Source organism: Labeo rohita, chromosome 6, assembly GCF_022985175.1.
Source record: "Labeo rohita strain BAU-BD-2019 chromosome 6, IGBB_LRoh.1.0, whole genome shotgun sequence".
NCBI classification, from domain to species: domain Eukaryota; kingdom Metazoa; phylum Chordata; class Actinopteri; order Cypriniformes; family Cyprinidae; genus Labeo; species Labeo rohita.
This window is the reverse complement of record NC_066874.1, coordinates 32,653,095-32,716,681: the sequence shown is the minus strand read 5'-3', so window position 1 is coordinate 32,716,681 and position 63,587 is coordinate 32,653,095. Positions and strand designations below refer to the sequence as shown.

The 63,587-nt window shown below is 34.1% G+C and overlaps 6 protein-coding genes and 1 long non-coding RNA gene across 19 annotated transcripts in view; 5 read left to right on the top strand and 2 right to left on the bottom strand.

Annotated features, from left to right (window-relative positions):
- Positions 1–5,738, top strand: part of LOC127166917 (uncharacterized) — a 75,386-nt gene extending 69,648 nt beyond the window's left edge. The window contains exon 3 of the long non-coding RNA XR_007827945.1: positions 5,646–5,738. This is a non-coding gene — a long non-coding RNA (uncharacterized LOC127166917). The remainder of the gene's footprint in view (positions 1–5,645) is intronic.
- Positions 1–8,702, bottom strand: part of adora4a (adenosine A4 receptor a) — an 83,980-nt gene extending 75,278 nt beyond the window's left edge. For 2 of the 7 annotated variants that reach the window (XM_051112605.1, XM_051112603.1), the window contains exon 1: positions 7,165–7,398. In XM_051112605.1, the coding sequence (XP_050968562.1) occupies positions 7,165–7,273 (109 nt within the window). In that variant the 5' untranslated portion in view covers positions 7,274–7,398. Of the gene's footprint in view, positions 1–4,636; positions 5,778–7,164 lie in introns of all 7 variants that reach the window. The other 5 variants (XR_007827944.1, XM_051112607.1, XM_051112606.1 and 2 more) reach the window with 5 other exon arrangements.
- A 91-nt stretch (positions 8,703–8,793) lies between these two features.
- On the top strand, positions 8,794–11,699 carry LOC127166911 (adenosine receptor A1). The gene is made up of 2 exons (XM_051112609.1): positions 8,794–9,369; positions 10,279–11,699. Exons 1-2 carry the CDS (start codon positions 9,038–9,040, stop codon positions 10,964–10,966), a joined length of 1,020 nt encoding a protein of 339 aa, XP_050968566.1. The 5' UTR covers positions 8,794–9,037; the 3' UTR covers positions 10,967–11,699.
- A 5,324-nt stretch (positions 11,700–17,023) lies between these two features.
- Positions 17,024–21,039, top strand: LOC127166912 (adenosine receptor A1). The gene is made up of 2 exons (XM_051112610.1): positions 17,024–17,504; positions 19,517–21,039. Exons 1-2 carry the CDS (start codon positions 17,113–17,115, stop codon positions 20,142–20,144), a joined length of 1,020 nt encoding a protein of 339 aa, XP_050968567.1. The 5' UTR covers positions 17,024–17,112; the 3' UTR covers positions 20,145–21,039.
- A 2,752-nt stretch (positions 21,040–23,791) lies between these two features.
- Positions 23,792–25,483, top strand: sys1 (SYS1 golgi trafficking protein). 2 transcript variants are annotated; one of them, XM_051112616.1, is made up of 4 exons: positions 23,792–23,949; positions 24,414–24,661; positions 24,741–24,808; positions 24,889–25,483. In XM_051112616.1, the coding sequence occupies exons 2-4, from the start codon at positions 24,500–24,502 to the stop codon at positions 25,127–25,129; spliced, it is 471 nt and encodes a 156-aa protein (XP_050968573.1). In that variant the 5' UTR covers positions 23,792–23,949; positions 24,414–24,499; the 3' UTR covers positions 25,130–25,483. The 2 variants fall into 2 exon arrangements, with proteins under 2 accessions (XP_050968573.1, XP_050968574.1); XM_051112617.1 differs by having other exon boundaries at positions 23,801–24,062.
- A 1,111-nt stretch (positions 25,484–26,594) lies between these two features.
- Positions 26,595–30,252, top strand: snrpc (small nuclear ribonucleoprotein polypeptide C). Its single transcript, XM_051112614.1, has 6 exons — positions 26,595–26,705; positions 27,269–27,311; positions 27,412–27,520; positions 27,961–28,050; positions 29,603–29,707; positions 29,815–30,252. Exons 1-6 carry the CDS (start codon positions 26,698–26,700, stop codon positions 29,937–29,939), a joined length of 480 nt encoding a protein of 159 aa, XP_050968571.1. The 5' UTR covers positions 26,595–26,697; the 3' UTR covers positions 29,940–30,252.
- A 94-nt stretch (positions 30,253–30,346) lies between these two features.
- Positions 30,347–63,347, bottom strand: anks1ab (ankyrin repeat and sterile alpha motif domain containing 1Ab). Of its 6 annotated transcripts, XM_051112581.1 has the most exons (15): positions 62,874–63,347; positions 52,973–53,039; positions 46,422–46,537; positions 44,946–45,044; positions 44,452–44,598; positions 44,257–44,364; positions 43,993–44,163; positions 42,414–42,545; positions 40,479–40,550; positions 40,263–40,346; positions 39,822–39,959; positions 39,074–39,256; positions 36,490–36,588; positions 34,451–34,548; positions 30,347–33,865 (listed from the first exon to the last, which is right to left on the bottom strand). In XM_051112581.1, the coding sequence occupies exons 1-15, from the start codon at positions 63,138–63,140 to the stop codon at positions 33,850–33,852; spliced, it is 1,797 nt and encodes a 598-aa protein (XP_050968538.1). In that variant the 5' UTR covers positions 63,141–63,347; the 3' UTR covers positions 30,347–33,849. The 6 variants fall into 6 exon arrangements, with proteins under 6 accessions (XP_050968538.1, XP_050968539.1, XP_050968542.1 ...); XM_051112582.1 differs by lacking the exon at positions 34,451–34,548 and having other exon boundaries at positions 30,347–31,966; XM_051112580.1 differs by lacking the exon at positions 30,347–33,865 and having other exon boundaries at positions 34,133–34,548.
- Positions 63,348–63,587: the final 240 nt, after the last annotated feature.

Genomic DNA, 63,587 nt, shown 5'->3' with positions numbered 1-63,587 from the left:
CAGACGTCAAGCAACTTCAGATTCACTACAACTAACAGCTGATGCCGCTATAGGTAAGATTAAAATTGTACTTCACTAAAAAAAAAAATCTAATTTAGTTGGTCTTTTTAACATTTCTATCGAAAAACAGATATTAAATATTAAATATTTAGCAACTTAAAGCTCACCTCAAACTCTTTCATCGTTAAAAAAAGCAGTGTCGCGCTGGCTTCCTTGAGAGACACAATGAGCGAGAGTAAAAGCATATCATTATGAACACCAAGAGAAAGAGTGGCTGGAGTATCTTTAACCAAGTCTGTATTTGTAATTGTTGAAATTGAATAAATTAATACAAATTAATATTACTAAAGTATCATACTGTTTTTATTACAGTTTTTATCATTTTTAGTTTATTCTGTACTGTTACTTTAATTTATTTTTTATTTTATTTTCTAAGCAATACTGCTATTTTATTTGTTTATATAATTTACTATGTCAGAATGTTTATTTTTAATTATATATATGAACAGTTAATTTGCAAAAACAGATAACTCTGTTTTTAAAATGTTCAAAAATCATATTTTTTATGTTATCATGATTTTATTGTGTTTTATTGTATTAGTTGACTGTATTTTTAGTTTTTTTCACCTAATCAAAATAACTCAACTGCAGTTTGATTGAGATTAATTAAAAAGCACAATGAAAAAACATGATTTTTGAAAACTGTTAAAAATGGAGTTATCTGTTTATGCAAATTAACTCTTCATATATATGTGACCCTGGACCACAAAACCAGTCATAAGGGTAAATTTTTCGAAATTGACCTTTACACATCACCTGAAACCTGAATAAATGAACTTTCCATTGATGTATGGTTTGTAAGGATAGGACAATATTCGGCCAAGATACGACTATTTGAATATATGGAATTTGAGGGTGCAAAAAAAATCAAAACACTGAAAAAATCACCTTTAAAGTTGTCCAAATGAAGCTCTTACTAATGCATATTACTAATCAAAAAAAAAGTTTTGATATATTTACAGTAGGAATTTTACTAAATATCTTCATGAAACATGATCTTTACTTTTTTGCTTTTTGGCATAAAAGAAAAATCAATAATTTTTAACCATACAGTGTATTTTTGGCTATTACTACAAATATACCCCTGCGACTTAAGACTGGTTTTGTGGTCCAGGGTCACATATATCCTGACCCTCTAACACTAGCACTCTTTATTCCATTTCTATTGTTTTCTTTTTATTTATTTATTATTTAAAAAAGGACCCTGTAACACTGGTCTTCTGTATTCCATTTCTACTCTATCTACTTGTTTTACATTTATTTATAATTATTAAAAAACAACAGCCTTGCTACACACACCTCATTAGACTAACTGGGACTTGTAAGCACAAACTGATGCTCTTTTGTTGGTTTGATTGCTTCTTTTGCCCTTATTTGTACGTTTTGGACAAAAGCATCCGCTAAATGTTTAACTGTAAATCTAAATTTAAATAAAGAATTACACTTTCAGTGACTTATTCTAAAAAGAATATTATCAACATTGTTTAGATAATATGAAAGTCACAAATAACATCCCATATATGTATTTCATAATGTATAATAATGACGCTTTTTTTTTTTTTTCATTTTTAAACAACTTGTTTTGCACATCATTGCAGGTTCATGCTTGTAATATGGTATAGACTAGAGATGCACGATATTGGATTTTTGCCGATATCCGATATGCCGATATTTTTTCATCTCATTTTGGCCGATACCGATACCGATACCGATATATATCATTTTATTTGGAAAGTTAGTTTTTAACAATAACTTATTCGTTAGGATTAAATAAATAGTAATGAGTGGTTTACATTCAATCCCTTCTTTTTCATCAGTAGACTAGCATTATTTATGATCTGAATTTTGTAAATTAAGTTCACTTTTGCTATGTTATAAGCCGAACTTCGGATGCTTTCACTTTCGAATTCGCAATCTGAATACAACATTTCAAAACGAAAACAGAAAAGTAGAACTAAACTGGGTGACTGTGAGGGTGCTTTGCGGGACATGAACAGGACATAATTCATTGCTACAATTTCTTAATTCGTTCCTATGATTTATTAATTTATTAATTTGTAAAATGAGGGAACGAATTAATATGTAGTATTAATGAATTGTTAATTTATTCCCACGAAATATTTTATTTCCCACCCGCAATTTATCACAGTAAGAGATACGAAAACATGGATTAAAAGTGAATGACAAGAAAATAAACCTAAGAAATTAAAGGGTGAGACGGTGAGGATTTGGGAAAATAAAAATATTAAGTTATGTGGCAATTCGTGACCAACTGGCAAAACAGTACACTTTTTTTGCACAAGAATACCAACATGTTTACCTTCTCTGGTTTAACAAGCGGTCTTTTACCCTACTCGAAAACCAAATCCTCCGTCCGCCATCGTTTCCAGAATAGTCGCGTTCTTTTGCCGTCACCACCTGGCTCGTGCTGACACTACAAATACAAACCAGGCTCTACACCCGAAGCGCTCACAACGAAAACTACTCTTTGCGTGATCAGTGAAATCCTGAATATGCCACGGCTTTGTAACTCTGTAACCCGCGCTGTATGGAGCAGTGCGACCACGTCAAATTTTAACTTGCACATTTAAAAAAAAAAAAAAAAAAAAAGTGACAGTTTTGATCATTCTAGAGCCCTGCAATACAAAGGCATTCAACATGGAAAGAAAGTAATAGAAATGTAGTCACTAAGTCATGTTTAATTATAATTTCTAATTATTTTATACGGTGCACTGCGCTCTGACAGGGCTGCGGGACACGAACATAATTATTTCCTACAACTTGTTAATTCGTTCCTACGTTTTATTAATTTATTAATTTGTAAAATAAGGGAACGAATTAAAAAGTCGTATTAACGAATTCTTAATTTATTGCCACGAAATCTTTTATTTCCCACACGCAGTTTACCCGCATAAATGATCCGACAACATGGATTAAAAGTAAATGACAAGAAAACAAACCTGCGAAATTAAAGGGTGAGACGGTGATGATTTGTGAAAAGAAACTATAAATATTATTAAGTTTGTGGCAATTCGTGACCAACCGGGAAAACAGGACACACAGCCGCTTATGGCTTTAAATGTATTGGCTCGAACTGCATGAATCCAAAAGTATGGTCGCTACTAACATTTGCCTGCTAACCAATTATTTAACTTATAAAGAATGCTTTGTACCTCACTTGTGTCATATTCACGAAAAATGTTTCATATGAGCAACAGTGTGTTTTGCCGTCGCGCCGCCGAAGAAAGAGAATTCACTGACCGCGCGCCGTAATTACTTTTTATTTTAAATGCAGATCATGTCATGTGCAAACACAGCCATTGGGTTTCAAAATACAACAAAGAGCACCATAAAACCATTTAAAATGTGCATTTAGCGATCTAGTGACTGGATATGAAACAGGCAACAGTAAATTATCCCAAATGGAACAACGGCGCGCTTTCCTCCTATAGCCGCTGCTGCCACTGCACGTGCTATTGCTATGCATCATTCTGTATGTGTATTCTCAGTTTAAATGCAGCGATACAAAACAGTGAATCTACTCCTCATTCAGTCAAAACTTTGCTTCAAGAATGAGCCACACTGCTGACGTGATCTAATCCCTAGCACACCCTTAGCACATGTGAGTTAACATATTCATCTTATCGGCAAAACATATCGGCATAATTTTTCATATCGGGCCGATGCCGATATTTACATTTGAAGTCATTATCGGCCGATTCCGATATCAGTCCGATAATATCGTGCATCCCTAGTATAGACATATTATTGTGCAGTAAAGTACACATACATGTACACTATTAACCACATTCAGCCATAAGAGAAGGCATACAGTAGCTCAGTCAATCATTCAGACACGCTCAGACTTTAACTGTGGTGTTTTGAGACACTGGCATAACTGTGTAACTGCAACCTCAGTAAGATTAAAATTCATGTTAAGCAATATTAAAGATGTGTTCTGATTTTGGCACAACACAGAACAACGTGTTATTTACCACCCAGCCAAATTTGAATGCTGAAAACTGCTAAGTAAATAAAACAAGCAGTATTCACCACTCGCAAACGCTGGGGGCGTGTCTGTTGTCGCTGAAACCACGCCCACTCGCGGGAAAGCTTACGCCTCTCTCAACTGTCAAACACCGCTACACGCTGAATGGATGACTGAGGTGTTTTGTAAATGATCGCAACCAGGTAATATGCATTTACATGACGAAGGCATTGCTAGCTAGCAAACTGTAGGCTGTAGTAACTAACAGTAATGACAGTAACTCGCGATTGAGCAGTCGAACAGAGTTAAATTTACGTCAGGATTTGGTCAGTTACCCGGATGCACGGCCGTATTGACGATACTCGGATTTAAACAACTGCATGGATTGCACGGTTAATGTACTACCGAGTATGTTGTTCTGCTAATTTATGCTGTCTAAACCACAGGAAAAACGTGTGGAAGCTGCTAAATCATATATAGAAAGACTTAGTAAACAGGAAAGAATGCAATATTTTAGAAAACTAAAGTTAATAGATGGTAAAGAAACGTACAAGCAGTATGAATTAAGATAACAGTCTAATATTTCACCTATCCGACTGTTAATGATAAAAACAAATACAAATGTTGTTAAGATTTTTGCCATGGAAATCCTGGTTCAGTTTGGCCAACCACAAACGCCTTTTGTTACAGTTTTTTTCTTCTCATTGATTTGTTATTACTTTTAGCAGTCTATATTACTCCAAAACATGACAATAACTGACCATTTTCAGCAGCAATAATCAGCAAAATATGCAGGGTTTATTTGGTTTAGTGGCATTGTTTACATTCAGTGCCACCAATATGGCCAATTAGTGACATAGTTCATAGTTCAGTCTTTGTAATGTATTTTCATAATGTTTAGAAACAGTTGTCTGAATTTTACTCTGAATTTGAACTTTTACACTGACTCTACTTTAGACAGGTTAGAAAAATTAGAAAGGTTTAGTCTGAAAAAAACTGTATTGCAATTATATATACAAAATGAATTAAATAATTATTCTTTAGTCTTTAGTTCTTCTCTGGAGTCATGTCATTGGCTCCTCCCTCTGAACTGATTTTGTCATTACGTGGTCCATCATGGCTGTCAGTGGTATTACTAGCAGGAGTCCTGCTGCTGTTTGTATCTGCCTGCTGCTGTTGTCTAGTCACTCTCCTCCAAATCTTCCCGTACTCTTGCTTTATCTTAGGGATTCTGAAGGCGTACACTACAGGGTTTACCATCGAGTTGGCATGAGAGAGGAGAATGCCAAAATACAAAGCAATAGACGGTACATTTATATTCTGGTTATAGAACGTGATGGATTTTATCATGTGTAACGGCAGCCAGCAAATAACAAATAGAGCCAAGACTAAAACCAGAGAGCTGGCCAGTTTATACTTCTTTTGGGTGTATGTACCAGTTTCAGGCCCCAAACCTGCTCTTCTACTCCTAATTTTAAAAAAGATATAGCAATACAAAGCAATCATGATTGCCAGCGGAGGAAGAAAACAGCCCTCAAAGATGAAATGGATCAGGTATGTATTAGGGATGACAGCAATGAACTGACAGTCTATGGAGGTGGAGTTGTAATGTGCCAATGTGTCATGGTTGTACCATCCAAACATGGGTAAGAAGCCCAGTACAGATGCCAGTATCCAGCACACAGCAGCAAGGAACCATGAGCGCCTCTTAGTGACTGTGGACTTGTACCTGCAGAGCAAAGAAGAGCCTTAAAATCAAATTTGCCCAATATTACTTAAAATGAACATCTTATAATTTGATGAATGTTACAAATGTGTCATTTTGCATTAAGGTCTGAAAGTGCTTTTATTTCTTATTATAATAATTACGTATTTAAAATATTTATTCAAATATATTATCCTAATAATATAATATTTTAAAACAATTTAAATATTTTTTATTACAAGAAAAATAAGTTTTATAAAACGGATAGTTCCGGTCTTTGATTCTGATTGGTTGAGCCGTGTTCGAAGCTGTTGTAAATTACTCTACAAACATACGCCTTTGTGTCGAGCCTAACAACGCCCTACAGCGGTTATAAATTCACTGTTAACCACAGCTTCTTGGGGCTTATTGCTTTAGAATAAAAAGTTTAATTGAAAACTGAATTCATAAATTTGAGAATATTCTATAGAATCTTTATTTGACTAATTATTTGATTATTTGATCTGACGTTAGTAGAGAATCTTAAATATTTCTTCTTCATTTTACATTAAAAAAAAATCTTTGTTTGAAAGGTTTCACAATTCTAAAACTTTCTCTTTACTTCCAGGTTTAAATTAAGAACTAAATTAAGAAAATTCATATTTCTAATGTTGTCTCGAAATTTTAAATGTGTCACCTCTCCAACAAATAAATAATATGTGACCATGGACCACAAAACCATTCATAAGGGTCAGTTTTTTTAAATTGTGATTTATATATCATAAATAAGCTTTCCATTGATGTATGTTATGTTAGGATAGGACAATATTTGGCCCAGATATAACTATTTAAATATTTGGAATCTGAAGACGCAAAAAAATATAAATAATGAGAAAATTGCCTTTAAAGTCCAAATGAAGCAATGCATATTACTAATCAAAAATTAAGTTTTGATATATTTATGATAGGAAATTTACCAAATATCTTCATGGAACATGATCTTAATATCCTAATGATTCTTGGCATGAAAGAAAATTTGACAACTCTGAACCATAATGTATCTTTGGCTATTGCTACAAATATACCTGTGCTACTTAAGACTGGTTTTGTGGGCCAGGGTCACATATAAAATAATATAATATAATATAATAAAATATAATATAATATAATATAATATTAAAAGAACATTATTCATTACAAATAATATTATCATGCATGATGCATGAGCTTTATTTGATTATGTATTTGATTATTTGACCTAAAGATAGTACAAAGATGTATCAAACATTTTCTTTTTGTTTTTTTCAAAATTCTAAAACGTCCCCTTTATTTCCAGGTTTAAATTAAGAAAATCCCATATTTTCAATGTGGTCTCAGAGTTTTGCTTTCAACAGATTTGACACACATTAAGGCCCTCTGGAGGCCGACTCACCTGAATGGGATCCGAACCCGCAGGAATCGGTCCACAGCGATGGCCAGGAGCGTGAGCACTGACGCTTGCAGCGGTACGATGAGAACACAACTGATGAAGAGACAGGCATAGAAAGGAATCTTCACGTGGATGTCCACAATCACAGCCAGAGGAATGGCCACAGCCCCAACCAGGAAGTCAGCCACCGCCAGCGACACAATCAAACAGAAAGTGGGTTTGTTCAGGGCTCCACTTTTCCACACGGCCCAGATCACCAACACATTGCCCAGACAGCATCCCACTGCAATGAGCACTTCAAGAGAGATGTAAATGGATCTTCCACCTAATACCATTGTGCATGCAGGACTGGAAACCTCTATGTAGGTCCTACAAGTAAAAGCTGTTGTAATAGGCAGAGAGGAAATAGACAGGCTGTTTCGTCTCTCCGGAAAAAAAAAGTGTCATCATTTAGTGGTTTCAGAACAATGCGAATTACAATCATTTGTCTCAACTCTAAACCCACTTGTCACAGAAAACAACATTCTCACACAGGGACTCTCTATAGGTGTAATGGTTTTTATACGGTACAAACCATATTTTCTATCGCCCTACACCAACCCTACACTTAGACCTACCTGTCACAGGAAACTTTCTGCATTTTTACTTTCTCCAAAAAAAATAATAATAATAATAAAAAAAGAAAAAAAAACTCATTCTGTGTGATTTATAAGCTTTTGTAACCATGGGGACCTCAATTTAGGTCCCCACTGTGACACCAGTCCCCGTGAGTGTGTGTGTATTTAGATTTAAGTCCCCACCAGGATATATAAACAAAACACGTGCACACACACAGAGTCAAGCAACTTCAGATTCACTACAACTAACAACTGATGGCGCTATAGGGTAAGATTAAAAGTGTACTTCACTTTAAAAAAAAAAAAAAAAAATTCTGTCATTTACAAAAAAATGTTGAGTAGGCTAGTTTGCATTAAAAGATATTACTGTTGATCTTTTTAACATTTCTATCGAAAAACATATTAAATATTAAATATTTAGCAACTTAGTAGTAGTATAATAGCTCACCTCAAACTCTTTCATCGTTAAAAAATGCAGTGTCGCGCTGGAATTCGTGCTCAGTGTCTAGGAACTAGCCATATACGGAGGTCTTAAAAGCTATGAGAAGTGATAAGGCCAAGAAATTATTGTATTTGTTTAATAAGTGTGATTTTCTTTAATACCCTACATTGTTTATGGTTGCATGAATATATTTTATTTGGATTAATTTCTTGTATGGCGGTTTGTTTCTCTATGATTAATATGAATGTCTCAGTCTTTGAGGACAAATGCAAAAAAGAATTGATTTTTTCAATAACGTGAACTGATGAATCATGCACAGTAAGACCGAGAACAGGTAAATAAATAAAGTCATATTTGATTACTGCATATCAGGAGCACAATAGAGATTGCAGATGACTCACTTCTTAAAGCGATCAAACCAGCAGCTTCCTGCTTTACCAGCCTTGAGCTTAGCCACAATTTTATGGCACACCCGCCACAGGGCTGCACTGTTGCTTTATTAGTGCTTTAGGTGCCAACATAGAACTTAGAGCACATAATATTTATAAATACAAATTTCTAAATAGCTCAAAAAGTAGAGCATGGCAGTAGCAATGCTAAGGTCATCTTTGAATCTTTGAATGGGAAATATCTTAATTTTTAAATATAATTTTATGTGTGTGCGCATGTGTGCTTATGCCACTTTGAAGTACTGACCTTGCAATAATGATCTGCGTGTGAGCATATTTGACTCTGCATGTGTGAAGTCAACTTCCTATTTAAACCACCACTTCTTTAAGTAAGTTCCTGTACAGTTCCTGTGCTTACTCTCATCATCATGGCCAATGGTGAGAAGGAGATCTATACTTCCCTGGAGGTGCTCATCGCTTTAGGATGCTGCCTGGGGAACGTGCTGGTCATCTGGGCGGTGTGGTCATGCCATGCCTTGAGTCAGACAACATTCTGTTTTGTTGTATCTCTGGCAGTGGCTGATCTTCTGGTGGGAGCAGTTGCCGTGCCTTTCGCAGTGGTGGTTGATGGACACTTGGAGACTACGTTCCACTGCTGCCTCTTCCTCAGCTGTGTGGTCATTGTGTTAACCCAGGCCTCTGTTCACTCCCTGCTGGCCATCGCCGTGGACCGATACCTGCGTGTTTATAACCCTCTCAGGTCTGAACGTTTAATAGTCATGCTTTTTTGCAATGCATATTTGAAGGCTTACTTGTGTGACAGTCAAGTTGATCAAGCTTGCTGATAAGGAGGAAATCAAATGTTTGCAGATGATGCATGTTTATCTGTATCATACAGAGTAACATGCAACTTGAAACAAAAACACTTCAAGTCAACATTAAATCTAAATGGACATTTACAATCTTATAGTACATTAAGAATGTTTTTATTTATTAGAAGTCTTATCTGCTATCAAACACTGCCTCTGCCTAATATGATTTTTTAAGTATTGAAATGCCAGCTTTTCATGACCCAGTTGATTCCAAGTTTGGGGTCGGTAAGAAATTATTGTTAAATATTTTAAGAAATTATCCATATTTTTATACTTTATTCAGCAAGGGTGCATTAAATTGATCAAAATGTGATCAAAACATGTTTCAAAAGAGTTCTATTTCAAATAAATTCAGTTCTTTTAAACTTTCTATTCATCAAGAATCCTGGAAACAAAAATATATCACAGTTTTCATAAAGAGATATGACGCTGCACAGCTGTTTTTATCATTGATGTGCAAATCAGCATATTGGAATGAATTCTGAAAAATCATGTGACTGAAGACTTAAGTAATGATGCTGAAAATGCATCTTTGATCACAGGAATAAATTACATTTTAAAATATATTACAGTAGAAAACAGTTATTTTAAATTGTAACAATATTTCACAATATTACTGTTTATTTTATTATTATTATTTTTAATGCATTTTGAATAAATGCAGCCTTGATGAGCAGTCTTGAGTCTTTCAAAGACCTTAGGAAAAAAATCTTACCAACCCCAAAATTAAAATTAAGTGTAGAAATAAATAGCTAAGAATATATATTTTCTCTTCAAGTATTCTTTTTAATTTTCAGGTACAGAGGAGCAGTCAAAAAGAAGCACTTATGGGCCGCGGTCACTGTATGTTGGCTCTCTGCTTTTATACTTGGTTTCATCCCATTGTTCGGATGGCACCAAAAAAACCCCACAACCCCTGAAAACTCCACTATTACATGTAATTTCCTCACGGTCATAAACATGTCCTACATGGTCAACTTCAACTTCCTCGCCTGCAACCTTCCACCCACCATCATCATGATGGTCCTGTACTTGTTACTCTTCAATATGATATCCAAACAGCTGAGAAAAGGAGTCGGACGCCCTGCGGAGTCCAGGTCGTTTTACCGCAGGGAGCGGAGACTGGCCAATTCTCTGGCTTTGGTTCTGGTTCTGTTTGTCGTTTGTTGGTTCCCGCTGCACATAATGAACACGCTGAACCACTACAACATTGTAACAGTGGACTCTGTTTTCTTTCATGTCGGGATCCTCCTTTCTCACGCTAACTCCGCCATTAACCCCATAGTGTACGCTTTCAAGGTGCCTAAGATTAAGATGGCATATAAAAGGATCCTGACAAGGCTGACAAGCTCAGAGCAGAGGGAAGATCCGAGCAGCCAGACTTTGGATAACAACGCCAGCAGCAACTCAAACAGCATCGCCAGGTGCAGCATGAAAATAAAACCACAGGTCGTTTTGATGGCAAATCAGGACGGTCAGCAATAAGTTTACAATAAGTAGGGGAGACCAGGCTAGAAGTTTATCCAGCAGTGGTTTTGTATGTTGGTTTCAAATGCCTAGTTCGAATCTACACTGTAATACTAATGTCATCATATTTTTGTACTAAACAGAATAAAACCCAACCGAGACACCTAAAAACAAGGACCAACTGTATAAGGAAGAGACTGAATATATGTATGATATATTATGGTACATATGTATAGGATTTTCTTATTAATAATATCTGCAGGATATCTATTTTTATGCATTTATTTGTTTTGTGTTTCTTAACTTTTTATGTGACAACGCCCCACTATGGTTATAATATGTGTTTCAATTATTTTTATTTTTTTTAAATCTATCTATATATATATATTTATAATTTTTTAAAATCTCACCGACAGTCTTGGCAATGGATGATGTAAATAATCTACTGTTCAAACATCTGGGGTCAATAAGACTTTTTTTTTTTTTTAAGAAATAAATTTATATTTGTATTCAGCAAGGATGTATTAAAATGTAATTTACAGTAAAGACTAACATAATGTTACAAATAAATTCTATTTCAAAAAACTTTTGAACTTTCTATTCATCAAAGAATCCTGAAAATAAAAATGTGTCACAGTTTCCACAAAAATATGAATCGGTAAAAACGCCATCAAAATCAGCATATTAGAATGATTTCTGAAGTATCGTGTGACAATGAAGACTGGAGTAATGATGCTGAAAATTCAGCTTTGATCACAAGAATAAAGTACATTTTAAAAAATCTTCAAATAGAAAGCAGTTATTTTAAATTATAAAAATAATTCACAGTATTACTGATTTTACTGCATTTTTGATCAAATACATGCAGCCTTGGTGAGCAAAAAAAGAGCAGAATTGTTTCATTTGAATGTTATACATACATATATAATATAAATACTATAATATACATATAAATACTATGTGTTATTATTAAAATCCATCCAACTTCTGCAGCCCTGCTCTCTAGACATTGACCCTGGTCACTTAAAAATATTGTTTAAGCATTTTAAAAATATTTAATGTCATCGTAATGAAGAGGAAGAGAAACTGACAGAGTCATTCTGAGCCTGTACTTTTTTTTTGTTTGTTTTTTGAGTCATAATGTACAGCATGTCAGACCTTTCGCATAACTTCATGAATTTCACATTTAAAGAAACAGCCACACAATTCTGTGCTCATTTACTCACCCTCATGTTGTTTCAAACCTGTATTTCTTTCTTCTGTGATGAAAGATGATATTCAGGAGTATGTCCATGCAAAATGCTCTTTTTTAGCTCTGAGAAAAAAACAAAAAACATTTTTACCTATCCCCAAGTGAATATTTCACTTTTTAAAATCCTGTAACTTTCTGTTTGCTCCAGGTTTAAATCAGATTATCAATGTGTTCTCAGACATTGCACTCTGCTGTATATTAGACTGGACGTTCCCTCTGTAGTCTCTTTAATTGATTTACTGGCATCGGGCCACGTGGAAGCGAACAATGCTGATCCTGAGGGAACGTTTGGAGCGTGCTGGATTCCTGTGAAAAAGTCTCAGTTTTCAGCGGCCATTTTGTTCTTTCTCTGTACGGTGTAATATCGGCCTCGGTCCAAACGGCGCACGCAGAATGAGCAGGATTTATGATGTTCATCTCCCACATTATTACTTTTCCTAACATGGCTTGAGTTCATTTTGCTGAGTGAAGTTGAAAAATATGAAATACACCTTTTGGCGCCACATTGAAAAGCAATATCCAAATCAATTCTCATCAGCTGCTCCAAAACCAGTGGTTATGAACACATCTATATCGCGTATTTAATTCGATGCAAACGACAACACAGCTGCGAGAGGGAGACGTACGGCCGCTCAATATGCTGTGCTCAGACATACACGAGTCGATTGTTCAGACAATAATGTTCATCAGACAATCCAAAACAAATCGAAAGCTCTGCTGAAGGAACTACAGGTTTTGCATAACTCGTCTTTAACCACTAACTTCTCCACTTATCACGACACAGAAAAAGGTTGTGGTTTATTTACACTCTTGTTGATTGCTGAATTACATGTATTCATTCAAAAGTTTTCTGCCAAAATAAATTAATATCTGTAACTAGATTTTTGCATTTGTTAAAGATAATGTGTACAATCTTGTCGCATACTTGCTCAAACACTTGTTGTGAACAGTTGCTCTGGAATCCTAGATAGTTGCTATGTGGTTGCTTGGTGAAAACTGAAACTGATACTCTAGTGTGTCAGGTTCAGTGTTTTTCAACTGTTTTAGTGTAAATCATTGTGTGAAACACACTTCCATTCAAAAGTTTTTAAACAATAGGACTTTTAATATTTTTTAAAGATGTCCCTTTTGCTCAACAAGCCTGCATTAATTTGATCCAAAATACAGTCAAATTGTATTTTTTTTTTTACTATTTAAAATAACAGTTTTCTATTTGAATATATATTTAAATTTTTTTATTTATTTCTGTGATTTAAAAGCTGCATTTTCAGCATCATTACTCCAGTCTTCAGTGTCACTTGATCCTTCAGAAATCATTATAATATGCTGATTTGCTGTACAATAAACATTTATTTTTATTTTTTTTTTTTTTAGGATTCTTTGATAAATAGGATCCAAAGATTTTATAGAAATGAATACTTTTATTTAGCAAGGATGCTTTAAACTGATCAAATAATGTTAAAATTTAAAAAAAAAAAAAAAAAAACAATTTCAGATAAATGCTGTTTTTCTGAACTTTCTATGCATCAAAGAAACCTTTAAAAATGTTTCAAGAATGATTTCTAAAGGATCATGTGACACTGAAGACTGGAGTAATGATGCTAAAAATTCAGCTTTAAAATCACAGGAATAAATTACATTTTAAAACATATTAAAATAGAAAACAGTTATTTTAAATAGTAAAAATATTTCAATATTGTACTGTTTTTGCTGTACTTTGGATCAAATAAATGCAGGCTTGGTGAGCAGAAGAGACTTTTCAAAAAACATTAAAAATCTTACTGTTCAAAAACTTTTGACTGGTAGTGTACAATAGTTTGTATGTAATTGCAGACATTATTAGAGCACATTCCCATTTAATATTCAACCCGCCATCATAACTGACCCTCAGGACGGCCGTAAACATATTCATTACTGCTCTAAGCATCACACTTACCGCTCAAGTCGATAGTCCGATGGGGCGTCCAGAAGCCTTTGTGCTTGATACGTTGATCTCTCTCCAATTAGATGACAGCATACGTCGTCATGACAACTCAGGCCTTTATGGTTCTCTTGTCACTCATCACTGGAAAACTGCACAGACGGTTAAGCATGATGAGAGGTCGCTACCAGAAGGTTTGCATGAGTGTTGCATAAGCAGTAGCTACCTGTTTTACCTACTCTAAATTATCCTTAGCATGCAAACAAAGGTCAAGACTACATTGACAAGCCAGCTCTGTAGTAGGTCTGTCTTAAAAAAAAAAATAGCACAACCTCACTTTAACAAACACAAAGGGTGCAGGATGAGTCACTGATCCCTAGTATGAGCAATAGCAATGCAAATACCACTAATAATGTTAAATCTGAAGTATTGCATTTCCCTGGAAAGACATTTAGTTGTTTGCAACATCTTAATGAAATGAAACTAATCAAAGAGATTAGAAAGAAAAAGCACAAGAACAGCATTTACTTCAAACATCAATGTGCTAGACAGTCTTAAAATGGTTGAAGATCCAAAGAGAACATTTTAGGAGATCTTGGAGTGCCATTTAATTTCATTATGGCAAATTTAGGGTTCCAGAGTTGATGAAAAGCTGATAATTAAGTATACATTAAAAATATTCAAACAATTTAAAAACTTTATGCAATTAAACTTCCATTTTAATGAATTATATGCAGAAGAGGTTAAGCGTTACAATACATACACGTGTTAAAATATTTTCGTTTTGATCGCTACTGGAGACAATAAGTGTTTATGCACAAACTATAAACTTTTATCCCAGTACTTCTATTATTTAAATGTCTGTAACACAGAAATAATGATTATAATGTGGTTGAAAAGACTGTTTGTGTTGCTTTTTCTGCGTTCACATTTACTCTGATTCATTAACATGGGCAGCGACAAAACGTGCTTCTCACGCTCCACTGACACTCCAATGTGAAACAGTCCTAATACACATAGCTAAATCGTTGTCATTCAGGAATAAGATCGCGTGGGTGTTTGAATCCAGATCTATATTATATATATCAATATTTTAAGGATTAATCATGCAGCTCTAATGTAAAAGCTAATGTTTTGCCAGGATATCATCACAAGATCTCGCGAGATCTCGTCCCATTAAATCTTGTCACATCCCTAATATATATATATATATATATATATAAAAAATAAAACACTTACTAGAAAACATCAAATATGTTTATCTCAATGTCATGTGATGATTAACTGATTAAGGTAATGCAGCTGATCTGGATCTACATCCATTGTATTTTTATTCTTCAAAGAATATTTTGTGAATCATCTAACACATCTAGACCAAGTTGACATCACAATAAAGCATAAGTGACAAATGCTCTGAGCTCTGAAAGTGCAATAAGATCTCTCTCTGTGTCATGACTCAAAAAGGAAATCTCAATTCCGCATGAGAGGATTAAAATAGACACGATAACCACATAATGTTGAAGAGCCCTGAGAATGAGATGAAATGATTGTGGCTGGCCAAACTGAAATGAACCCATTACCACATTACAATGAACATTACTGGAAAAATTAATTTGATGATGAAGATGATGTCCGATTTCCTGGGTGGAAACATTTGAATATCAAATAATGTCTCTCTCCATGCAAAGATCAAGAGACATAAAGTGACAGAGTCAGGAAACAGAGGGGGACATGCATGTGCCTGGTTCAGAATTAAATGAAATTTTAACTAGCTTTCAGTTCCAGAGTGTGAATTTGAATTAAATTAGCCACGACCCACAAGATGTTGAACAGGAATTTGAACTGGAATGACAAGAAAAGGAATTTACTGAACTAAAATGAGAAAGATATTTCAACAAACTAGATAATAGTGTAATAATAGTTGATATATTTTAATAATATATACACACTACCTTTTAAAAGCTTTGGGTCAGTAAGATTTATTTTTATTAAATAAATTAATATTTTTATTCACCCAAGATCTTTTAAAAAGTACAATAAAGGCATTTATAATCTAAAAATTTCTATTTAAAAATAAAAGCTTTTCTTCTGCACTTTTTATTATAAAAATATTTTTAACATAATAATAAAAAAAATGTTTCCTAAGTAGCAAATAAGCATATTAAAATGATTTCTGAAAGATCACGTGACACTGAAGACTGGAGTAACGATGCTGAAAATTAAGCTTTACATCACAGCAATAAATTACATTTTATATTATATATTACAACAGAAAAAATATTTTAATGTGTAATAATATTTCACAATATTACTGTATTTTTGATCAAACAGTGATCAAAAAATTTAAAAAAAAAAGTGTTAAATTAAAAACTCTGGAAATAACCTGTGCAATGTGTATGATAACATGTTCATTGTTCTTACAATGAAATCACACTTACAGCAGAGTTTTGTTACATTTAAATTCTACTTCTTTAAATTTAAATTTAAATTACCATTCTGTATCCTGTTTGCCGCCAGTTCAAATTCAAAAGTAGAAATGCAATTTAAAAGTCATACTAAGTTGAATTCTGAGTGGCAGCGGTGTTTGAGGTTTGGAAAGTGTGCGAAGAGAGAGAAAGTGAGAGAGAAACGATGAGCAAGACGAGCAGTGGGCAAGGAAATAGTACTGCAGAGAATGAAGCACCCCTCCCTTCCCAGCCAGCAGAGCCTCTGCAACAGGAGAAGGAGAAGCAGGAGTTTGTGAAGATGAAGAGAACAAGACACACGATGACTCAAAGTAACTACAGATCACATGGAACGGCTTTTGAAGAAACTCTAAATGCTTTCCAAGGCTTTTACTGATTTGTCAGGAAAGTTCAGATACAACCTGTATGACAGACAGCCATAAATATTTTAAAAAATCAGCAGAAAAGACTGAGAGTAATATAATAAAATGACATCACATACCAGCATTTGAGGACATCATGAAGCTCTTATAGAAGACCCAGTGCCATGGTGGAAGAGGAACCACTGCTACAGATGGTGAAGATGTCAGCGGTCACAGTAACTGAGAGTTGGGAGAAGATGGACTTGATGTACATCTCCATCGAGTGCACTATCGCTCTGGCGTCCGTGCTTGGGAACGTGCTGGTGGTCGTGGTGGTTTGCATGAATCAGGGTCTTAGAGACCCGACCTTTTGTTTTATTGTTTCTCTGGCACTGGCCGATATCGCAGTTGGTGTTCTCGTTATTCCACTGGCGGTGGTCATCAGCTTGGGTCTTAACACGCAGTTTTACACCTGCCTCTTCATTTCCTGCCTCCTCGTCACCATCACCCAAAGCTCCATACTGTCCCTGCTGGCCATCGCCATCGACCGCTTCCTACGTGTTAAAATCCCAACCAGGTGAGTCTGAAACACTAAATAAGGATTAAATATTTTCTTTGTTTCATTAACTGACATCAGAGAACAGTAAACATGCAAATGTGTTGTTGAATTATTTAAATATTTACTTAAAATATCAGGGTGTAACCTGGTGAACCCCTCTTGTAAATGAACCGCATCAAGGTGATGCACCAGAATTAACAGAAACATAGTTAGCATGTTTTGTAAATTTTTGTGAATAAACCATTTTCTCTCAGAAATTGCTAGTAATTTTAACATTAATTACAAAGATTTGGAAAGTAACACGTGGAATTAAACATGAAATTTTACTTTGAAAAATCATTTTTACAGCACATGTATATTAGTGCAATATTAATTGCTCTATGTTAGTTACTGACTTTTAGGACATCATGACTTTATGTCCACCAAAAAACGGCTTCGGTGCATAAAAAACACTAAAGCATTTCACCAACTTAGCTGCAGTGAAAATGACAGTTAAAATTACTTGTGCATAAAACAAAGCAGTAATTTATTGTAAAATCATTGGCATGCACAGCCCTGAGTAGCTTATTGCGTTCATGCAACAAGTTTTTATGATAAAAATACCAATGTTCAAAAAGGTAATGCTTGTTCGCCAAGCTACGTAGCTTGGTTCATCAAATTGGGAGTCAGAACTGTTAGATTTTTTTTTTTTTTATCTCTAGTTGCATCAGCTGTGTTTTATCATATTTCTTGGCCAGACAGCAGGAGGACAGCAATATATCTGTTGCTTTCTTTAATGCAAATCAATGGGCTAGTGTAATGTAAGGCTTTTAACTAAATTAAACCTCTGCTGTCTGTCAAAAGGAATGATGTTCACTGGTCTGATAGTATTTTGGCAGCGTCCCTAACCACTCATTTCCTTGATGTTTGGAGGCATGTGACTTAAACTGCTTATGTAACACATTTGTGGCGAACGGTGAATTGAATATATTAAAATTTATTAAAATACATAATTTAGATGTTATAAATAAAGAGATTTAGAAAATTTACATGTACTTCTTAGGCAAGTGCAACTCATTGGCATTTTAACTACTTACATAAATAAAACTACATAATTTACACTTACATTTCTGTCTGGAGGATGATAAAACGTTGAAAAAATATGCCACAGTCTAGCCACATCTAGAAAGAGAATATCATAGAGATCAGTAAGCAACTACCTGAACACTCTTTCAACCACCTAGCAACGCAGTAAAACCACTTTAAACATCTGCAACTGCACAGCAACCGACAACACCATCCCATTCAGAAAATGTAAGTACTTAGTACTATAGCATAGTATACTATAGTACTAAAAACTTAAAGGTTTTTAAAGGTATAGCTCAACCAAAACCGACAATTCTGTCATCATTTACTCTCCCTCAAGTAGTTCCAGATTTATAAGAGTTTCTTTCTTCTGTTGATAATCACAGTTTACATGTTTAAGTGATTAAAGGCACAATATGTAAGATTTTTTTCTTAAAATGTCCAAAAACCACTAGAACAGTGTTATATATTTTACTGACTTGTGTACTTACATTATCCCAATTGTTTGGAAGAATGTTTAAATCCAGAGAAGTAAGCATTTTTAACAAGAGTAATGGACTGTGTCATTGCGTCGCCTGCCAATGACTTCATACATTTTCCTACATACGCATGACCAGGAGAAGCGAAGCAGTCAAGTGTGCCATAATAACATAGTACAGTGACCTAAGTAAGTCTATAATACATTAGCTCATTCATGGACATGGTTTCTGCCCAAGTCCTGATGGATTGCATCGGCTGTGGGGATGAAGACCACAACTCCCATGATTTCACACTCAATCATGGTGTCATCAAACCACGCCTTTGTTTCTTTCTTTGTTTTGAATATGCGCCCTCTAGCGGTGAAAACATACTGTGCCTTTAGGACCATTTGAAATGTGCTAACGCACAATATTTCTAAAATTAGTGAACAGTTAAGATTGGTTTAAAAAGTGATTTATGTCATTGACTTTGTTTTGTTTTAACAGGTATAACATCATTGTTACACAAAGGCGGGCTTGGGTAGCTGTGGGTTTGTGCTGGCTCATCTCATTTCTGACCGGTTTAGTGCCGATGGCCGGTTGGCACCATACCCCACCCGGAAACGTCAGCACAACGTCCATCGAATGCCAGTTCACCAACGTCATGCGCATGGATTATATGGTGTACTTCAACTTCTTCGTTTGGGTGGTGGCGCCCCTGATCATCATGACCGGGCTGTACGCCGAGATCTTCCGCGTGATCTCCCGCCAGCTCAACCGTCGAGCCGAGGCTACTTCCGACTCGAGCAAGTACTACCGCAAAGAGCTCAAACTTGCCAAGTCGCTAGCACTAGTTCTGTTTCTGTTCGCGGTCTGCTGGCTGCCGCTACACATTATGAACTGTATTGTGTTTTTTTGCCCAACATGCAAAGTGCCCAAGATTGCTTTTTATGTAGGTATCTTTATGTCGCACATCAACTCCGCACTCAACCCGCTGGTGTACGCTTTTCGCATCCAACGCTTCCGTGATACGCTGATTCAAATCGCCCAGCGATTTGTGCTCTGTAAAACCACATCTGCTGTCCCGGGACAGCGCGGCCCTGGTCCGATCACAGAGAAAACCCAAATTCAGTAGCAACTAAGACTAATAGGAACAGAAGACTTTCGATATAGCCTACAAAGACTGTGACGCAATGCGCAATATGGCGGAAAAAGTCCCGTCTTCTAATTCAAAGAGCCAATCAGCATTTAGTAAAGACATTGCAACTCTGCAGCTACCATTAGGAGCTTCGGTTGCAATAGAAACAGTTTTGAGAGGTGCACTTAGGACTGTATATGTGCATCCAGACTGAAATATAAGCTTTTTAATGCTATTTGAGCATAAGCCTCTCAGATTTTGCTGATTTCCCCATTCAAGTTCCCTATCCAGACTTGGTCATGGATGCCCAAAACAGCTGCCCAAAGACATTGCAAATATGGAACTTTCGCCCACTGTCTGGGTTGCATTTCTCCATCTTACATTCTATTTCTGTGCTCTACATAATGGAAATGGCAGTGAACTACTGTAATTTGACATCACCGCAGTTCATGCACCTGAATCAGATCTTTAAAAGAGCAAAAAATGCCAAAAGAGCAGTTGTCTACACTGTGTGTCTGGAAATATGCCAAGTTATAATGCCCTTCTCCATCATTTGATGAATTACCATTGCCAGGATGTCTCGAAAATGTACACAAACATCGCTTTTCCAGCGTAATTGCGTCAAGCAAATGGCAAGTTTTGTGAACATTCAATAATAAGCCTTATTTGCTTTGCAAGGAGGCGTGTTTGCACTGGACAAAATGACAATAATTTGAATAAAATATTCAAAGCATGATGCTATACTGCACCAGGTTAAGTTGGAAAACGGTGAATAAGACATTGTTTTTTTTCGTACTGACATATGGAATGTAAAAGCTGTGCAACTGTATAGTAAATTTACCACTGAGTTCAACTACGGACTTCAACTACTTTGCTAAAAAAAAATGCAGCTTCAAAGATCTCTCTTTTGAATGTAATAAAAAATATATATTTTGTGGCCTGATGTGGCTAAGAATGAGCACTGGATGATGTGTTACACTTGTTCTGTATTTGAAATGCACACAAAAATAGTGAATACAGTCCTAATGCTTCAGGTTCCAATTTTCCACCAGTGAACAAAACAACCAATATTCATTACAGTAATTTCTTCAGCTGCTGGTTTGGATTTGGTTGCACATAAGTTTCAGAAGGTTCGTATTATGCGTTTCTACATCATACATTGTGTTTATGTATAGGATGTGAGTAAAATTTCTCAATTTAAAAATCAATATTATGCAGTGAAGAATTTGTAGTAATTAACAGAAATTTATATTTTCAAATACCTTTACAAAATGATAGACAGTGGAGTCTTCAGGAAACCAGTTTGAAAACAATTATGATTGCCATATTTACACACACAAATCAGTAAGCAACCCTATAGCAGCACCTTAGCAACTTACAGCTTTAAAGTCTATGTTTTTCTGTTTTCATCGTTATTAAAGATGATTCTTTTTTCATGACTGAGAATCATTCTATTACAAATATTTTTAATTACCTTTTAAATCAACATAAATGAAAGATGGCACAATATAAAATATTTTTGCACAGTACATTAATGAGAATTTTGGGGGAAATGTGGTAAAAAAAAAGGTCATTAAAATTATAGGCAAAAAAAAATAATAGTCCTAAATACAGACTTAATGTTTTTTGAAATAAAATAGATTTTCTTTTCCTGTATACAAGATAGAGTTTCCATACCAATAAAATAACTAAAAGATTAACTAACAAACTATGCTACCAGTCAGTTTTGATCCAAAATACAACAAAAGCAGTAATACTTTGTACTATTTAAAACAATGGCTTTCTATTTGAATATATTTTTAAATATGACCTATTCCTGCGATCAAAGCTACATTTTAGGCATCATTACTCCAGTCTTCAGTGTCACATGATCCTTCAGAAATAATCCTAATATGCTGATTTGCTGATTAAAATATGAAAAAAAATATAACGAATATATTTTTTAGCAAGGATGGTTTAAATTTATCAAAAGTGATGATAAAGACATTTATAATGTTACAAAAGATTTCTATTTCAGATAAATGCTGTTATCCTGGACTTTCTATTAATCAAAGAAACCTGAAAAAAATCTACTCAGCTGTTTTCAACATAATGATAAATAATAATAAATGTTTTTTGAGCAGCAAATCAAAATATTAGAATGATTTCTGAAGGATCATATGCCTGGAGTAATGATGCTAAAAATTCACAGGAATAAATTACATTTTAAATAATAAAAGTTAGATACTGTATAATTATAATTGTAAGGATGCAATAAGAATGTGCATGTAATATGACATGCATTACTGTTCAGTTTAACCAATAACACTGTCCCAAACTGTATGCAAACTGGTAAAGCATCAACATTAATACGTAAATGAATTTAGGAAAATGTGATTCACAGTTGCATGCCATATCAAGACACATCATGGTCACAAACTACCCATTTACTAAGATCTACATTATGTTGACTGAGATATACAATGCCTCCAGTGTACTAGAAGGGTCAAAGGTTTTAGCTTTCAGGCTCAGCAGGTCTGACTGACCGCAGCATGACTGCCAGTTCCAGACATAAGCCAAACAAAAGGAAGCTCTGGTCAAATGTGAGATATGTTACTAGCACAACGACCGCAAGTTATGAAGTGACAGGCGGTAACTGTGAACTTTCACTACGCCAGTAAGTACACCGGTGGAACAATCTACAAAAACAGAATGCAAAAACACAACAGGGCCAATATATCTTTATGAAACCTTGAAGCGGTAATTATGTTAGCATGACAAATATCAAACTATAAGCAGCCTAGCAACCACTCATAACACCACTCAGCTCACATTAGCAAATGTTTAGTAGCAGCCTAGTAGCAACCACTTAAAACACATAAGCAACATCCTAGCAACCACTGATAATACCTCAGAAACTGCAGCAGCTGCTTTCCACCTACACATGTATGTCAGAAATGGAGATTTTGAAAAAGTCTCTAATGCAAATTAATAATAAAAAGAATGTTATATTGTTAGATTTCATGGAGAAATTCTTTTCCGATATAGCTCCCCCGCTGCAACTGTTGAATATGTCCTAAGGAAAAAGGAAGAAAATGTTAACTATTGTTTAGTTGTTTCAATGGTTTTTGTTTTATTTTAACTTCATATATATATATATATATATATATTTTTTTTTTTTTTTTTTTTTTTTTTTTGTTTATTTTATTTTATTTTATATTTTTCTCTCCCTTTTGAACTCTGTTTTACTGTTTAAGATTGCTTTAATATTCTGTATTATATATCTCGATTTACTTGTTAATATTTTTGTAATGTTCAATTTCTTTTCTTGAATAAAAAAAAGGAAAAAAAAAACCTACACATGTATGTACATTTCAACTTTATATTGATGTTCTGACAAGCCAAAATTTTGTTTTCTAGTTCTGAATAATATAAAATTATGACACTGAATTATAAAACAAAACCTTAGATTAGTTCCACAGACTTTAAATTGATAAAATACGTGAATCTGCCACGTGAAGTAAGTAGAAATCGAATAACCATATCAATTCATGGCGTACATTAAACCTCAAGATATAGTTTAAAATGTAATAATTCATGTATGAGCGGTATTATCCGTTTTGAGGTGATCGGTGAAGTTTGAAGCGTCGAATCTGCGTCGTGGGACGCACATATAATGACGTCATGCGCTGAACAGCGCCTTAAAGTTTCGCATCCGGTTGAAAACAATATTATTAGCCACAACACAAAACGTTACCTATCCGTAATCCCAACCTGTCAACCTGCGGTTTTAGGATTAAACTACGCATGCGACTTAATCGGGGTTCGTGTTTTCATAGCATTACCGTACTTACAGACTGATGTCAACAAAGTCGCTAGCGATGCTTAGCTAGCGAATGCTAACAAACAGCCTGTTCGCCGTGGTATTTTACATTTGTATGTTTGTTTACTTGGATAAAATAACATCACGTTTCCTTTACATTAATTACGTTTATGTAATTATAAGAATATTTAGGAACACACGTTATTATTCGTGACTGGGAATGTTTGAATGCTAACTAGTGCGTATGTGGTTTAATAACACTGATCTATAATAGCTACTTGGTTTCAGTAAAATTGATCGCACGTTATCTGGGTTGGTGTACTTAGCTTATCTATGTTTTCGTTGTTATTAACAAATAATTTAGCTCTAATGATATTTACTGTGGTATTCACATGGTACTCCACGGTATTTGCATTTGCTGTAACAAACTGAACCTTGCACTTTTATTGTTTTGTCTTTGACAGATTGAAGCTCAAATCTTGGGGCTGCTGTTAAACTTCCCGTCAAGCCGTTTTGGGGACGTGTGTTTGTCCCCCTCATCTCCTACGAGATGGGCAGTCATTTCCGCAGCTACGTCTGGGATCCTGTCCTCATCATATCCCAGATTATCCTCATGCAGTGCATCTACTACAGCTTTTTGGGTCTGTGGTTGGCTGGTGTTGATGGTTTGGTCCATACTAGTAGATCACTCGACCAGATATTCAGTTACGAGGTTAGTAACTGTCCAAATAGAGTTCATCCAACTGAATCTGAGTAAAACTGATCAAATAACCAGTTTGCTTTCTGTCAAGGTTCTTGGCTTCTCAACAACACAAGGACGCTTGTCTATGATGGCGTTTATTCTGAATTCCCTCACATGGTAGGTTTATATCAATGCTGTCTTGTTCCAAACATTGTCTGCCATCTAAAGTCATTCTTGATTTTATGTCTCTTTCTCAGCGCTCTTGGCCTGTGGTTTTTCATCCGACGGGGAAAGCAGTGTTTGGACTTCACCGTGACGGTGCATTTCTTTCACATGATCGGCTGCTGGATCTATAACGCACATCTCCCAGCCGCCTTGTCGTGGTGGTTGGTCAACGTGGCCTGCATGGCCCTCATGGCGGTCATCGGCGAGTACCTGTGCATGCGGACAGAGCTCAGAGCCATCCCTGTCAACACGGCACCTAAATCCAATTTATGAGGACTGTTTAGAGACAGATTTTCCACAGCTGGTGTGAGGTCGCGCTTCGGCAGGACTGGCGTGTTGACTAATGCTGCTGTGGTTTGAGCAGAAGTGACTTGATTGTTCTGTGATGTTTTGGTCACATCACTGTATTTAATCCGGATGACGTTGAGATGTGCCACATGGGTTACACGCTGTGACTTCCCTCATTCAGCATTATGACGGCATTCGCATCATTTCAAAAGGACTATTGTAATTATTCTTATTTAGGACCAACTCTTTGTCATTCATAGATGGCTACTGAAAATATGAAGCACAGAAAGCATCATGTATAAATCTTTATCTAAATAAAATGCTATGTATTTCTAAATACTTGGATAATGGTTCCTATTGCTTTGGAAAGAAATAAGATTGTTTTATCAAGTCATCCCTTTTTCATTTCATTGAGCTCAAGTGTAGTTTATTAAACAATTTGAAGTCAACATGAAATTAAAACAAACCCTATTTGCTTTTTTAATGCATGTTCCTGTTACTGATCATGTTATTCCAAAGGACAAAGTTAAAAGTTACTGCCTACTAAGTTTATTTGCCATTGAAATGTCCCATTTCTCTTAGATATCTCACATAAATGGGTTGCAAATAATATGTCATGTTTAATGTATTTTGCATTCAATTTTGACCCACATGAATGTCAGATACAAAGATTATCTCTTTTAAGATTTGTTTGCAATGAGTAACTGGCCGTTGTATGAACAAAACTTATGAGGTTATGAGGCAAATCAAATCAACAGGATTTTTCACTTTCTCTGCAATAAATCAGAAGCTGCAATATCTGTATAACTGTATGATCACAGTTTGTCAAAAGTGTGAGCTTTGGCTTCCTAAAAAGTCTATTTTATTCCTGTTAAAATTGCAACTTCCTGTTTCTCATACAGTTTCAGACCACATAACTACTGAAAAAAGAATACCGTAGAAATTCTAAATAGTAACTGTCATGCTTCAAGCTAAACATACAAGATAGTGTGCAAAACAGCAAAAGTTGTTGCAATCCACATGATGTGTTGTGTTGCAGGCCCTTTATCAGTGGTGTTGCTTTTGGTGGGACTTTGTAGCTTTGATGTTTGAGCAACAACATCACACAGTTAAACATCTCCATGGCATGTTGTGGCATAAAGCATTGCTTTAAGATAGTATTTTCTCAAATGTTTTGTCAGAATAAAACTATATTCTGCAAAGTGACTTATTTGTATAAAATTATTAATAGCTATCCTCAAAAGGCAGACAATTTAGAGAAGTCTACAGCTTTTTATTGTCCTCGTACAGGTATGTTTTATACTCTATGAGGTAACACATTTAAATATGGTAGGAGAAATATGCCCAAGTGTCACGATAAAAAAATAAAAACAAATGTATTTTGATTTTGGAGACATGTGACCATATGTAGTGGTAAACGCAGACAGATCCCCTCCCAAACACTGGGTGGCGCCAATGCGCGCTCGTAATCTCTCCAAACCCAAACAAAGACGTAAAAGGATTCTTATGTTCTACTTCCGGTGGTGTTCGCCCCGCGCTGTTCTGCTGTGAAGATGCCGAAGTGAGTCTCTCTTTATGTTTATTGTATATATTTATATGATTTATTCAAAATAGATAAACACGCTTTAGTCGCGAAAGGTTATATAATATATCTGTTATGCATTTAGGTGTTATAGAAAACCACATTGCAAATAAAACCGCGGTTCTCAGACAAGAGCTAGCGCTTTATGCTAATCCAGTATTTTTAATTCATTCACAGTTGTCAATTTTAAGTACCTGTTACTAGATTTATATGCAGCTTATTGCTTTAAACGCCGTTTTTGTTGCAGGAATTAGTTTGTAACAATAAAAAATGTGCGAGAACAACACGAACAAAAGAGTAGCATGTAAATACAAGTATGCATGAATTAAATGCCATGGTCATACTATGCTATTTACATGATGCTCCTCATTACTTAAGAAAGACTCTAGTACAAAATTATGGTACTTTGTTAGATCTTTTGTAAGTGACTACTGTATTGTGGTATTATCATCAGTATCATCACTGTACTGTAAAACCTTTATGGTGTTTTAATATAAGGGTGGGTTATTTTTGACTAACACTTGTGTTTTTGTCTTTTTCAGGTTTTATTGTGATTACTGTGACACATACCTGACGCACGATTCGGTAAAATAGCCTAACTTTTTCTATAATTTGATGTTAATCTGATCTGTTTAATATTGTTATCTGTGGAAATGTTCATTATTTGTGTGTTTAATGTCTGCAGCCGTCAGTCAGAAAGACACACTGCAGTGGACGAAAACATAAAGAAAATGTGAAGGACTATTATCAGAAATGGATGGAGGAGCAGGCTCAGAATCTTATCGACAAAACAAGTGAGCAAACAACACGCTCTGCCATGTTCAAAAAGACCTTATGTCTGATCTATAAGGAAACCTTTTCTTCCACATAGTTTAAAAATGGTAATTGTGACCTTTTCTCCACAATTCTGACTTTTAATCTTACAATTTAGACTTTGTTTCTCACAATTGAGAAATTTTGAGATTTTGAGGAATTTTGAGGGAAGAAAAGTCCAAGTTTTTAGTATATTTTGCAATTCTGACTTTTATATCATAATTGCAAGGAAAAAAAGTCATAATTGTGAAGAAAAAAAAAAAAAGTCACAATTACCTTTGTTTTTTCTTATTTTGTGGTGAAAACAGGCTTCTATAGATCTATACATGGCATGAATACTCGATAGAAACTGTCTTCAGTCATTTCTTGATCTTTTTAAGAGACGAGTGTTCTAGTGTAAAGTCATTTTTGTCTGTTTCAGCGGCTGCCTTCCAGCAGGGTAAAATTCCACCCACCCCTTTCCCAGGAGCCCCTCCACCTGGTGGATCTCTGCTACCGCATCCAAATATTAGTAAGTTTCAGAGATCTGAAAAGCTCACTTCCTTTCATGGCAGCTACAAAGCATATGAACAATTTCTGACTAAACTTGATGCTTATTTATGGCGAGACTACAGGCAAAAGCATTGGGGGTTTTTTTTGTTTTTTTTTCCAAGCACTGGTCTTTTGAGATTTTGAACTATTTTGCTTCCACAACATGTCATCTTTCAGACTAGTGGAAAGAAAACATCCATAATACACAATTAGATGTATATATTATTACACTTTATCTACAAGTTTCTGTAGATTTCAATTACAATGTACATTTTTAAAGGCTGTTTTCTCAAAATGAGTTTTCATCTGCACTTCAGCAGTACTTGAATAAACTCTGGTTTTATTTACATCTGTATTATGTTTTTTTAAGCTTAACATTTGTGAAGTCTCTTCTGCTCACCAAGCCTGCATTTATTTAATCCAAAATACAGCAAAGTGTTAGTATTGTGAAATATTTTTAGTATTTAAAAATACCTAATTTATGTTTGAATATTTTTTTTTTAAAATGTCATTTATTCCTGTGATCAAAGCTAAATTTTCAGCATCATCACTCCAGTCTTCAGTATCACATAATCCTTCAGAAATTGTTCTAATATGCTGATTTTCTGTTCAAGAAACATTTTTTATTGCCATTATCAATATTTAAAACAGCTGAGTACATTTTTCCAGGATTTTGTGATGAATAGAACGATCTAAAGATGGGAAGAAATTAATACTTTTATTTAGAAAGGATGCTTTAAATGGATCAAAAGTGATTATAAAGACATTTATGATGTTACAAAAGATTTCTATTTCAGATTAATGCTGTTCTTCTGAACTTTCTTCATCAAAGAAACCTGAAAAAAAATCTACTCAGCTACTCACTTTTCAACAATAATAAAAATGTTTTTTGAGCAGCAAATCAGAACATTAGAATGATTTCTGAAGGATCATGTGACTGGGGAAATGATGCTAAATTCAGTTTTGAAATCACAGGAATAAATTATATTTTAAAATCTTTTCAAATAGACAGCAGTTATTTTAAATAGTAAAAATATTTAAAAATGTTTTTGCTGTACTTTGGATCAAACAAATGCAGACTTGGTAAGCAAATTAGACTTATTTTTAAAAAAAATTACTATTGCTGTCCAAAAACTTTTGACTGGTAGTGTATATCAATCACCTGATTTATATAACATCTATTCCTAAAACATGGTGATTTTTCTGTCTTTTGCTAGTTTTGTGTATGTATGCAAATTTATGTATATTTAAGTTTTTAGACATTTACAATTTTCAAAACAATTTTCTGTGTACGGACATTAATCAGTTTGGTGAAATCGATTCAATTTAATTTAATATATATTTGTTTTTATTTTTTAAACCCTGTTCACCTGCAGTGTCTCCCTTATTTCTATTATATCAGTCACCCTTTCTAGCTGTCTGTCATTGAGAAACCCATAGTAGTCAACCAATAAACTGAGATTTTAATTTAATAAATGTATTAATTTTACTATTAACATAATTCACAAGAAATAACAAGTTTTTTATTGCAGGCGGACCACCGAGACCAGGTATGTTACCAGCTCCACCCATGGGTGGTCCTCCTATGATCCCTATGATGGGTCCCCCTCCTCATGGCATGATGCCTGGTGGACCAGGTAAAGCTCTTTCAGAAAATCTTGTTTTAGAAAATCTGTTTTTGATGTGAAAGGTTTTCTTAATAGCCATCTGAATTAACCATCACAATCATCTGTCTCTCTTTCAGGTCCAGGTATGCGGCCACCAATGGGCGGACCTATGCAAATGATGCCTGGCCCACACATGATGCGACCTCCCGCTCGGCCAATGATGCCGGCCGTTAGACCCGGTATGGTGCGACCTGATCGATAAAGAAAGCGTGCCACTATTACTATCCCGATATCCACAGAAGACTCGGCCAAATATCAACACTGGTTTTACAGTCGATTGAAGAGTTTTATTGCCCACTTTGCCCATTTTAAAACGTTGGTTCGCTCAAGTGACTCGGATTACCACAAATTCTTGTAAAATGAACCTTCCATTGGCTTTCATTTCATATTTATGACAGACCAGAGGGTGTTGCGTAATGGATTCGTGTATGATGTGCGTTTATTACATTAATGGATGTTTTGGTTATTTACTGTTAGGATGATTTTCAGCTTTTGTTTTTCATGTATTTTGAGAAAATAAAATTAAAAAACTTGAAAATCCGTTGTTTTGATTTGGTTTTCTTGCATAACATTTAAATAGAAACACAAGACAAAAATGTAGAGCAAAAAGTCTATTGAATTTATTAGTTCAATGGCATTGAGATAGTATAATGATTGTTCCTTAAGTAAATGGAATGAACATACAGAATAGTATGAACATTCAGGACAAAAAGTACATTGAATAGACATCTTTTAATCGTAGTTACTTTACCTTCTACATAGGCCAACAGTGGTATTTTATCTTGTGTTGTCAAGTGCAAGCATTCAGCCCTGATCCTGGTATGTTTCTGACATCCTCATACTCTTCCCAACCAGGAAAAAAGAGGATACTAATATAATTGGTGTTAAATTGTTTTGTCAATATTTGCTCAAATTATGTGACGCTCAAAAGAAATTCAAGTGAATTCAAAGAGGAAGTGAGGGACAAGTGTTGCCTGAGGGGTTTGCATTTTTTCTCCTTTTTTCCTCATTTTCTGTAAATCATTCTGCTCTACTGCAGCACATGTACCCATTTTCTTTTCCATTAAGTCAAACAACCTGCTAACTATAAAAAAATAAAACACTCATTGTGATGCTAGATAGCTAGGCTTCGTGATAGGTGGCCATAAAGTGACATTTAATTCAGCTCTTTGTTTTCATATGGCAAATCAATAGCCTAAATATGCTACATCCTTGCTATTTCACAGTAAGATCATTGCATCAACCACTGATTTGATTTCAATTTAGCTGGATTCTTTACATAGAGGTAAAAATATTTTTGCTGATTTACATGAAAGTACTTTTTCTCAACTGTAACATTCCCATCTTGTAACATTTTAAATGCCACAAGTCTTCAACAAGCAATGTACACAGTCCAAAAAGATCAAAACTTATGTTTTGCATTATTTTTTTAGGTATATTCTGCTAACGTAGCTCACAAAGTCCTTCTCCGTATGAAAATTAACCACAGTTTAAGAGGAAACATTGAACACTAAAATGTACAATGTTCACACAGTGCTCAGGAAAGAGAAGTCCAGTTTTTCAGAGATTCCACAAAGATCACCTTGCTTTTTAAAGATACAAATGAGTGAATCTCATGGAAAAACTTGAGAAATGTTCACCTTTAACCCCAAAATCAAAACAAATAAGAAGCTAATTCTATTTTCAGGACCATGAATTGACATATTTGTCATGACAATGAAGCAAATTGATAAAATAGAATACATTTGTTAAGTACAATAGTAAGTATGCATCTTTGTTGTACTGCATTTAATTTACGCTGATTTTAATACCAGCAAAAATGAGTCTAGATAATGTCACAATGCAAACAATCTTAATAGTCCCGAAAATAGGCTTCATTTGCTTTATGCAAAATTTTTCTTTTAATTTTGGGATAAAATGTGACATTGCTTTGTGAGATTCAGTCAAATTGAATATCATGCTGATTCATATTTTAATATTTACGTCCATTTCCACATCACCGGCAAATCAGTTTATCAGTTGTGTAATGTCCGTATTCAAGTTTATTTTTGCAGTAGGAGTGACTTTGGACAGTCCGTTTGGTACGGCAGTTAAGTGCTAATTTTATATTTCTCTTTCTCTCTCGCATACTCACTCAATTTCTTCCTCATTTGGACTCACACATAAAGTTTCACCTGAGTCCCCTTCAATTCACACCTTGGTGTCCGGAAACTTGAAAGGTGGAGTCAGCTACACAAGGAAAAATATATTGGAATTCAGAAATGGAATGCTCTAAAATCCCAATCAAGTTTCAGAGCCCAGACAGGACTGCTAATTAAATTGGAAATATTATAAAATGTGAAAGCATTTCAGAAAAAGTCTCAAAAACACACAAAGCTCACGTTACAGGATGTGATGGCATGAGTGGAATGGATCTTGAGTTAGCCTCTTTGGCAATTTTGAGTTAGGAAATGGGACAAAACAATGGCAAATGACGGTTGTTAATGAGTGAGGATGATTGTAATGTCTGGAAGGTGAGGATGTGCAACACAGTCACAAAGAAATTACCACAACTTTAACAGATAACTCCATAAAACTGGACATGAGAGACAAACAGTGCAGTAACAGCCAGAATCAAACTAAAGCGAACAGTCCTTTCCACACAATAATAAAAGACAGCCACGTTCACACTTCAACGTTTTGGAAGTCACAACCGCATTTAAATGAGAAATTAATCATCTGAATTATCGTTTTGTATGAGTACGATACGATCTTGAACGCAAATGGCTGACAGTTATATAGCGACCGTTGGCGACAACGGTTATAAATTGCAAACATTGACGCGGTTATTCTCACTAAACAAATATTAACGACCAGAAGCGTATTTTATCCGATAATTTTCACGTTGGGTGGGAGAAACTATCGAAATTTGCGAACAAATCAAGACGTTTACCTCAATTTCATCGATTTTCTAGCGCCTCAGAGAAGCTGTCAGTGTCCGCTAGAATAACGATTCGTTTGCGTACGCGTACGCGTAAACGCTACGCAGTTTAAATAAAATGCGGTTGGCGCTAGTTAAAGGGACAGTTCACCCAAAAATGAAAACTCTCAGCATTAACTCACTCTCAAGTTGTTCCAAACCTGTATAAGTTTCCTTCTTCTGTTTAACATATCATGTATTTTGAAGAATGCTGGTGATCAAACAGTATGTTTTTTTTCATACTGTTCAAGTCACTGGTAACCAGCAACTGTTTGGTTCTTAAAATTCTTAAAAGTCATCTTTTATGTTCAACAGAAGAATGACATGCATAGGGTGAGTAATGATGACAAAATGTTTGGATAAACTATCCCATTAAAATTTCCGTGCAAAATGCAGTTGTCACTCTTTTAAATAATGGAACCATGAGTGAAAAAAAATATTATTTGTTATTTAGCTGCAGTGTGAACGTGGCACATAAAACAAGACAAAACATAAACCGCCAAGAATGTAAAATTGACATGTGCCATTTGGCTAAAAGTAACACGGCAGATTTCTAGCATCTAAATAACACTGAAATAACATTTGTTGCGTGAATAAACAAAGTGGTGCAAACTTACAGTGGTTTTCCAAACGTTCAGTACATAATATGCGTAAGGCTGTTTGGAGCTTCTTTTTTTTTTTCTCCAGCCTTAGTGCTTTTTCTTTTCTTGGCTTTATTATCTTCTCTCTAAAGATAATTGTGACCGTGGGAAATCTTTTGCAATTGAAAATAGCAACATTTACTATTATTATGTCTACGAAAATATTCTGTCTCATTTTTTCTGCAAATGACTTTTTAGTGGAAATCTCAGAGGTAACTAATTTTACAGAACAAATCATCAATCACAAAATGAACATAGAGGTTATACACACACTTACTATGTGATGTTAACAATGTAAAGTTACAAATATAGAACTTTACGAACCAAAATGGATTCCCTTATTAGATAAAAAGTCAATTAAATCCGAACGAGAAAAAGAGAATGGGAATGTTGTCTTGGTTATTCCATTTTCTTGGGGCTGTGTTCTACTCTTTTCCCAGTAAAACTGTATTGCATTTCAAATCCCAACCTCTAAACGCTCTAAACAGGCATAGTCTTTTCTTCCGAGGGCCTCAGAGCTGCAGACGCCTGGTAAGACAAAAGGAAGCACTGGATGTGAATCGAGATTACAGACCCAACTCTTTTGAAAAACTGAAGAACTGCTGGGAGGGAAATGTGGGTCCAACTACGGGGGAAAAAATGTGATCTAGTGCTACGGGGTTCGAGGAGCGCCGATGGGAAACTGCGTTATGCTGCATTCATGATCGTGAATGTACGTAAACTTGAAAAACAGTACTAGTATTGCTGTTGCAGTCAGAGATGTATAATGTATAATGTATAATGTATAAAATAAAATAGAGAAGCTTTCAGAGGCGATTTTTTCGGACCATGACGGAAGAGTTTGAGGAGGCTGGTTATACGGCAAATCCAAGGATTCCAGAAAGCGCTCATCGACATAAAAGGAAGGTGGAGGCGTTCGGCTCTCCGAGAGGGCAATGCAGGCAAGGACCGGGGTCGGGATTGGAGTGGAAAGTAGTCTTGCCCTGAGGGAGGCTACAAATCACAGTGAGAAGGCACGGGGCACTCGAGTTTATGGGGCGTGGGGTTGAAATGGGGCAGCAGGCGGGATTGGACAAGGGCCGTGCCCTGCTTCAAAATATGGTGGTCTCATACTTGGTGCTACTCGAAGGCCTGGAGGATTCCCGTGGTTCGAAGAGCCAACTGGTGCTGCCCAGGGACTGCAGGTCCGTTTCCGGCTCCAGCGGGTCGATCTGCCGGAGAAGTAGGAGCGAGGAGTGAGACTGCAGGAGAGAATGGCAGCCAACGGAAACCCACATTTCACAAAAGTGAGGAGATAGCCGTTGAGGATGAACACCATGTGGGAGAAATCACCGTAGACAACAACACTCATATCTGGACCTGATGCTGGTTTGAGCTCATTTTTTTAGCTCGTTTATACACAAACAAATGCTTATTATAGCCACTAGTTAACAGACAGATGTTCTTGCAAATGGATTCTTAAATTCATGAGGTCAACGTGTCTTAATCGTTAAAAGTAACGTCTTTTAAGAAGGTCGCCTGATCCTGTCATTTCAAGTTGTTTTCAAAAAAGTGGCAATTTTGAATTTGACAAAGTGTAAATGTAAGATAGCTGTCTGCAATGTTGCTGACACAACATTTTAAGTATTGCTTAAAACGCAATACTTTCTTTTTGAAAAGTCCTTTCAATGACATTCTTAGGCAACACAAACTTTATGAAACGCCCAGTATTGTTTTCTAATAATTTTTTAAGACATTGCTCCAGGCATGGAGAACCCAATTGAAGAATTGTGTAGTGATCTGTGAAGTACAACTATAACTGAATAAATCTCCCGAAAACATGTCTAGGTCACATTTCACCCCAAAATTCCTGCAAAATTATATTTGCATGAATGAAAATAAAGCCTGTTTAGAGCCATTAGAGTTTTGCACTGTGACATTATTTCCATGACAATTACACACAAAATTGTAACTTTTTACTATACTATTATAAGGATTAAGCAATATTAAATGCACTACAATGATGCATAAATACTAAAACATAAAATTAAAACAACTGAAATAATATATTGCGTATGTGTATCTATACATATACACACTGCCATTCAAAAGTTTGGGATCAGCAAGTTTTTTAATGTTTTTTAAAGAAGTTTTTTCTGCGTATCAAGGCTGTGTTAAAAATACAGAAAAAAACAGTAATATTGTGAAATATTATTGCAATTTAAAATAGTGTTTTAAATTTTTTTTTTTATTTTAATATACTTTAAAATAGAATTTATTCCTGTGATGCAAAGCTGAATTTTCAGCACCATTATGCCAGTGTCCAGTGTCACATGATACTTCAGAAATCATTCTAATATTCTGATTTATTATCAATGTTGGAAACAGTTGTGCTGCTTAATTATTATTATTTAATTTTTTTTTTTTTGGAACCTCTGATACTTTTTTCAGGATTCTTTGATGATAAAACGTTAAAAATAATAGCATTTATTTCAAATAGAAATATTTTGTAACAATATGCACTACCCTTTAAAGTTTGGGGTCAGTAAATTTCGTCTTTCTTTCTTTCTTTGAAAGAAATGTATACTTTTATTTAGCAAGAATGTGTTAAATTGATAAAAAGTGATAGTAAAGACTTACTGTGTATTGTTAGAAAAGATATTGTATATAATATATTAACTTTTTAATTGTATTCAAAATAAAGTCTCAATTCAAACCAACAGTAGTAAAAATAGGCATCATTTTCTTCATGCAAAATATAATATCTTGTTTCCTTTTGACTCCGGAGTGAAATATCATCTAGACATGTTCTTGACAGGTATTGGGAGATTTGCTTAAGCAAACTTTGTTTTTTTGACATATCGAACACATCCTCAGGCCAAAACAAGAATTCGCCAATGACACAACATATCCTCATCCTTGAATTTTGATTGCAACCTTTAAATCCTCTAAACAATTTTACTTATACCACATTTCAAAGTTGTGACCTGTTGCTAGTGTGAACCAAAAATGTTCATGGGGGTAAAAAATAGGTGGATAACAGTGAAAACTGGAAACGTAACAGGAAAATTAGTAAAGTGAATAAGTGGCAGGGAAGAGAAAGCCAGAGACGTAGCAGGAAGAAGAGTGCTGGAAAATGTGAGGAAGAAAGAGAGAGATAGAGAGAACAGAACCTGAACTCCAGGGCTGATAGAGGGCAGCGGGAGGTAGGAGGGACGGTGGGCGGAGCACGTGTGACAGTAACAGCAGCGGCATTCAAGCACAGGTGCACCCTGGGAAGGAGGACCGGGCAGAAGCTCAGAGACACAGATTACAGGCTTACGGCAACAAAATAAACACATATAAGACATGAAAAATATATCGGGACTTGAGGTGACACCTCTCGACAGAATTAAACTTGGAACATGTGGGTCATTACTACAATGCAGTACCTTATTTACCACTCAATCATATATATATATATATATATCTTAATTTTCTCTAATTTTTTAAAGATGGAAATCATATCTTTTATCAAAACTAAACATGAAGGTGAATTATAAATGGTTTCACTACCTTGGTTTTAGCAGATGTTTTTCATCCTGCACAACATGAAAAACATATTCCAAAATTTTTTTTCTTTTCTAATCAATATGTTTTCTTGGGAATAAATTTAGTTTTTGGTCATTTATTTATATTTGTTGTGCCTCAGTCTAAAACATTCAATCTGGATTGATAAATTTACAGAAATTATCAAAATGAACTTGAAAATTTTGCTCAATTTTAAGTTAATTTATTAATTTAAAAGTTAATTTTGATATTATTTAAAAATGTTGAAATGTTGATGTCATACTAATTTCTGTAAATTTTAAAAACAGACTGATCACAGCAGAGCTCATTTACATAAAGCGGTACACTGTTTAATACTAGGGTTCAGAGATGAGGATTAAATTAAAAAAATAAATTAAATTAATAACATTTGATGTCTGAAAAAAATAATAAATTAAATATTAAATTACATATCCTGTGTAGATTCAATTCAATATCAGAAGAAAAAAAAATATTTAATTAAGTATTAAATTAAATTAATATCCTGTGTAGATTAAATTCATTGTCAGAAACAAATTTTATAAAAAATGTGTTACATATTTAATTAAATATCATAGTGAAATGATCTTTTAGATTCAATTCACTTTCAGAAATTTACATTCATATTCAAATGTATTACTTTAGCAGCTTCCAAGTGAGAAAGTTCAATAAAATCCAATAAAACGCCAATAAAAAGTTTGATCAATTTACAGAAATTAGCATGATATCAACATTTTAAAATGTTTAAACAATATCAAAATTAATTTCAATAGAACTTAAAATTGAACTAAATGAATCTTTTGCTCTTGTTGACACTGTGATGAAAGCTAACTATTAATCCCTTGAACAACAATGGATCATTTTAGCTTTTCATTTCCATAACGTTTATTGTCTTGCAATTTTGCAAACAATCTAATCATACTTAATAAAGTCTGTGCTTGACTAAAACATATCACCTGCTATATCCTTTTATAGAAACACAAGCCTAAAAGTTCAAAAGGTACTGCAGATTAGAAATGACCCAAGAATTTAGCTCAAGTTGAAACAAATCAATACTAAAATTCACCAAAAATTCAGCTACTCAAAGTCAATCCCACATTGCACTGAACACAAATAAGAAGCGTGTGCTGCAATTATATTGTGTTAAAACTGACGCAGTAATACGCAAATGTAATATAGACTTTCGTTAGAGTATATGCCCTATTTAAACTGATATAAATGCAAATAATGCTGCAGAGCAGCTGTGCAACTGAGAATATCAACTCCAGAAAATAATGCTTGTGAAAAAAACGGTGACCAAAACCTTAAGAAACTGTGAATCAGTTGTACCTCTATCCTTCACAGCCATAATATACGACACTGACTCTGACTAAAGTCTATTGATTCTGGGTATTTTAAATACAATATTTCAATTTAGGTTTTAAGTTCTGTGCACAGGATCTGTGTGACAAACTGTTGATTGACACAGAAAATCATTTTGACTCATCCCACAGTTTGTATAAGCTAGCAAAAATCATGTTTACAGTAATGCGTTTATAATGGAGGACAATATATTGCAATAAACTTCAAAATAGAGAAAATACACAACATTTCTGAAGTAAAAAAAACTCAAACATGAGACTTACTAGCTTGAACATAGCGGTAACGTTCACACAATATGCACAAGGATACCAAGGTGGGAGGTTTACGTAGACACTACATCCCACCAATAAAGCTTTACATTGATGAATGGTTTGTTAGAATAGAACAATATTTGGTCGAGATACAACTATTTGAAAATCTGGAATCTGAGGGTGCAAAAAAAATCTGAATATTGAGAAAATTGCCTTTAAAGTTGTCCAAATGAAGTTCTTAGCAATGCATATTAATCAAAAATTAAGTTTTGATATATTTATGGTAGGAAATTTACAAAATATCTTCATGGAACATGATCTTTACTTAATATCCTAATGATTTTTGGCATAAATGAAAAATCAAAATATTTTTGGCTATTGCTACAAATATACCCGTGCTACTTACGGGTCACATTTCTGCTTTTAAAGCCTATGGACATCCACTGTAAGTGCAATACTATAAATGCTACTTTTTACAAACTGTGGGAGAACAATTTTTCTGTGGCAATCATAAACGTGAACACATTATATTCATTATACTATGATATCAGATATCATGTGCTGAACTTAAACTCACAGCGGAGCGGCGTGTACTGTTGCGGGACTGCGAGGTGGGCCTGTTGGTCTTGGTCTCAATGTTTTCGGAGGCTGGACCAGCATACGAACTGTGACGACGGGCCGCCTTCTGTGCCTGGAGAGCCATCTGATACGCTACCTCAAACGCTTGTCCCAGCGTCAGGATGATCTCATACGTTTGCGTCTGTACGGAAAAACAGCCATTAGCAGAGTCATGAAATAATTACACAATATGTGTTTTCACTCTAGGTAAGGCTAAGAAACTATATTGGACCTGACACCCAAACCGCAACCTGTGAGTGTTTAAAGCAGAGCCCACAACAGAGCCCCTTTAAATTAAATTAAATTAAATTAAATTAAATTAAATTAAATTAAATTAAATTAAATTAAATTAATATCCTATGTAGATTTAAATTAATATGTCAGAAAAATTAAATAAAAAATTAATTAAATATGAAATTAAATATATTTAAATTAATATTATCTTTAAAAATATATAAAATGCATACAAAATAAATAATTAATGAAAATTACATTACATTAAATTACATTTTGTACCCTGACAACTTAATATTATATAAAAAAATTAAAAAGTTATGTTCGCTTGTCAGTGCTGATTTAGACTTTAGACTGTATTATCAGCTTAGTAGCTCAGGTTTGATTTTGTTTTCATATTGATTTTAACAAACCTATTCTTTGTCAACTCTGATTGGTTTCCCTATAAAAGAGCAGGTAAAAACAACACCCACCACTTCTACTGTAGTGAAGACATGGCAAAAGTGATAACCAGACTTCAGGTCTTTTGTGATGTATGCAAATGTGCAAAGGTCATCCGGATCCTGGGCCGCACACGAGATGTTCTGGATCTCGTGCTCTGCAACCATCGCCTGCAAAAGTATAAAAATATCGAGCGAGTCCATCACAATTTTCAAACATCCGTGAAAAACATGAGCACTTCACTAATTCATAACCATACAGGCCTGTGTATCCATATATAACCATGATCTATCATTCATGTCCGTGCCACAAATAGTGCAGGACGGGTTACTGTCGAGCAAATCTCTGACTCTGATAGTCAGAGATGGCTTGATGGCTTAGCAAACATCCCTAATAATATGAAACAGCTCAATTCTCCTGGTTTACTCTTATGTAAACCAATGTTAACAGTATGTATTAGCAGTTGCTCTTACCTTGGTTGCTGCGTCAACAAACTTGACTCCTCTGTAGGTGATATTCAGTATTATGACGGGACCTTTCCGGTGATCCTTTGATTTCTGGTAAACATAAAAGGCATAAATTCATTAAAAACCAATTAATGGACCAAGGCAGACTCACAAAACTATGCACAAAACTTAACATTTTAAGACATTAAATAATAGCATACTGACTAATACATGCATATATACCCTTATTCTAGCGCATGCCTCCTGCGTAGATTCAATGCCTCTTAGGTCTCGGATGATCACAGACCCTAAATACTGGAAAAGAAAAGAAAGGATAGAAAAATATATTTTTCAATATAATTTAAACAAGTTACGTGTGTGGAATGATACAATAAAATATAAATAATATAAATATAATATATACATATATTTACCTAAATTAAATTAAATTAAATTATTAAATTAAAATAATTATTTAATATTAAATTAAAATCCTGTGTAGATTCAATTCAGTGTCAGAAAAGAATAAATTACATGCAATAAAAAATAAATACAAATTCAATAAAATATAAATAATATAAAATATAAATAATAAAATACCTAAATTAAATAAAATATAACATTAAAATCCTATGTAGATTCATTTCAATGTCAGAAAAGAAAAATATAAATAAATAAAATATAAATAATAGCTAAAAATAAAATAAAATACAGCTAAAAATAAAAATTGTATTAAATATTTTACAATTTAAAATAGCTGTTTTCTATTTAACATACTGTAAAATGTAATTAATTAAAAATGCAATAAAATATAAATAATATAAAATATAAACAATAAAATATCTAAATTAAATTAAATATTAAAGTAAAACCCTATGTAGATTCAATTTAATGTCAGAAAAGAATATATTAAACACAATAAAATATAAATAAAATACAATAAAATATAAATAATATAAAATATAAACAATAAAATACCTAAAATATTTTAATATATTGTAAAATGTAATTTATTCCAGTGATGCAAAACTGAATTTTCAGCATCATTACTCCAATCTTCAGTGTCATGATCCTTCAGAAATCATTGTAATATGTTGATTTGTTGCTCAAGAAGCATTTATGATTATTATCAATTTTAAAAACAGCTGTCGCTTCATATTTTTGTGGAAAATGAGATGAAAAGAAAGTTCTAAACAACAACATTTAATTTAAACAAATATTTTGTATATACATGTAGATATATTTAAATCTATCATTACCAATATATCTATCGCTATAATGCTACATAATACTTCCTCTCTCAGTTTCATCCCAGGACTCACATTTTAAAAATAACAATGACGGTTCAAAAGAGCTCTTTAATTTTTAATGTGGTGCTCATTAATGGATCTTTTATTATTTAAATCTAGACTCTGTCTTACTCTGGTTTTGATCTTTATGACCCGAGTCACAATCCTTTTGAAAATCCTTTTGGGGTTTGAGCTGCAACTGGTGACTGAACACGCTCTGACACACAGAGGTGTGGTGCTCGCACAGGCGCTGTGAGTTCGAAACCAGCCTGAGTCATTTCCTGATCCACCACCATTTCCTGACCTCTTTCTACTGTCCTTTGGCAATTTCAATTTTTAGCCAAGAAATTAGGCTTATAGCTGTTAAAAGAATAATTCAAAATGAAATTTTGCTGACACTCACCCCCAGCCCATCCAAGATGTAAATGAGTTTGTTCATCAGAACAGATTCTGAGAAATGTAGCATTATATCACTTGCTCACCAGTGGATCTTCTGCAGTGAATGGGTGCCGTCAGAATAAGAGTGCAAACATGCAGCTTTTGGCTTTACAAGATGCCAGTTGATGGACTGGATTAGTGTGAATTACTTGTGGATTACTGTGATGTTTTTATCAGCTGTTTGGACTCTCATTCTGACGGCACCCATTCACTGCAGAGGATCCACTGGTGAGCAAGTTAATGCTATAAAATCTGTTCCTATGAAGAAACAAACTCATCTACATGCAAAACTTCATTTATGAAATACTGTATAGATGTAATTAAACTTATTTGTTAAAAACACACAAACATGAGAATAATACTTTCCTCTGCTAGTGTTTGGGTGTATAAGAGCAACTGATGGAAGTTACTATCATACAAACTGACAAATCCTGACAAAAAAAAGACTTACTCTGGCCTCATAAACGCAGGATTCTGTGATGAGTTTCTCAGGGTGATGGTGCCAGGTGGAAACTGTGGTGTATGTGGCAGAGTGGCTGGAAGGACGAATACTTATACGTGTATGCCGATCTGCATGACGGTCCTAATGAAAAACAACAAGTGCAATCTGAGTCAAAATCACACCAACTAAAAAAAAAGACATTCAAAGTGGAGTTATATTTAATAGTATTTTGCAGCATTTACTATTGTTCCTCCATAAATTTAAAAGCATAATGAGTTTAAATAATTCATAAATTGCCTTATTTATGAATTATGAATTATTCATTTTCAGTGGTGTTACTGTGCCCCGTGGTAACAGACATCAGCATTCAAACATGTACAAGAATGAATTCTTCACAAAGACCTCATGGCCATTTTAACTCATTTGTTAGAGAGCATGTGGAAACATAAATAATAAATATTACTAAATAATAAGTTTCATGGAAAAGTATTTTTTTGTATTAAAAATAGCACTACAGACACCACAAAATCTTACTTGAAATTTTCGGAATTTTAGACGCACTTAAAAATACAAAAGGTTATTCAAAGAGAAAAAACAGTTCTTACTGATTATTGTATTTAAAAAAAAATTAACAATAAAAATATATTAATAACAAGCAAACAATGCTTTTTGCATTCTGTTATTTAGGCCAAAAAAAGTAAAATTTAATTTCATTTGGTTAATTTGGAGTGCAAAAGAACACTTTTATTTTTTTATTAATTATTTTAATATTTAAATAAACATAAATGTTGTATTTTTGGTATAACCTTAATTTCTAAGAATTACAATTGCATTATATTTGTTAAGAATCAGGGTTATTATAGTTAACTACAGCTGAAATTAAAAACATAAAAAAAGGTCTGATAATTTAAATAAAATAGACATTAAACTGAAATAATATAAACTATAAAGAAAACTTTTAATTTCTCATTTTAATTTAGTTTACCTTGATATACTAAAATAGCTCAAATTGAAATAAAAAATAATGGTAACACTTTAAAATACGGTGTCATTTGTTAACATGAACTAACAATGAACAATACATTTATCACACTATCTATTAATCTTTGTTAATGTTCGACAACAAAAACTAGCTGTTCGTGGTTTGCTCATGTTAGTTCACAGTGCATTAACTAATGTTAACAAACATAACTTGTGATTTTTAATAATGCATTAAAATAATGCAAATGCTGCAGAAGAATTGTTCATTCTTAGATCATGTTAACTAATAGTAGTTGACTAATGTTAACTAATGAACCGTATTGTAGTTACCAAAATAATAAAAACATAGACATATAAATAAACCCAAAAACTACTAAAAAAAACAAAAGCACACAACAAAATGACTAAAACTTTAACTAAAATTAAAATGAAAACAGAAAACCAAAAAAAATATGCAAAATATTAATAAAAACTATTTTTTTTTATTATGTAATGTAGAACTGCACAGACACGGTTTGCAACATTTACCACAGAATGACTCAAATGTGATTCATTACTTGAAAGGAGTCATTATAATCACACTGATCTTAGTCACAGAGGTGCTTACATGTGAGCGTGATCTTTCACCAAAGGAGCGAAGGGAGATACTGCCATCCTGATCCAACGCTCTGCTCTTTCGGCCTGATTCTCCCAGCGGAAGCAACATATCCATGGAGCGACTGGTGTACGGGTCCATATAACTGAGCGGTGACGCATTCTGAGACAACAGGTCCTGAATCTTGTAAAGCATATTTATTGTTATAATTAAATAGCATGTACTGAAATTTTAAATCCATTTCAGGCCTTAATGATGCTGAATACTATCTTTTACCTTGAGTTGGGAAAAGCGGTTGGATTTCGAAGGTGCTTCCTCATACGGCCGCTCTGCTATCGAGGCTATAATCCTTTTTCTGTGACCAAGAAGGCCAATTTTCAACACCTGCGTAGAGCCAAAATTGTCTTAGTGTGTCAGATCAGTACAAACGTCACAAAAGAACTTACAGACCAGCATGAAAAGCACATTTACATTAACAATTTCGAGCTCCCACAGGTTCTTGACGCAGTCCAGGGTGCGGTAGCCACTAGACAGGAAGTTGTGCAGATACTCTCCAAGACCCAGAGTTTCCAGCCATGAGGACAGAGAGGTGCTGCCGTCACAGCCCAGAGCTTTGACCTGAAGGAGGAGAAAAATGCCATCTCAAAATAAATCACATAACATAGTGTATATAATTAACTCTGAGAATCCAGGAGAGACATTTGGACACTGAAGTAACACTTAAAATGTCTGAACGTGATTGCATCAGCTGACAAAATATCACAAACCAAGTGTAAACAAAATCTTTTTCCAGAACTTCACTATTCCAAGACATTTTCGCAATGGCTTTTAACCAACCAGTCCCAAGGTCATTTTAAGTGGAAGAAGATGAAATGTGTGCTGAAAAAGTGCTATCTTTTTAAAAATAAATGCCACTGGTTTCACACATAGTGTACAAATATTATTTAGGGACTGAAACACGCTACCTTTGGAAGGCTTTTTGCTGCATGAAGGATTTTCTTTCTGTGGCCTGGGTCGGTGATGCCAATTTCCTGAAGGTCCTCATCTTCCATCACGTTACTTCCCTGAACAAATGCACATTCACATTAGTTTCTGCTTTACGAAAGTGACAAGAACAACCAAGTGTTGTGTGAAAGTGACAGCAGGGGTAGTTTGATACAATAGTTTTAGGTACATCTAGTACTTGAGAACACCAGAACACTTATTTAATGCCTTGTAAGAACATTCAAACCAGTAACCAATTACCTCTTTATACATTTTATACATGCATACACACATATACATATAAAATATCTACACTCCAAAAAACATTGGGTTAAATACAACCCAGTGCTGGGTGGAATATGGACAAACCCAGCAACTGGGTTGTTTCGACACAGCAGTTGACCCAAACCTCTGGGTAGTTTATTTAACTTAAAAATGACTATATGGCTGGCTTAAAATAAAACCGAATTGGCTGTAAACTAAAAATCAGACATATTGTGAACATTAAATTTTGGGTTAATTTTAAACAAGAAATATAGTAATTTATAAGCAATAGCTGACTTACATAAAACTACTTAGAAGGTTGGGTTAACATTTAACCCAAATGCTGGGTCAAAACAACCCCCAATTTTTTTTTTTAATGTATTTATCTCTCTCTCTCTCACTATCTATCTATCTATCTATATATATTTATATCTATCTATCTGCATCTCTCTATCTATCTATTTATATATATAATTTATACTTATAAAATGTGGCCCTGGACCACAAAACCAGTCATAAGGGTCGATTTTTTGAAATTGAGATTTATCAACAAAGACTTATCAAGAGATTTGAAAAAGGAAAAATAAATAAGCTTTACATTGATGTATGGTTTGTTAGGATAGGACATTATTTGGTCCAGATACAACTATTTGAAAATCTGGAATAGGAGGGTGCAAAAAAATCGAAATATTGAGAAAACGCCTTTAAAGTTGTCTAAATGAAGTTCTTAGCAACGCATATTACTAATCAAAAATTACGCTTTAATATATTTACCATAGAAAATTTATAAAATATCTTCATGGAACATGATCTTTACTTGGATCGATAATTTTGACCAATACAATGTATTTTTGGCTATTGTTACAAATAAGGGTCACGTATGGCTTAAAGCATCACATAATTTAAATCAAATTTAAAAACACATTATACATTGAATCTACATTAAGGATAACATTTTTCCTACATTTTCCTACATTTTTCCTTAAAAAATAAATATATTTTATTAAATAATAAAAAATAAAATAAATAAAAATAAAAATAAAATAAAAAATATATCAAAAAATGAACACTTTTTTTTTTAGTAAAAAAGTTAATTTTTTATCATACTTTCATACACTGGATATACAGAACCTCACCACATCCCCTAACCAACCTGCTGTGTCAATCAATCCCCCCACACAAAAGCCACTCACCATGTAGCGCAGGTCATCGAAGCCGTTGAGCACCAGTTTGCTCTCGTACTGAGGAAAGCCCACGTGTTCCAGCCACTCCCCCACCGACTGCTCCAGCACGCGGCTCCCAGCTGCATCTGCCGACAAAGGATGGCGTTTGAGCAGTGAAAAACCGTTCAGCCTGTAGCAGCGGCACTCGGAGGCCGAGATGTGGCACTGCCACATCATCTTTGGCCAGCAGAGCTGAGGGCAGCAGCAGCAACAGCAAGGCAGTGTCCAGGCTTGAGCGACGGGCCTCCGCTAGACGCAGGGCCCCAGATATACAGACTAAACTAGGAATGGAGATTCCTCCACTAGCCCTCACTGCAATGGAGATGAGGGCCAAGGCTGATGGGGTATGGAGGTAGACCTTGGCAGGTAGTCCTTTGAAGTAGAGCGTCAAGTAAGGGAGTCGATTAATTGGGATTAATTTGGCGTCGCTCCTCACGAAACAAAGCAACGTCTACAAAGCTTTTCTGTATGTGATTTAAACGATGGCGCCGTGGGATGTCGGCACCTTACGCAGGAAGATCATAAAAGTTCAACAAGAGCTTTTGGCTTGCAGCAAAACATTGAGATTTAGAAGAAGCTACTAGGAAGTTGCTGGAAAGTGCACCCTTTGCCAACATGCTCTGAAACTTCCTCTAAAATGCAAGGGTTGATAAAACAGACTTGTCCTTGAAATTGGAAGCAAAACCTTTTAGTAAAGCCCTAAGAACAGTTGGAGTACCAATGTCAAGCCAAACAGTCCAATACTCATTGATCAACAGTCCACCACAGTGCCACCAGAAGCCTCGCGTGACACCAGCTCGTCCTTTGAAAGATCTTCATGGCACATTTTCCCATTCCTCCCTTCCTGTCATTGATGAGGAACCCCTCCCACCATTAGAAAGTAGCCGGTTCGACCACTTCCCCCTGATTGAGTAGCGCTCTGGTCACGGTAATCCAAGTACTCCTGATCCTTCTAAGCTTAGACGCACCTCGCCGGGCTAACATACCAGAACGGAACGCACCAAGTAAAACCAAGCCTTGATCCAATGAGAGCAACTGATAAGAAAGCTTCGGTCCCTCTTCTTGCAGCCCAGCCCCCTTGCACTGGTTGTTCTTCTAGAAAGCGTTCCTAAGGGTCCTTCGGCCCCGTTCGGGCAGCGTTCTGGTCACGGTAATCCAAGGACTGCTGGTCCGACCGAGCTTAGATGCACCTCGTCGGGCTAACATACCAGAACGGAGCACGCCATCAAAGCGAGGTACATCCAAGCGAAATGAGGTGAGCTCCAACAATGGACGGATAACCCCATAAGAAAGCCCCGTTGGCGGCACGGTCCCTCTTGTTGCAGCCCAGCCCCCTGCTCTGGTCGCTCCGTTCCTCTTGCAGACGTTCCTAAGGGTCTTGCGCTCGGGGGCAAGGATTGCTGCATCCCTGATCCGGGAACGCTCAGTCACAGCGGCAGCTGCATTCGGCGCTCACAAAGCAAAACATCCAAATGACATAGTGCTCCTCCAGAAAGCCATCGGTAGCGCAGCTGGTAATCACCTTAAAGACATCTTACGCGTTCGGCTCAGCCGTGCATCACGTCCACTCGCTGTCTCCGGCTTTCTTTCTTCTTTGACTTGCTTTTTACCCCAGTTCTCATTGACGGAGTCCTTTCTGAGAGCTCTGCAGGGCTGCCATATGCCGTCTGATGCTGAGACCCGCTGCACGGCATATACGCTCTGCTCGTTCCCAAACCCCCCTCCCTCCCGTCTCTATGCCTCTCTTTCTCTATCTGTCTCGCATACGCGCACTCTCTCTCTCACTCTCGGTGGCGATCAATCCCCCCCACCCCCTTTTCTCTGTCTCACTCTCTCTCTCTGCCCCCTCTATCTATTCCCCGCTCCCCGTACTGATTAAAATTGCACGCAGGCTCTCTGATCTTGCTGGTGCAGAAAGGACACCATCAGAAAAAGGAACAAGAGACAAACCCAAACCACACACTACTGTGCCAGGATCAGCCAGGGGAGGGAAAGAAAACACCCCGTACAGGTTGCTCTAACCCTGCACCCCGCAACCCTATCCCCTCCGCACTTAAGTGCTTCCAGAGCCTCTGCGCTCTCTCTATGAAAAATTAAATCGCAGCCAAGCCACATACCACGGTAAATCATCAGAGGAATTAAATTCATGAATGTGTCACTGTACCGGTGGGGAGAGAGGGGGGCTGGTTAAACGTTAAGTCAGCGAAACGCACCGCTCGCATGCTGCACTTAACGTAATCCCACCCGTGCCCACCTTCATATCAGACACAGCCGAGTCCAATCGGCAGAATTCAGGTTCGCCAGGCGTGATCAAACCGTGTCTCGTGCGCAGACGACGCTGACCGCGTTTTCCGTAGCGTGATGTGGTCTAATTCAGTGTCACACATGAGTGCTGCTTCATGCATGCATGTGGGGCATTATCTGCATGCAGCTGAGAAATTGTCAGCCTGTTATTCACATACAGACACTGAATCAGGCTTGATATGTAAAGTGCATCCAAACATCTGCGCGCTCGAAAGGACACTCACTTCTAAAGGAGGTATAAGTATTGGGTGCATTTTATTTATTTAGCAGACGCTTTTATCCAAAGCAACTAGCAAAACAAGGAAGAACAAGAAGAATTTAGCCAAGCCACCCACCATACTGCATTTCAATATGGTTTCTTAGATTTGGTACCATGTTTTTTTGTTTTGTTTTTTTTTACATGCAACATAGTAGTACACATTGCATACCACGACAAGCTAATCATTTTAGCAATTCCAGCAATTTTGTTTACTTTTTCCATGGCGCTACCACTACTGTGGTCTTACATGTAAAAACATGCTTTTGTACTTTTGTACAAGTACCTCGGAGTAACATGTAAATGCCATGGTATAAGAAATAAGATGGCACAGTGATGATATCAGAATGTAATCCATATGAACATATAAAATAAAAATAAAATTTACATATAAAATAAAATAAGAAATATATAAAATAAATATATAATAATATATAAGAAATAATAACATTTAATAATAAATGCATTCATATTTCATATATACAATAAAATAAAAAATAATGATTTTTAAAAAAGTCTCCAAAGATCCAAATACAGCAAAAACTGTACAATTTTGAAATATTTTTATAATTTAAAATAACCTGTGATTTCAAAGCTGAATTTTTAGCATCATTACTCCAGTCACATGATCCTTCAGAAATCATTCTAATATTCTATATCGCTGCTCAAAAACATTTATTATTATTATTATGTTAAAAACAGCTGGGTAGAATCTTTTTCAGGTTTCTTTGATGAAGAAGAACAGCATTTATCCAAAATATATATTTTTTATAACATTACAAATGTCTTTATCAACACTTTTGATCAATTCAAAGAATTCTTGCTAAATAAAAGTATTAATTTCTGTAATTTCTACCCCCCACCAAAGAAAATTCTACTGACTCCAAGCTTTTGAATGGTATAGTGTATAATGTTACGAAAACCTTTTATTTGAGATAAATGCTTTGGATCTTTCTATTCATCAAAGAATCTTAAAAAATGCACTCAACTGTTTTAAATATTGGTGGTAATAATAATAATAATAATAATAATAAATGTTTCTTGAACAGTAAATCAGCATATTAGAATGATTTCTACAGGATCTGGAGTAATGATGCTGAAAATATAGCTTTGAAATCACATAAATAAATTATATTTTAAAATATATATAGAAAACAGTTATTTTAAATAGTAAAAATAGTTCAACATTTTACTGTTTTTGCTGTACTTTGGATCAAATAAATGGAGGCTTGGTGAGCAGATGAAACTTCTCTTTAATAAACATTAAAAACCTTACTGTCCAAAAACTGTTGACTGCTAGGGTATATGATGAATGTATATTTAGCATTCTTAATATTAATATTTTAATTAGGGCTGTCAAATGATTAATCATGATTAATCGCATAGAAAATAAAAGTTTGAGTTTGCCTAATTTATGTGTGTGTACTGTGTGTAATTATTATGTATATATAAATACAAACATTCATGTATATATTTAAAAAATATTTACAAGTATATGTATTTATTATAATTTTTATATAATTTATATTATCTATAAATAAAAATATTTTGTACATAAAAACATATTTATCTTAAATATACACATTAGTTTGTGTGTATTTATATAAACATAATAATTCCACACAGTACACACACTTATATTAGACAAACTCAAACTTTTATTTTGTATGCGATTAATCGCGATTAATCGTTTGACAGCCCTAATTTTAATATAATTAATATTTATTTTATATATATAAATACAGAAAAAGAAAGTGTTTTTTTCCCTCATCTCAAGAGCTCCTGACTTTAAAAATGGCCTGTGTTTACACGGTAAGGCGTGATAAAATCACATATTTCAGAAAACACTGGCATTTTCATCACCGACAACGGCAAACAACTCAACATACGTGTCATTACGCACAGACTCCCGTGAGAATTGTAAGGACGATGTCTCACGGAGCAATAGTGCTGTCTGTTCCTTTGAAGTGATTCTCTGCTGTACGATTTCTAAATAATTGTATCTCTCCTAGAAAAGTCCATTAAAACACTGTGCTCTCTCGCCATATATAGCAACTACCTTGGGAGGTTCCACTCAAGAAGAAAAGAATATCGAGTCCTAATTACGGAGTATCGTTGCGATAGCCACAGTAAATGGATCATGATCTCATCTTTTTAAAGTAGGCCCTCGGCAGCCATTGTGTACCGGAGGGTGTCTGTGTCAAAATATCAGGTACAAAAATATCAGACAGACCAAATTGGGGTGAAAAGTGAGAGCATGTGCTTGAGAAAGAAAACCGCTGGTTGTTAAAGACGCTAGTGGAATAGTTCTGACCCGAGGGATGATTCAGCCAAAGCAAAGCTTTGTGGTCTGTCACCGCGGCTAGACTATTGTTAACGTATTGGATTGGTTGTTTAGACATATTAATGTGATTGTTTATAATCAGGTTGTCACTATATTAAAATCAGCATTAATCTCATAATGTTTTCAGCAGGGAATGCTTTTGTTTCTAAATATCTGTATATTTCCCTTCAAACTTGCATTTGTTTTTCTTCTTAAATGCAACACAGAATAATGCATTGCTTCTAATTGCTTTCTCAGCAACTTTAAGTTACCATTGTGCAATAACAAAGTCTTTTGGACATGTACATGAAGTAATGGTATCACAACTAATCAAAATAATATATAATATTAATTAAATGTAAAATAACTTACATTTAATAATAAAAGCATTTTTTGCAAAAAGACACATTTGTTTCCTTTCTTAAGGAAAGAAAAATAACATGCAACACAAAAAATGCATTGCTTCTAAATGCTTTCTCAGCAACTTTAGTACCATTGTGTTTGTTAGTTTATAGGTTATATATCTTTAATATCATACAATTTAAAAAATAAATAAAATAAAATTAGCAAACTCTCTAGAATTTAAAGGTATTTCGAACACCCCAAAAAATTTAATTCTGTCTTTAATTTACTAAAACTATTAAAAACTGTTTCATAATTTAAAATATAGCTGAAATAAAATAAAAACATTAAACTTAAAAAAGGTTGACTTGGCATCTAACAAAAATAAAGTTTAATTAATAAATTTAAAATATAAAGCTAAAAAAATATTTTAAAAAAGCCTATAAAATGAATAAAAAGTGAACATCTAAAAATAAAAGCTAAAACATAAGAATTAGCTTATGTAGAATTTAAACCCTGTAGAATTTAAGGTACACTCATATCTTTATCTCAAATAGTCAGAGATGAGTTCTATGGCATTTCGAACATCCAGAAATTTATATTCTGTCATACTTTACTAAAACTATTAAAAATTGTTTCATTATTAATACAGCTGAAATAAAATAAAAACATTAAACTTAAAAAAATGTTGACTTGGCAAATAACAGAAATAAAGTTTAATTAATACATTTAAAACATAAAGCTAAAAAAATATATTTAAAAAAAGCCCATAAAATGAATAAAACTTGACAATAAAAAGTGAAAATCTAAAAATAAATATATATGAATTAGCTTTTGTAGAATTTAAACCCTGTAGAATTTAAGGTACATCAAAGATGAGTAGAGACAAGTTCTATGGTATTTCAAACTCTCAAAAATGTATATTCTGCCACAATTTACTAAAACTATTAAAATTGTTTCATTATTTAAAAAATAGGTAAAATAAAATAAAAATATTAAACTTAAAAAATGTTGACTTGGCAACTGACAGAAATAAAGTATGTTTAATTTAATATTAACACATAACACTAAACAGAAAAAAAAACACATAAAATTACTTGAAAATAAAAAGTGAAAATCTAAAAATAAAAGCTAATACGGAAGAAGCTAAATTGAAGTCCAAACAACATTGGACCCAATGTATGGGGCAAAAAAAGACATTTTTAAAACATTATTTATGCTCCACAGAAGAAAGATTGTCATGCTTTTGGGTGGTAAAATCCCTAACCCGAAGTTAGAAAATCATTTCATATTTACCTTCGGATGCAGGTTGATGCTCCTTGGACATCTCAATATTGGCAATCAGACTCATGATCTTTTCAATCTATAATGCAAAATCAAGAAAAGAAGGGTTATAAAACACAATTAAATATTTAATTTTACTATAACCTGCCATGACAGGTTAGTCTTCACTGGACTTGTTAGAACTGATTTTAATTCATAATTAATATGTGTTGTTTGCCAAAATAACAACGCAGACAATCTGAAATGTAGAAGAATGAGTTTCTCCTAGAGAGTAAAAAAAAAATAATAATTTTAAAGACGCCTTGGTTTGGAAACAGACAGAACTGTAAACGTTCACGAAAATAAATCTGCAAAACCCTAAAAACAATTAATAACCCAGTCAGCCTGAACGATATACAAAAAACACACGGACTAGACAAGCAAACCCAAAGCACACTTTTCCATTGGTGTACAAGCCTGAAGATTACCCTCCAATCAATAGACTTTTAGGAGAGGCCTGAAATAGAAAAACGCCGGTTTTTGATGTAATATTTAAAGTCTGGCAAACTCATCTGCTGTGTGCTTGTGGCATCAACATGCTGGAAAGCCCCTAGATTCATTTAGCAGTCAGATGCCACGGTCCACGTGCTAGATCCCCTCTAGCCATACAGGCCTTTGCATTTCCTGCTCTCAAGTAACCTACATACAGTACTGACTGACTTCTGTACACTTTTCATCTCTATCCATTATAGAATGCACAATGCATCATTAAGCCGTAACATGCTACACTTCCCAGAATCCCTCAGCTGTCTGTGCTCATTCCAGGCTTCATCTCCTCATATGTGTTCAGACATTTTACCGCTCACATGAAGAAAAGAAAGCGGTTAATTTTGAACGCAGGACATGTATAACACATCCAGGCTAAAACTATAACTAAAGGTCAACATGAAATCAAAATGAACTCTATTTACTTTTCTTAAAGGCGTCATCGGATGCAAAGTTCACTTTTACATGTTGTTTGAACATTAATGTGTGTTGGCAGTGTATGTACACATCTGTCACACCGACAGAGGCCGCTCCCACGATAGTTGATTGACATGAGCCTCTTACCTCAGACCCGCCATAAATCAGCTACAACAGTCCGACCTCCATTGTTTCGTTGCCAGAGCAGGGATGTAATTTAGACAAGAATGTCTCCGATTAAGTGTTTGAGGTGTTGTGTTGCTGGATGTAATAATGACATCGTCATTTTGTGAAGGGAATGCGCCTCCCGATCTATATAAACGCGTCTGTTCGCGCAAATCATTTGTGATCCAGCTTTACTTACAGCAGAAGTGAGTATATTATGAATCTTTGCTATCGCCTTTCCTAATAACTTGCTAGTTAGCAAGTTTAGCGGATAAACGTGGCTAAATGCAGCTAAAGTAAACAGGCTCGTCACTCCACAGAGAGAAGAGAGGGGCGGGGCGAGCAGAGCTCATTAACATTTAAAGCAACCTCGACCAGAATAGGATGATTTTTGCAGAGCTCATTTTGGCAAGGTAAAAAGGGTGTTGTTTTACACTACCATTGAGAATTTTTAACCAAAGTATACTATAGACTTTTCATTAAGACCCTAAAGAATCATATCAACTTGTGGTAAATGGGCATCCAATGACCCATGTAATGCAAGTCTTTTCTGCATAATTCATGTTATTTCAAAGTAAAACTAATCAACTGGCAACAAATAAAACAGTCGTACACCACATATTGTTGTATATGGAAATGCATAGCATTCACAAGTCGTAAAATTTTTCATACTGACTTTGAGATGGATTTATAATAATACTGTTGGTTTCATGTCAGAAGCCCTTAATTGTGGTGAATGACTACTTGTAAATGTAATTGTAATGTAAACGTAATACAATAGGGACAGGCAATGTCGGTCCAGGAGTGCCGATGACCTGCAGAGTTTAACTCCAACTCTAATCAAACACACCTGTAATATTGTAAAATTTTCTTTCTATATTTATCTTGACATAAAAATGCATCAGTATAAACTCCTTTATACCAAATATGACACATTTTTGAGTGATCATCCTTTGTTATTTATGAATTAGATGCCATATAATGAATTCAAGCAAGTATAATTTAATATCATTAATCATTATCATTAATAACATTGATATACTATTACAGTTTTTTTTTTATATTTTGAATTAGATTTTATTTTTATATTTTACATATTCACTTTCATTTTAGTTAAAGTTTAGTCATTTTTATTATTTTTTTAAATACATCTAAAAAAATGTAATTAATTTTTAGTTATTAGTTTTAGTTTATTTTAGTTAAACCAGATAAAAATGATACAATTTTTGGCAACTCACTGAAATGAAATTGTTTTATATGTATTTTATTTTATTTCTGTTAACATTTATTTTATTTCCAGTAATGATTATTAAAATATATTTTCATAATTTTTTGGGTTTTACTAAAATAATACTCCCGTCTCGGACAAAAACATCCCCAAAACAACACATTTAACAGAGATGGTCTACAATAACTGAACCATTGACTTCTGACTTGACTTCTAAGTTGATTTCTGTGAATGCTTTTTATTATTTGCTTTTTTAAACGAATTGTTTTGTATGTGTTAATCAAAAGCATTTTTAACCCAGAATATTCCTTTAGAAGCTTTTTTGAGAGTTACAGATTTTTATTTACAAACATCCAGTGTGTAAGATGGACATTAGACTTCATATACTGACTGCAGATTTCTTCGAAATGTGTACAATTTTGTTTTTGAGGAATTCTCTGAAGTGTAGACTCATGTGGAGAGAGACGGAGAGAGAGAGAGAGACGGAGACGTAGCGGGAGATTTATTGCGGTCGTAGCCTCCGGCCATGGAGTTCCAAAAACAGTTCATGAAAGGCGAGCATTTTCATTCTGCAGAGACAGCAATAAGGAACATCACACAATGTCCAACCTAATGAGTGAATATGTAGAAGCCAGCAGCTCGAGAAAATGTGAAGTCGGGGGGTAATAAAGATTTCATACAGCTCTGCCTCCTCCCATGTGCCAGAGTAGTAACGAGATTACAGGCTTCAGAGAATGGAGCGATGGCCGGTGCCTTGCTGACACCACAGAGCGACTCTGATTAAAGCAAAGACACCACGAGAGCGGGATATGATCTCATTCTGAAAATTACACAGTTTGCCATTTTACAAATCATAAGAATGGAGAGTGAAGATACCAATCTGTAAACGCAACTGTCAGTAGATAGTAGTTTCACAGCGCATTCTGTAAAACATCAAATTTAACATAGGAGCTGAATTTAATAAATTATATAAAATAATACATTAAGAACACATAATATATTGTTCTTATATCTTGTATCTATTTTGAAAATCCATACATATCAGAAAGTAAAAAGTATTCTAATTAAACAGTATTTGAGCCATATTTTTTTATATTTCAAAAAAAAAAAGAGAGAATAGCACAAAAAAGATTTTGTATACCGTATTGACAATAGAGTTATCAGTCCATTTCTTATTAAAATAATTATGAGGGTTATGATCATTCAAATATTTAATTTATTAAATAATTAATTAATTAATTAATCATTGTAAATCAAATAAATAAACCAACAATTAAATAAATAAACTAAAAATAAACTAAAACAATAAAATAAAATAAAATTTTAAATTAAAATAAAATAAAATAAAATCGCATTTACATACATTTTAACTAGTTTAGGGTCCCTGTATTACTGAAAGAGTTTCAAATAAGTTTAAAACAGTTTACAAATGCTTGTTTTGTTCAGTTCTCATTCTGTGCTTGTAAAATTGAGCTAAAATAATTAATAGATTTTTAAAAAAATTCTTATAAGCAATATTAGAATTTATTAGAACTATTAAATCATACTTCTAAATGTCTTGCTTTATAAAAAAAAACTGAATTCAAGTATTTACTGGGTAGCATGCATTCAATCTGAAACATATTTTTATTTCATTTATTTATCATGACGCACAATTAAACTCTTTAATGCTTTTAATGCAATATTTTGGTTTTAATTACATATCAGCTTTATTGTTAACCTTTTGACATTTATTTGCTCTCTGTACTTGTACTCCAACCTGCATTCTTGTGTTCACGTAATGCAAATAAAGTTTGATTTTGAAGGAAAAAAGGAACTAAAGCTAATTTGCAAAAAAGCTCAGTGAACATGCAGGCCGTGTATGTGGAGCGGGCCGTGAAGTCTCAGAAGCTCTCTGACAGGTGAAAGCATTTGCCGCCCACTTCTTTTCCCCCCCGTGCACATCTTTCACTTGCCATCTGAAGATACGTTTTCCCCTGACATCTTCCGTTTGCATATGAATTATGAAGAGACTTATATTGCCATCTGTGGAAAGCATGTTTGACCGCTCACTCAAACACAAAATTATTTTTAAACAGGTTTTCTGCGGAAGTGCTGAAACATTAACACACTGAGCCATGGGCTGCTATACAGTCACACTGACAGTGCTAAAAATGTGCACGGAGGAGGCCTTCCTTTACATACATTTAAGTATGACCAATACTGTCAAGAAAGTATTTTAGTATTAATGTTTGAGTTGTTTTATTGTGTAAATTTCTATGAGAACAGTTTTTCTATTTTAAAATAAAGTACAATTTCAGTATTAACATTTGGGTCATTTACTGTGTAAACCTCTATGGAAACTGATCTTAAAAAAAACAAAAATAAAAATCTAATAAAATTTTAGTATTAAAGTTTGAGTCAATTTTTATCATCTAAACCTCTACGCCAAATAAAAAATAAAAAATTTTAGCATGTAAACCTCCATGGCAACTAAAATAAAATAAAATAAAATGTTAGCATTAATGTTTTTGAGTCGTGAAGTGTTAGCATTTGAGTTTTTAGTAATGTTAATTAGTCAGTTAATCATGTAAACATCTATGACAACTTAATAAAACAAAATAAAATGTAAGTATTAATGTTCTGAGTCATGAAATATTAGTATTTTAGTTTTTAGTAATGTTAATTAGTCAGTTAATCATATTAACATCTATGACAACTGAAAATAAAATAAAATAAAATAAAAGTATTCATTTTTAATAATTTTGATGTGCAAACATCTATGGCAACTTATTAAAATAAAATTTAATTAAAATAAAATAAAAAATTAGCATTAATGTTAGAGTCATTTTATTGTGTAAACCTCTATGCCAACCGAAAAAGATAAAAAAATATATATATATATATATATATATATAAAGTAAAATAAAATAAAATATTTTTGAGTCATGAAATATTAGTATTTGAGTTTTGAGTAATGTTAAGTAGTTATGTTAGTGTATTAACATTATGGCATCTGATTTTAAAATAAAAATAAAAATACAATTAAAAACAATCCTATTAATATTTTTAAAAAAAAAAAAAAAAAATATATATATATATATAAAAGTAAAATAAAATAAAATATTTTTGAGTCATGAAATATTAGTATTTGAGTTTTGAGTAATGTTAAGTAGTTATGTTAGTGTATTAACATTATGGCATCTGATTTTAAAATAAAAATAAAAATACAATTAAAAACAATCCTATTAATATTTAAAAAAAAAAATATATATATATATATATATATATATAAAGTAAAATAAAATAAAATATTTTTGAGTCATGAAATATTAGTATTTGAGTTTTGAGTAATGTTAAGTAGTTATGTTAGTGTATTAACATTATGGCATCTGATTTTAAAATAAAAATAAAAATACAATTAAAAACAATCCTATTAATATTTAAAAAAAAAAAAAAAAATATATATATATATATATATATATATATATATATATATAAAGTAAAATAAAATAAAATATTTTTGAGTCATGAAATATTAGTATTTGAGTTTTGAGTAATGTTAAGTAGTTATGTTAGTGTATTAACATTATGGCATCTGATTTTAAAATAAAAATAAAAATACAATTAAAAACAATCCTATTAATATTTGAGTCATTTTATTGTATAAACCACTAACGCAAATGATTTAAAAAATAAATAAATACAATAAAATTTATATTAGTATTAATGATTCTAATTTTTGACTAGTTTTATCACGTAAACCTCTAAAGCAACGGACTGGATCATCATGAGTTGAATATCTTGATATTGTGCATCAAGGGTAAAATTTATTAATGCACCAATATATGAAAGGATTTCAGTTTGTCGATGTCTTATAAAAACACCAGGGTAATACTGGATACTGCCACGGCACAGGTATAGGAGAACAGATCACACAGTTTAGAAGTTGTGTCCGAGGAACATTCATTACCGTGACGAACGCTCAAACGCTGACGCAGCTGTTTTGCGGCAGGATACAGTGTGAGCGTGTGCCAGCGTGTTGGCTCTGTCTGCCTGTATATTAGCGCTCAGCTCTGAGATGGTGTGTTAAGAGCAGGACCACCTCATCCTCCCAGTCATTTCTCCAAACCCACCCGCTCTCATTTTCTGCCTCCCTCTCTCAGACTTATAGATGTCATCCGTATATAATGTGAAACAGGGTGTTCTGAGAACAGGACACTCCACCCTGAGTGCCGTAAAGATGATCTGACAGCTGCTCTATTAAACTGGTTATGTCTACAGTTTAAATAATGATCCAAAATCTGATAATAATCTTTCCCATCACCACCTAAGACTAATGTTTCATAAAGCTTTGAGTATAAATGTGATGGAAGTTAAGCAGTGCGTGGTGTTTTTATTACAAAACAGATAGTTCTGATTCTGAATTCTGAGTGGATGAGCCGTGCAAGTCAAGCAGTTGTAAATGACTCGAAATATGCATTCATGTGACTGCACAACTGAATTTAATATTAATGTGCCAAGTTACCATCTTATCTGTGTCAGTTTAGCAATGACCTAGAAACCCTAGCAAGAACCTACTATTATAAATCTTATTAATAGTTTGAATTAGCTTTTATTTGTATATTTTCAGTTTTCATTTTAATTTTAGGGTTTTTCTATTTTTTTATTTTAGGGCTAATTAATTTTGTTATATGTTTTTGTCATTTTTATGTTTTTTGAAATTAAAATAGAATAAAATAAAATAAAATGTTAGAATTAATATTTGAGTCTATGACAACCTCTATGGCAACTGAATAAAATAAAATAAAATAAAATAACAATTAAATTAAATTAAATTAAATTAAATTAAATTAAATTAAAAAAAAAAAAATATGCTAGAGTCATTTGATTGTGTAAACCTCTATGGCAACTGAAAATAAAATAAAAATTTTGTATTATTTTTATGATTTTAATGTGTAAACCTCTATGGCAACTGAATAAAATAAAATAAAATAAAATAAAAGTTAATGAGTTAATTAATGAGTCATTTTATTGTGTAAATTGTACTATTAATTTTTTATGAATTCGATGTGCAAACATCTGTGGTGACTGAATAAAATAAAATAGCAATAACAATAAATGGTATTAATTAAGTATTAAGTATTTTATTACTTTTTTTTATATATATATTATTTAGGTTTAATTCATATCTAATTCAATTCATTTTTAATTCATTTCAGTTTTATTTATTCATTTATTTATTTACTTTATTTATGTTTAGTTTTAGTCCTCCCCCCTCCAGTTTTATTTATTTATTTATTTATTTTTATTTTAGTTTTAGTTCAGTTTTAGTCATTATTTACTTCCATTTAGTAATTTTAGTGTTTTTTGTGTTTTAACTCAAACTAAACAAAAATTAGAATGTTGTCTTGACAGCTAACTGAAATAAGTTTACGTTTTTATTTTAATATTAATAGCTTTATTTGAATTTTTAATAGTTTTAGATGCTTTTTAAACTAAATTCTTGAAAATAGTTTTCAATAAACTGAAATAAAATAAAATTACCAAAAAAACATAAAAAGATTAAAAAAATTAAATAAAAATCCAAAAAGTTACATACCTGAAAAAATACATTTAAGCTGAAGTACTAAAATTTCTAACATCAGAAATGAAATAAAATAAATTATAACTACACAGAAATACTAATAAATCAATAAATGTTTTTTGTTGTTGTTTTTTTTTTTTTAAAGATGACAAAAAAAAAAAGAATAGCAATCAAGCCACTCAAAGCAGTGCAAATTTGTTGCAGTTTGTTGCAAATTTAAAGAGCTTTTTTTAGCAAAAAAAAAACTACTGTAACATCCAAGTTTGGGTGGCTAAAGGCTTTTTCTTATTTTCTGAAAATACCAATACATTTGTCTAGTCAAGATATTGTTCCAACAGCATCAGCTAATGCCGGCCAATAAGGCGATCAGTGACTGAATCAACATGCGTGTTTGTCGGTGTAATTAGCACGAGGTGTGAAGGCAGCACTGCACTGGTTGCGGGGATGATGACTAAAGCTCTGGCGCGAGGGGAGGGGAGTGCTTGTGTGTGCGGCGTGGGCCGACCCCTGGGAAGCCTCCTGAGAAGATGCGGAGTGACAGTTAAGGCCCAATTAGCCCCGTGTGCTGCGGCCAGCATAGAGCAGCAGAAGGACTGATGGGCCCAGCCAAGCGTTCAGCATTCAGCCACTGGCGCTGATACTGTCAAGACTCGCTGCCTCCATCTCCCTCCCTTCCCTCTCAACCGTACACGCTGCCAGAGTTTCCTTCCCACCCACAACCAGTGCTGGAGAAACACATTACATTGTTGCACTACCCATTATAAAAGTTCTAAAAATGAAACAAACAGTTACACTCTTACTTTTTATGCAAAATAACATGACAGTTATGGTTCAGCTCATTCAAAGGACCGTTCAACCAAAAATGTAAATTCTGTCATCATTTACTCACGTTTTGTTGTGAACCAGTGTTATTTTAGCATTATTTACATAACTGTACATTTTTTAAAACATTTTAATTTAGCGTTTAATTTTCATTAATATTATTATTATTTTATTAATACTTTTGTAATTTTTATTTTTTTAATATTACTACTTAGATTTCATTCATTTTAATTTCATTTTTAGTTCTTTATTCATTTTTAGTTATATTATTTCAGAAAGTTTCTAAGAAAAAAATTCTTAAATTTCTTAATTTCTTTCCTTTTAACATTTTCAACTTTATATTTTACTTTATTTTATTATTATACTTATTATTATACCGTAACTATATAATAATTTTAGGGTTAATTAAATTATTTCAGTTTTATTTTTTATTTGATTTAATTTTTTTCCATTTCAGTTTTTTGTTCAGTTTTCGTTTTTATTTATTTCCAGTTAGTAATTTTAGTGTTTCAGCTTAAACTAAACAAAAATTAAAAATGTTGTCTTGACAGCTAACTGAAATAAGTTTAGGATACTTCTAAATAAGATACTTCTAAAACTCTTGAAAACTGTTTTAAATAAATTTAAATAAGGCTGAAATAAAAATATTAATTTTACAAGAAAAACTTAAAAATAAAATTCAATAAAAAATCAGTTTCAATCAGTTCAATAAGTTTAAGCAGAAAGCTAAAAAGCACTCTTTTTTCAAAATGCTATCACTATTTTATAGCTCTATTTTTTTTATTTTGGACAAGGCTGACATACTGTAGCTTGTACGTAAACATTTCATATCGTTATCAATGTTGGAAACAGTTGTGCTGCCTCAGATTTTTGGCGGAAACAGTGACATTTTTATTTTCAGGATTCATTGAAGAATAAAAAGTTCCACAGAACAGCATTTAATTGAAACAGGAATCACTTGTAACATTATAAATGTCTTTACTGTCACTTTTGATCAATTTAATGCATCTTTGCTGAATAAAAATAATAGTTTCTTTAAAATGTATTCATACTGACCCTTTTGAATGGTGTATATTAAAAGTAACTTTCGGTGTAAATTCGAAACTATTGACTTGTCTGCTCTGGTTTGTCCCTCATGAGAGGAAGTCTCATGCTCACTGCTCTCTAATCTATGGTTCATCAGCTCTTACCTCGTCCCATTCGGAGGCAAACGAGGGCATCTGCTCCATTTCCTTCCTCTCAGCAACACAGTTGGACAGGGATTCGCACCGGCCACCTAGAGGCCCGTCGTCCTCACAATGAGGGGAAGCCAGCAGGTCGGAGTCTGATTTTGAAAGGCTGCGTGCCAACTTCAGATGCCCAGGCGGCTTCCTCAAATCCTGGGGTGACGGTTCGGGCGACCCATCACTCTCAGTGTGATCCGGACGGGCCTGAGCGTCTGGAGCGGGATTGGACATTCCTGGCTTGGTGTTGTGGGTTTTTCCCTTTGCTGTCTGGAACGGCAAAGCAGGGGTCTGGCTAAGGGTCTGGACACAAATCCTCTTTACCTGTAATAAGCAGACTATTAGTCCTTGTCCACCTGGTATTATTCAGCGTAAGCCTGTATTATCCATGGAATTAAACTTAAACTAGCAGCCTGCCGGATCTACGGCAGTACTAACCACTGTAAGCATTCTTGGTACTAGTGTTTTTCAACCAGGGAGGGTTTAGGTGCCTGATCTACATTGTCACAGGGGTCCACCCACAGTTTGTGTTCCTCTGCCCTCCCCTTGCCAAGAAACTCCATGGGATTTTTGAAAGACTCTTTCCTTCCCCTCCCTCCCTCCTTGCGTGTCTGTCTGTTCGACTCACTACCACGCTCACTATAGATGCCCCGGTTCTCTGCAGTGTATAACTCAGAGGCT

What these genes read in the sequence shown, in the direction of transcription:
- LOC127166911 (XM_051112609.1), top strand. Translation starts at nt 9,038, where the DNA reads ATGGCCAATGGTGAGAAGGAGATCTATACTTCCCTGGAGGTGCTCATC. An exon ending in CGTGTTTATAACCCTCTCAG is followed by an intron (nt 9,370 to 10,278) that starts GTCTGAACGTTT and finishes TTTAATTTTCAG; the next exon opens with GTACAGAGGAGCAGTCAAAA.
- LOC127166912 (XM_051112610.1), top strand. Translation starts at nt 17,113, where the DNA reads ATGGTGGAAGAGGAACCACTGCTACAGATGGTGAAGATGTCAGCGGTC. An exon ending in CGTGTTAAAATCCCAACCAG is followed by an intron (nt 17,505 to 19,516) that starts GTGAGTCTGAAA and finishes TTGTTTTAACAG; the next exon opens with GTATAACATCATTGTTACAC.
- sys1 (XM_051112616.1), top strand. Translation starts at nt 24,500, where the DNA reads ATGGGCAGTCATTTCCGCAGCTACGTCTGGGATCCTGTCCTCATCATA. An exon ending in ACCAGATATTCAGTTACGAG is followed by an intron (nt 24,662 to 24,740) that starts GTTAGTAACTGT and finishes CTTTCTGTCAAG; the next exon opens with GTTCTTGGCTTCTCAACAAC. An exon ending in ATTCTGAATTCCCTCACATG is followed by an intron (nt 24,809 to 24,888) that starts GTAGGTTTATAT and finishes TCTCTTTCTCAG; the next exon opens with CGCTCTTGGCCTGTGGTTTT.
- snrpc (XM_051112614.1), top strand. An exon ending in CATACCTGACGCACGATTCG is followed by an intron (nt 27,312 to 27,411) that starts GTAAAATAGCCT and finishes TAATGTCTGCAG; the next exon opens with CCGTCAGTCAGAAAGACACA. An exon ending in GCTACCGCATCCAAATATTA is followed by an intron (nt 28,051 to 29,602) that starts GTAAGTTTCAGA and finishes TTTTTATTGCAG; the next exon opens with GCGGACCACCGAGACCAGGT.
- anks1ab (XM_051112580.1), bottom strand. Translation starts at nt 63,140, where the DNA reads ATGTCCAATCCCGCTCCAGACGCTCAGGCCCGTCCGGATCACACTGAG. An exon ending in GCATCAACCTGCATCCGAAG is followed by an intron (nt 46,538 to 52,972) that starts GTAAATATGAAA and finishes CTTTGTCGGCAG; the next exon opens with ATGCAGCTGGGAGCCGCGTG. An exon ending in TCTTCACTACAGTAGAAGTG is followed by an intron (nt 39,257 to 39,821) that starts GTGGGTGTTGTT and finishes TTTTCCGTACAG; the next exon opens with ACGCAAACGTATGAGATCAT.